This window comes from Anopheles marshallii, chromosome 3, assembly GCF_943734725.1.
Source record: "Anopheles marshallii chromosome 3, idAnoMarsDA_429_01, whole genome shotgun sequence".
Classification (NCBI taxonomy): Eukaryota; Metazoa; Arthropoda; class Insecta; order Diptera; family Culicidae; genus Anopheles; species Anopheles marshallii.
The window spans coordinates 54,334,777-54,406,865 of NC_071327.1; the positions used below are offsets into that span (position 1 = coordinate 54,334,777).

The following is a 72,089-nucleotide window of genomic DNA, read 5'->3' on the forward strand; positions in this document are numbered from 1 at the left end:
TGACAGTGCCAAACCGGGGGTGGGTTTCGTGAACTCTTCTCTATTCACGCTTCTCTGCCGCCCATCTCCAACGCAAACACCTCCCCCCCCCCAAAGGCCTTCACACATTTTACGTTCGGGTCGTGTTCGGTTTTACGTTCGGGTTTTCACGCGCGCGCTTTCGGGTGGTTGTACGCAAGCGGGGTTGGGTGTGCGGATTTTGCTTTCGTAACGCACGATTCCACCCCGTTTTGGTGGAGCAGTTACGATGTTACGGGGATGTTGGGGGAGGGGTGTTGGACGGGGGGGGTGTTTCACGCGTTCGAGTTCGCCTAGAAGACGCTAATGCTAGAGCGCGCTCCGTTGTACGGTAAAACGCGCGTGCTTACGTGCCTTCCCTCACAATACTCACCCACCCGCTCGCATGTTCCCACCCAGTGAACATACAGTCTTACTTGAGGCAGAGGTTTTTTATTTCGATTTTTAGACACAAACTGGCTTACTGCTGTTGGTGCTACTGCCACGTCAACGCTTTTTTTTAGTATTACACGCAACTAATGAAACGGTTCGCTTTTCGCACCCGCCATAGCTGATAGACAAATTTGACAAACATTTCTTGAGCATTTTGTTGTTGTTGCAACAATATTTCCACCATCAAAGTTGCCATATAATGACAGTTTAAATTACGCACACATTTCATTCTTGCTGTCAAAATTAGCCAACCGTCCCGTAGGGGTTTGGTGGCGTGTTATCTCATCACAGCAACGACACGGCTCACTCAATGTCACCAGGTTTGCAATTCACCTCTCAACGCGCGGTTGTTTATTTTAGTTTTGCTACTCAAACACTTTCCAAAGCCCCAAACGGTTTCGCGCTCATTATACTGGTAGCGTTATTATTCCACCTTCCAATTGGGTTGACGATCACCTCCCCATCCATTCAGCCAGGTAGGCACGGTGGAAGGAATGTTTGGTTTTCATTTTTGCAGACGCGCTCCGTTCCCTCAACCGCATTCGAAATGCGGATGTTGCGTCGGTTTTGGCTCGGGTTGGGTTCGGTTTGGCCGTGATGTGCTTGATTTGGACTGCCGAAAACAAAACAAAAAATTGTGAAGAAGCCAAAGAGGAAGCAATCGGTTTCGATACACACTGGTGGTGTCACTGTGGCGTTGCGTGACTTGATTTTATGATGTCTATCGGCTGCCCGCAAACAAAAACTCAGCGCCCAACAGCTTGAAGGTGGGATGCGTGAGGATCGCTGTAAAGCGCACAATACCTCAAACACAGCAAAAAGGAAAACGAAAACGAACATTCATTTTTTTTTTCATTTCAATAAACTAATGGTTGGACGGACTGGCAGTGGTATGCCGGGTTTTCATCACTTATCATTAACTGACGATGATGCGGGTTTATGTTTTAGGCTTGGACCGTGTTTTCCCCAGTCTCGTTACGAGGGAAAGCAGTAAGGCTATCGAAAATCGTTCGAAACGAACTGTTGTTCAGTAATTGTAACCATTACTGACCAATGAAATACGAAGGCTATCTAGGTTATCGTGTAGTTACGGGGCTTGAAACGTGATGAGGGCTTTCTTAATTGTATAAAATAGCTGAATAGCTGAAGCTTATCAACAAGACCCTTGTCACAGCATTTAAAGGAATTGCTATTAAATGAGCCTTATATCTTATTGAAATTTAAAATAATATTTGAAATTGCTTCGTTCTACTAATGTTTCAATAGGACAGGTACAATACGATTGCAATATGATGGAGGTATATAATATATTAAGTGAAATTTCAAATTCAATTAATCGTTCTAACGTATATGATATTTGCACATGCTTTAAAAGTTTTCCCCAAGCCTTCGGTTTTAATGGGTAAATAAATCAATCATAACTCTGGCAGCAAACAACAAACCAAAACAATCCAAACAAAATGCTCATCTTCATGCAAAAAAAAACCGAATACGCTAATGTACAATGTTGTAACCCGCATTTCTCAAAACAACGCTTCTTCATCTGGAAACCTAGACGATTTATTATTAACCTAGACGATTATTAAACTTGTGAACTAGTAGATTTACAAGTTTGATCATTTACATTTACATATTTAAACAGTAGCTATCCAATGAATGTGATAGTTCTTCGAAATGTTTTTTTCTGAGCTGCTGAGTGTAAATTTCCCCTGACTGGAATTTTATTCTTAGTATATTCTTTTAGCATTCTATGAATTCTAAAGTAATACGGAAAAATATAAGTAACAACTTTTAAATAGTTAACTGAGAGAATAGTTTCGATCTGATAATGAGATGATTGTGTGTCATTTTAATTATACTCTCCTAATAATTGATATTATTTTGTACTTTTTGTACCGTAAGAAATATGTGCATTATTGCTCTATAAAACTTAATAATGTATAAGAATTTGCATCAACATCTATTATTACATGAATTATATGCTATGTATTACATGAATTATAAAAGTTTACATGATACGTTGCTCATTCACACGGCAGGCTCGGTAACGAATTCAATTCGGTTCTTTCCCCTTCTTCAGGAATCTAGCCTGATGATGGATATACAAGTTGAAGTAGGATATTCCAAGTTATATATAAATATAAGAAGCAAAGATTCCTCGTAAAGTCGGCGACTTTTTTAGTGAAACATGCATGCAAAATGTCGAAATAGTTTTCACAGTTTCATTTTCCATCTGGACTTTAAATTACCCAGAACTAAACAGTCTCAGGGGGCGACCCGGAGGTGTATTGGTAGCGGCGCCGGTCTTCACACGACAGAACCGGTCCAAAACCCCATCCGCATCAATTCTCCGTACGCATGTTTGACTATCCGGCTACGGGTTAATAAGGTAATAGAAGGTCAGAAATGGCAGACCTAGACCACTTCAGGTTGTTTTGCCCAGAAAGGAAGGAAACAGTTTCAATGTTGCCTCTAAAGTAATTGTCCTTCAGGGAAAAAAACTCCTAATGTACGTACTATAACGTTGTAAAACATAGGCCTTAAGTTATATGTTTTGATCGTTCTCAATTGTCCTGGTTCATCGGTTCATTGGAAATTCTACAACAATGTAATATTGCAACATTTCCTTTCGTTGCTAACTCCAATAAATGTGGATAAATTATAAGTTCCCTTGAAAAAAAAAACATTCACGCGAAGCGACAAACTTTCTTTCTCGAGTGATAATACTAGATCGTTCCCTTTAAATCTCTCTTGATCTTCCTTCTAGATCTTAATCGTAGTATGAAGGTACTTGGGGCTAACAGTTACATAAAATCATACACTTATGACAGAAACATTGCTTGTTTCATAGCTTTCTTTTTGGATAATCGAGCATTCTCCTATGAAAGAGTGTCGTTCGTGTCATTCGATATCAATGTTACGATTGTTATATAATGAGAATGAGAACTGACAAACGCTGATTCCAGCCACCAAGTTGTTTCTTTAATTCATATCCCACAATATATGCTTTCGTACAACAATAAATCATTACGTTACGACTAAAATTCCTTGACACAACTCTCTTCAGCATTGTGGTTCAAGAAAAAAAGGCCCAATCCAACCGGCCACAGTCTGTTTCCACACTATAAACCATCAGCTCCGGTGTCTTTCCAACGGAAAAGCAAAGGATTTTTATTGCTTTCTCATTCCACCGTAGGGCCCACACCAGACGGAGCACGGAATTTTGAGTCGGAAAATTATGACACCGTTAGAACTGAAAAATGCCTACCATGAAAGCAGCAAAATAAAACCTCGGCACGACGGATTTTATGCTTCTGGGCCATAGGATATGATTTTTATTCCCTTCTTTATTGTGAGGAAATTTTTGATTCTGCTCCGTTTTGTGTTTTGTTTTCGTTTTTGTTTCACTCATCCTATATTAAAATGTGGTTTTCATTATTGCACTTAACATGGGCACCACATTCTTCCCCAATCTGCACGAAGACGGTGCTTTGTTATGTCGTTTAACAGCTTCTTTTACTACAGTTTTCACAGCTCCTGATGCGGTTTAATAGAAATTCACAAAAGTAAAAATAAGCAAAGTAAAAGACAATAAGGCAACGTGCATTGCTGAAATTGTCTCCGTCAGCAAAATTTGCCGGCAAACAGCTAACGGATCGTAGCATGGCGTGTTCGTTGGATTATGCTCCCACAAAAAGTCGCAACACCGAATGACATTTCACACGAACCAAGATGGGATGGTATGAAACAGGGAAAAAGGAAACCCAAACCTAAGCTGGTTTGGATGAAAATCTACTCCTTCTAGGGAAAAAAATTCTCAGTGAGAAAATGCAGAGATTCGGAAAATCACTGTCCTTGGTTGGCTTGGCTCGTATTCCGATAAGGCTTGACGCCTGTCGAAGGTTTGAAGATGCTTGTGCAAGAAAATCTGGAAGGGAAAACGAGCCACTTGAACGTGTGTGAGTGTTCCTCGTACGTGAAATACACGCTAGTGGCAAACGCCAGCGCCCACCAACGACCGGGTAGGGTGTTGATTGACATGAAAACGTCTCCGAAAACGGTTTTCGGATGGAAAAGTCAAGTACTGCCTCGTGAAGGGTACTGCTGGCTGCCGCTCCCAAAAGGAAGGGTGCCTGCGAGTCACGCAACAACCGAATAAAAGCGAACGAAAGCAAACATATCAGCTGAAGACTCGTCCGGTACTAACATATGTTACGCGCTGCTCATGCCTGTGGCAATGATTTCAAGCAGAACCAACGGATTGATACAAGCAGGTGGTGAAACTGTTGCCCATTTTGCTTTGGCGTGTGAAATTGCACCATGTACCGGGTTTGTTTCCTTTGGGACAAATACTTCAGCAACGGTTGTCAGCTACATTTGTTGCGTATTGACTTCCGGAGGAGCACTGTATGCTGATGCATGGTGAGCTTTTTTATGCTGATGGAGTATGGCAGCTAAGTTGCAGATTTGACATCGCTTTAACCGCTTGTTACGGTTGTTGACAAAAGTAAAACAAAGTACATGTCAAGAGTTGAAGAGTAAAACTGACAGCACAAGAACACCTTAACACTCATAGTTCAATTTTCAATAGCTATAAATCTCCGGCTTATGCTAAAAAACTTTACTTAAGGCTATGCTCAGAAGTAACACTGATGGCTGAGAAGTAGTAGTTCACTTTTTAAACTTTGCTTGAAAGTGCTTAATTGAAAGTGTTTATAAAATATATAAATTTTCCACATTATCACTTTAGAAAGTAACACAATTTGATCAACTTTTACCGAATCATTGCATAATGATATTGCAATGATTAAAATTTACACTCGACATCTTTTGAAAAGATGTTTTTTTTCTAATTTATTAAACTGAAGTGGAAGGCAATACTTCACTACTACAGGCAATACTTACTTTCTGGGGCACCTCTACTGGTACAGAGGCTAAATTAATTTAAAAAATGAAACAAATATATTGTCTCCGGAGTTCTTAAAAAATGACTAAATGAAACATTCAAATCTTCATAGAAATCTTCATTTATACAAATTTTTAAACTCGCTTATCCCGCGTAGAGCGCGTAACCTTTAAAAAAGACTGCACCATTAGCCAACAAACTAGTGAGTGTACTAAATACATTTTTGCAACGAGCCGAATGCTTCTATTGCCAAGTGCATTATTTGCTATAAAATATCTAATTCTCCACGTACCGTATTTTTAATTTGTTAATAACTGTATCTCATGATATCGTCTCGTATCGCGAGCAAACGTTCTGTAGTACACGCATCGACAAAACCCGGGCTCATTGGAGAATTAAGTCAATGAAGAAAAAACAGAGAAGAAACGGGCAGTTAAATGACACGTGCCGGCAATTGCTGGTCGTTGGTTGGAGGAATTAAAGGAAAGAAAAGCTACATACACAAAAACCAAAACCTAGGCGCTTAATGATCCACGTGGCGCTTATTGACATTATGCGCCATGCAATGCTCGGATGGTCCTGACTATCAACGACCAGTACGTTAATGAGTTCATTTCCCTGTTGGCTGGATGTAATTTAATGTGCCAGCAATATCAATTGTTTGGAAAATGAGCTGTTGTCACAGTTAAGTTAAAAGTGAGTAGTTTCATTCTATTTGTATCAAACAGGTTTAAATATTGTTGTTACAAAATGATTCCAAGTTTAGCTTAAAAAACCATACACAAGAACAAAACATAGGACATAATTTTGCTTATAGTTACGATAATAGTAGACATGTGTTCCAACACATTAATAGTTATTGATTCGGCAATAAAGAAAGTAAAACCATCAACAATTCAAAAAGAGAAAAAAAACTCTCTATTTATAAATCCGCTGAGGAATACATCTCAAGTACACTTAGGAACCCTTTCCCAATACCTTTCCAAGACGCTTTTATGTGCCTCGTCCTGTTCCGTAGGCTCCAAAAAAGGCCACTCGACCTCAAGAAGACCGAAAGCCTTCATCGGGTTCCGTATTGCCGTCCCGAAGAGGGTAATAAGGTGAGACATGTTTACGTGGATGGAAAATATCGAACAACATACCCAGAAAATGTCCCGCATCGGAATAGGCTTTGAAGCCAGCCAACTAAAATCGAACAACAAAAAAAAAGGACATTTTTATCGAGCGCTGTACGGTGGCTTTGCCCATCAAAGTAGGCCTTGGAAAATATAAGAGCACAAGTGAATGGTGAGAAAATGAAAGAGCAACAAAGGTAGATAGACAGAGAAAGAGAGAGGGAGAGAGAGAGAGAGAGAGAGAGAGAGAGAGAGAGAGAGATAGAGACAGAGAGGGAGTGAGCGGGGATTGATGGAAGGATATTTTCCACAACCTCTTGTTCCACCACCCATCTTTTCCCTCCCTCCTCAACAACCTGATACTTCAAGTGGAAAGTGTGCTTGGGGATTTCTCAAGAGGCTTTCAACGAAGGACTTCTCATCCCATCCGAACTTCCGGTTTCGGTATGTGTGTGTGTGGGTTAGTGTTTTTCGGTTTTCTTCTGCGCCTTTTTGGGGTGAAATCCTTGCGTGTGGAAAATTCACAGCCCCACGTTTCATGACCGTTATGAGAGGGAATTTATTTGTTTTTTTATCACCTCCTGTATCGATATTGTGGGCTCTGTGTTGGTGTGTGTGTGTTAGGGGATGATTGTGGATACAGCACGAAAGGGGAGCATTGTGAGAACGTTTGAATAATACAGTGCGTATTCAATTGATGCCTCCTTCAATTTTGAGGAATGTTTTACTGTTGACATTGTATCCTTTTTTCTTTGACAAGAATAGGATAAATTATTTTAGAAAAAGCATTCCTATACTTAATACATTAATTTCGTTTCTAAAGATTGTTTTGATAGAATTAGCTGTTTTGAAACACTACAAAAAGAACTAACAATAAATTAAAAAAGGTGCTGGTTAGAGTACCCAAAATTACGCCATAACGATTTAATAAACTCCCTTCCATCGTCACTGTATCATCGTCAGCATCGTCCTTGGCCGCTCGGAACTCGGGGAACTTGTTTGTCGTTCCGCCGTGCACACGAAAACTCGACAAACAGACAGGTTTCACCCTTCGGTTACGTTGTGGAAAAATCCCCTCTCCATCCTCGTTTTTCCATTTGACGTTCTTATTTGTACACTCTCAAACACGTACACAAACACACACACACATACACACATACAGGTTCGAACAGTTCCAACCCAACCCATCGGCCCAGTAGGCTCTCGTTCGCTATCCGCCCGAGGCCAATTTTCCTTTTCCACCTTCAATATCGTTGGAAAAGCAAGAAAGGGACATAATACTTCCTGCTTTCCTTTGCGCTCCCACTGTCCCAAGGACATTGTCGCATTCTGTTCGTTAGCAAGCGGCTCGACACACAAAACTCGGGGCTTGTGTGCGGCGCAGTGGTGTCACCGAAAGGAACGTGCTGAACTCGTTGTATGCCCCGGAGCGGATCGGATTGAAATTTTAATAAAATTTATGATGATGACACGATAGCTCCCAGGCCCTTGCGCCTCATTCGCCCTTGCGATATTCCCGTGTTGATCGTGCTCACTCCTGTTCCTGGGAGTTCTGCCCAACAAGGGTTATCCTGCAGGAATGAAGAGGTCCGTTTTATAATAACACTCCCCAATGCCAATACCAATGGGGAATCTGTTTGTCCTTGAGGGGGAGTTTGCCAGGAAGGGATGAGCTATCAGTAAAAGCTTCAACCAATATTACTTGCACCTCCAATAACGACCTCCGGAATAACGTAGCGTCACGTAAATCACCATCGATTGCGTCGAAACCGATCCGCACCGTTCACGATAAGCGCGATAATTATCGCCTCCCATTCCACCAGAGCGAATTCGGGCGAACATTCCAGAAGCACTGAAGGATGGCAAATATGTTGGGTGGAAAAACAATTTAACACCCAACAGTCCGGGAACACGGGAGGTTTTTGTCGCTGGAACGATGTCATGTTGGGCCCATATTTTGTTGTCGCCCGTTGTTGTTACTTGTTTTTTTTTTCTGCCACGGACTGCATAGATGCACCTTGCCGATGGTTCCGGGGTTAATTAATTAGCATTACACCTGTCGACCTTCTGTGCCTGTGTGTGCTGGAATGTCCATAGGCAATCGAAACGGTAGGACACATTGGTCCCTTGTATGTGTCCCCTTGTTCCCTTTGCTGACACTAATTAATGCCCTGCTCACTACTAACATCGTTACGGTTGGATGCATTGGATGCCCCCGCAACCTGTGCTGGTCGGTTGGGGAGACCATTTGTTGAAGGGATTCGCCCCCAAAGTAGCATTGCCATTTTTGTGGGTTTTCAGTGCTTTTTTGGTGTGTTTTATTATACTTTGCAAATGAATAATGTATTTCCATTTCGCACTTGACACCCACTTGTTGACGATGGTGCTGGCTAACCCCACGGTGAAGGGTTTGTGCACAGCGTATGATAACCATCCATGCACAGGGCCACCGGGTTGGCAGGTGGGTCGGTGTCTAAATATTTGAATACCGGTGCGGTGGTTTTTGGGGCTTACTTGCGGGTTTGGCGAATGTTACGCACCGGGCGTGATGAAGTGTAGTAATGATGCATAATTAAGCTGAGCATGATTATGATTTAACGGTTAGTGTCAAGTGATGATTAGCGTCATCTAGTGGTGGTATTGTTGCATTAGGTGAGGTTTCGGTGAAGCATGCTGATTGGGTGTATTTGATTTATTAGTGATTTACGTTGTGGTGGTTAGATGTGGACAAATATTGCAAATATGAGGATATTATATTTGACAATCATTGGCTACGACCAATTACGAACATCTGGAACATAGGAACCCATACAAGCAGCAGATAGCAGATTAGTGCAGTGTAATAAAAGTAAATATCAAAATATATGGCATTCAAATTATGACTGCATAAAAAAGAGGCATTTAAAAAAAGACAATCAAAAGGATATGGTGTTTACACATCGAGTTGTTTATTGAGTAGCGCATGATTTATGTTTTGTGATGATTCATGTGTATGAAAAATGGCTGATGGTTAAACATCACCTGCCCAACAGATTAAAAACATTACCGATATAGCTAAATTTTAGAAAATTTCAATATTTGGAAGTTACATTATTCAAATCGAAATCGAAAGCGAAATGTTTTGAAAACACTATAAAATGGATCTTTCTTGGAATCTTTAATAATCTTTAGAGCCATGTTAAGGAAGAAAGTGACGTATAAAATAAGGGAGCTTATAAAGAAAACATAAATTTTATTCAAATAAGGTTATATTAGGTTAAATTTAATTAGAATGCATATAAGAACTGTATATTAATCAGTACTGAAACTAGGTGACACTATAATCCTGCCTTTACTACGCTCTACAGATTATAGTCAATGGGCAAATGAAGCCAAAATTATAAAAAAATAATAACGTCACAGAATTGCTGACCGGAAAATGTCTTGTTGAGGTTTAGTATCGTGGATTTTTAACATTGCCTCCGAACAGTCAAGAGTTTGTACCATACAATAACCATTTCAATTTTGTTTCTTGTTCAAGAATTTTCCAAACAAAATAGTATTAACATCCCCAACAAAAGTGATCGTTTTTTGCCTTTGGTTTGCTCGCTGTCTATCTGCTCTCAAGCATTTATGTAGTGAAAAGTATGAAAAAAATGTTATGTGAGCTCACGTTGAATTAACTAACGATAACTGGATGAATCATTCAAAGGGATAAACTTCCATTAGGGCGTTGTTACTACTTATATTTTAACCTCTTTTTTAAGTATGCCATATAGACGGATGTTCTGAAATTCGCTAGATTGTTCGATGTTGTGTGAATAAGAAAAATAAAAACCCTTGTGCAAGAATACTAGTTAGTCCCTGTTCATAAGAGAAGTTACTTAATCAGAGGAAAGGCAATTCAAGTCCATCCTCGTTCGTCTAAAGGCAAACTTATCTTAACCACGAAACGTTTTCTAACATGCACTGAACATTTGCTTAAAAGCTCGTACACAAAACTGGTTGCGAATAAAAATCGAATTGTATACCCAAAGACTACTGAAGCTTTGGTACATTTCGTATTACCACCGTACATTACCGTATTACGTACATTTGGTATTAATAACCCTCGGTTTGTCCTTTTTTCAGCATCTCGCTAGTAGAAGTTTATTTCCTACAGATCTCCACGAGATGCTTTCGACCTTTTACTATACTAAACTGTCCAGTAATTTAACACTCCATTAAAAATCAAACGTTCCATGGTGCGAGCCGGAAGTTACTGTACCGGCAGCCCGTTACCTGTTAGCCCCACCAGATCGGAAGGATGGAACGACCTTTCCCGGCCCATTCCCGACACTTGTTGATGAATATTAATTTCCGTGCATAACTTTCACCGGGACTCTCGCTCTCTCTCTTTGTCCCGCACGCCAGACTTTACTTCCGTTCCTTGAAGCATCCGTACATTCCTGAGCGTCTGCAAAAGGCGGACAGATGGCAGAACGATTGTCACAAAATGGGCTCTGACAATGAGAGACAGAGAGAAAGAGAGAGCGAAAGAGCAAAAAGAATCTCGTCCAGAAGGACGAGTGAAATAATTCTATTACCTCGACCGCTTCTCCACCGCAAAACACCCACTTCCCTCCCGGTGGCGCATAATTCATCGAGCCGTGATTGCTGCCCGTGAGTGCCCCGACAGTCCCGGGAGTAAATTCCATTCAATGCCACATTTTTCACCCAGTCCCCAGCGACGGCCCCCCAAAACGCCTTGCAACCTGAGCTTGGGGTGAGGTTTTCCGTTGGCAGGATGTGAATTTTCCCGCCAGTTACGAGAGATGGAATATGGGGAAAAAATGTAAAATAAAATGTATGAAAAAAAGGGAAAGAAACGGGAAAAGACCCAGGGAAAAGGCATTTAAGGACATTTTCTCATAGTTGCTACCGTAGCAATCGGATTCGTTTGGTCTGCTGCTTCATCTTTCATGGCCACTGCGGTTTGGTCGGCACGGTGGACAGGTGAACATAAATCAGAGCATGAATATTAATTGAGTTTAAAATTAGTTCCACCCGTGGGAAGGTTCTTTAGCTTTCACAGGATACTCGCTCATTTTTGCACTATTTCCGGATGCATTTCTCTTGTTCTCACCGTGCCCAAACTGAAATGACAAATATCATGCACCTTTTCGAGACCGAACGGTACAAATACACAACGAGTGCGACCCAAAAGAGGTGGCCAAAGTTTTCAACAAAATTAGCGGATGCATTTCGAGCTGCTTGTTATGGGTTGGGAAAACTTTTCCCCAACAACCGAATACTAAAAGAAGACATCCTGGCATCCGTGGTTCTGCCGGCCAGGAAGCAACAAGCCCTTCCAAGCATCCGAGATGATTTATTCCATTCGATTACAGGATGGAATCTTTTGTTGCAAAACTTTACCACACCTTACGGGCGAGTTCTCGTAACCATTCGAGTAATCACTCGCACAGGTAGGAAAACTTTCCACCTAGAACAGCTCTTCTAGAACATGGGGTATGGGTTACAGGCGGACAAATCGTGGTCGATCCTTATCCACCGGCTTATGTGTTGGTTTTGGCAGACCAATTCTTAGCGGGCAAGAAAGAGTTTTCCGTAATCGTTTTTCTCTTTTGGTCAAAGGAAATGGTTGATAATTATGTAGATTGAGCCAAATTAGGACATGTTGCGGTGACATGGGCTTTGCGTACAATGTGGTTCGCACGTAGAAGTGACAATTAGGGCACGATGAATGTGGCGAAAACGTTATGCTGCGATGGTCTTTGTATGGGGGGGTTTGATCGATTTCTAATTTCGGTAAATAATTGAACAAATCTGGTGAAGCTTCTTATGCGGTATTGGGATTGAGTACAAGAAATAAAAGTGCTTTTGAAATATGCAAATGTTTTTTGTTGAATTCTTGAAATTTACTAGTGTTTTTGAATTATTATTTCAATAAAATATCTCAATGGGAAGGCCCTGTGAAGTATTCGGAAGCGGCACCGATCCCACACAACAGGACCGAGACAAAATCCCTTATGGATTGTTCTCTCGTAGCAAGAACGGACTAGGTTTGGGTCGATACGGCGTGCCCCTAATTAACTTATTTATCTCATTTGTCAGGCACTTTGCATCTGCTCCAGCAGTTCTTTATTGAACTTACGGTTATGCTCCTTTTCAATTTTCAACCTATCAAGCTTCAACGTGCAAGGCTATGGGAAAGACTTTACAAACTGTGTTTGATGATGACTTACAAGTCCAATTACGGTAGTGAGGCCATCATCCTTATCTATTCATTTTTTTCCAATTGTAAAGCATCACCCACCCAGTTCAGGCTTACCTTAATTTTTAGTGCATCAGCTATGAAAGAAGCGTAGTTTTCATTGGATTATGTACCAATCTTGTTATGTGGTGACTGTCACTGTTCATTGTTTACTGGAAGTCTTATATTTTACTCTTTTGGTATCAAGAACCAAGAGAGATATTGGCAGTGCTGTATCGAAGGGTTGATCAAGTTGCCCCCTGGGCCTATGGATGCCAGCTTATTGGAAGCTCCAAAATGAGAAGGAGTCATGATACATCCGCAAGCTAAAAGGTCCTGGTAAAGCACACGTCCAGATGTATCATGATACACATTTTCAATGTGGTGAAGGTAATGAAGGCAGGCGCAATCGTGAGAAGTTTAAATGGTTGGCATATTTTGACAGAATTTTAACCCAAAGCTTCTCCTTAGCGTTTTTTTTTCATATAACAATCTTTTGGCAAATAATGACAACTTGCTTTGTGCGTCGCATCTTATTTACAGCTGACAATGTCAATTAGACCATACCACATAAAGCTGAATCGGGGATTAATTTGAGTATCAAATCATATCCGCGAAGATATCAATGATAATATTATTTATACCAACACACAAATCTCTTGTTTGCAGAGGTGTAATATAGATAATATAGCAATAGTGTCTTCGTTATAAGGTCAAATAATCCATTTTTAAATCAATCGAATGGAATGAACCTTAATAAAATATGGTATCGATTTTGCTCTAAAACTATGTCAATGATGAAAACGTATGTAATGACTAAACTAATGTCCGAACTGGAAGTCTTCTAATATCATATTATATAGTGTTGGAATAACTTATGTTTTATATTTACGACAAATTTTCGATACGTATTCGATACAATATTCGGAGAAGTAAATAAAAATACATTAAGTTCAAATGCACCAGAATTGAGGCGAACATGATTGATTAGCACACTACGCATGTCAAGTAGAAAATATGATATTTGTGATTATAAAATATATAACAGCGTATTACTAAGAATAATCACCCGTAGGTAAAATACATGATAAATTACAACACGATTTATGGCTACACCAATGCTTAGTGAATATTCCGACCCCGCACCAAACCCCCTACCAGCTCAGATGTTAAACGACGTTCCCCGATATTGCACATCCATTCTAAAAGGGCAACACTAATGAGCGGCGCCACGTACCCAACCCCGTCGCACAAGGTCATTATGCACTGCTTCCAACCGCGAAGGTAATAATGGTGCAGCGCAGCTATCCGCGAGCCAATTTCCAACGATGCACTCGTCTCAACGATGCAATCCTTCGAGGCAGACGCTGGGAAACTCCCATCGGGTCACTTTAGCCTCGTACGGTAGCATCCCGAGATGCTGTGCCCATACCCATCGGGGATGCGAAAAACCGTCACGGTCAACTAGTTTCGCGTTTCGCGAAAAGATGTGCACTATTTTGTGCATCGCGAAGTGCAGGCGGTTGCTGAGCGGCGCTTTGTTGCTTAATGATGCTCCCGGGCATCCTACACGGCTGTACTAGAGCACAGCCCTACGAGAGCGCAAACCGCACGGAAGGCAAGACACGTTCATTAAAATAGCCAAGCCAGCGTCACCGTGGTCGCCCGGCCGGCTATGGACATTTGCGATGCGAATCTTTTTGCCGTTGCCGGACCATTCTTTCGCACATCCAGGTGGTTGATGATCGGGGAGTATGATATATTCCCTCGGCGACAGGGACCCCGTTGATGGGTCTAGGTAGGTCCGGTCATTTATCCACTGGATGCACGCTGCGTACACTCTCTGGAGAGGGGTTTCCGAGCTCGGGAGATAACAAGACCACGGGGCAGAAAAAGGTTGAAACGCCTCGATTTGGTTTCGTGTCCGGTTTTCCTTGGCGGGTTGACGGGTTGTGATCTCCACGATGAGCTGCACAGGGGAGTTGAACGTCATGAGCCACCGATGCTATAAATATGAATCTTTCACATATCCGTATGTCTTGTGCACATTGCTCCGAAGGAACAAAAAAAAAAACACATGAAATAAATAATATTATTTGCATAAAATCGCCTCTAAGAATCTGCTCAAAAGGTTACAACCGCCCGGGTAGATCGTGCCATTACACGAAACTAAAGTCAAACTCCTTCACGGTGGAACACAACAGATAATTCCTCGAGTTGTCTAGCTAAAGGATGTTCCTCGGTCGGACACGTTGAATTCAATTACCGCGTGCAAAAGCCCTTTTCGCTTTCCTTTTAGATGTACGTCCTTATTTTTGTCTTACCTAGCGAGGAGGTTCTAGGGTTCGTACAGCAAAACGGGAAAGGGCAAAATAGAATCGAACGACGACCGATTTAAAATGAGGCTTATCGTAGGTTTACCATCAATTCTCTTTCTCCCCATAGGCGATGGGGGGCGGGGTGGTGAGTGGGCCGGTTGGCTGAAAATCAATGCATCCCTCGAGTGGAGTGGTGTCTGGTGGGTCTCCCTATCAACGTGATCGCACTCTCGGTCCCACACACTGGTTGCTAATGAAACTGTTTATATCTGTCGCCGGTTTCGTGCTCGTGAATTTGAGCCGTTCGATGAATTTGCAATCGTTTAAAGCTATTGTGTTGGTAGTGGAGCAAACCGATTAGCATAAAAGACAAACCACCCATTAGGGATTATTCCTTATGAGTATGAACCGTTCTGGAATCGGTTTATACGACAGCAGTCAGAATTATTCAAATTGCACGTCACTGTGTATCGTGCCTAAGAGGAACGTCGACGACCTCATGATCGTTTTTTTTATTTAAATGTATTTTAAATATTGATGGAACATTTCATCATAAACTTATTTACGTTTTGCTTTTGAGAAAAATTAAAATAATAATTTGGATACCCATGCCAATGCTTTGTCCACTACTGTAGCCTGAAAACACCCACCGTTGCAACGCTGCCCCCATGACACGAAGCGTTTGCTAGGCCGAAACTAGTTTGCTCTGCAAGCGCTCTCACTGTTTCGTCTCGTCTTATCGTGTATCGCGAGCAGACCGAAAAGATAAGACAGACAGGACACAACAATCTCCAGCATTGCGTGCGTGCCACCACCACCGCACCACGATCAACGCCACGATGGTCGACAAGATGCTGCCGGACAGACAGCCGAGTTCAAACGGCTTCTTCATTGGCTTCACTCGCTGGCTGTGGATTCTTATCGCAAGAACTCCGCCGTCCCACGGTACCCTTGTTGCCCTTCGCACCAGCACCAGTGGCCCATAAACTGTGAGGCGAGTGTGTACCGTACCACAAACATGACTTCCGATACCGAGCCGGAGACGGTATCGTTATGCGCTGCCCCACCCCGAAACGCCAGAACCGAAACGAGCGGAAACTTGATCTTTCCATCCGGCAATGCGAATGCAATCTCCGAGTTTCCGAGTTAACTTCGGAGTGCATTGCCAGCACCTCAACCTGCACCATCGGGTGGGTTTTTTGTGGGAAGGAAAATCCTCCCCGATCGCATCCAGAGTGCTGGTTGATGGTGGTAAATTTGATTAAATTTCCAAACTAACGTGCACGAGATCGGTGTTAGAAGATGGTTTCGCTTCGAAACGAAGCAAGTTATCTGCTGGATAGCCTTTCGAATCTTGCTTCGTTCTTCGTGTTTTTGTTATGGGAAAACCACACTTCATAAAGATAGCGTGTTGAGAGCGTATGATAGTGAGGACGATACGAAAGGGATGATCTAGTCAAATGCTGTTATGAAGCGAAAACCTGTGCAGTATTCATTACAGAGTACTTTTGGGAATAGGTAAACGTTGGTGATAGAAATCTTTGCTGTTTAGAAGGATAAGACAAGTGTGTTTGGTACGATAAAGTTTCACGTATCGATCGATACTTAGCGAAAATCGATAAGTGAATATATTTATGCATGTAACATGTAGCCAGTAAGATATTTCTAATGTTTCAACAAGCTTATCTACTATGCTAATTAATGATGCAATCTATAAAGTAGCGCGCTGTATTCCATTTATATTTTAAACAACCTTTTGAAGTATATAAATTAATTAAAATGACCATTCGGACACAATCACGTCCTGAAGTCATTAATTTAAACAAAGCTAATTTCATCATCAAATTGCCAATTAGTATAATGATGTTGTGCTCAGAAAGAAAATGATAGTGTTATCAGTAACATCGTAACAGCCATGACAAAATGAATCTAGCAATTCCGCTTGGTGGTTTGTTCGCACTGTAGGCCACAACTCGTACATTTCGTGTCATCAGATTTTTTTGCGTCTTTTAAGTTTCTGAAGAAAGCGAAAGAGCAATGAACAGCAGCCTCGTACTGACAACAAGACGTCTATTGCTCTTAATAGATGATGAGATGTTCTAGACCAGTGATGTCCAAACTTTTCAGTCCGCGAACCGCTGTAGATGCAACTACTGATGCTGGGGGTAATTGAAACCAGTGACTTGTGAGCCTTTTTCACAGATATTGCGTTTGAGATATATTGTTTTTACAATTGTATGTGCATTTTATATATCTATTGCTGTTGGGTTAGTTAATATTAGAACTTTATGAGACAGCTTCTTATGATATCAACTTCAATAAAAGCGTCACGGGTCGCATGCAGCTCGCGGGCCGTGGTTTAAAGACCCTTGCTCTTGACACTTGTCGGCTGCAGTTGAGCTATCTGGAATAATATTTCAGAAGAAGGTCTTTCAATGATCGAGGATCTACTAAATTGAAATGTTCTTTCCTTCCTTTGGGTTTCAGGGGAACGGTGGGTAGACCGGTCCAGCTCCCGGAAGACCCAATATATTAACGGATGAAGATAAAAGTTACATCGAAGATGCATACTCAGCATGAAGCATTTAATATCAGAACAACGTGATTTTATCAGAATAGACTAGATTTTGAATCACCTGTTTCTAAGGTCTCGGTTAACTGAATGAATAATATACCCGGAATAAAGTTCAGACATACTTTTAAAAAGCTCGATTTGTGGAGAATGTGTGGGAAATATTGACGAGTCGACGATAATACTTTGTCCTGTACGCAGAATTGGTTGGAGGGTGGCCTGGACTACAGTCTGAATCTATTGCCAATTAAACTAACAGAAACTATCTTAAAGACTAGCTAAACTCTACACAATTAGGCATGAAGCATTGAAGAAGAAACACATTTCCTACATGCGAATGTAGCTTCTCAGCTATAGGACTATATAAAAATACCAAACAACAACAGTATATTCAGATTTCATCAAACATTTGAAGAGTAATTAACTAATTCGCATCAATATTTACCATGAATACGCGATGTAATGGTATATACGAACATGTTTTACCTTATTAAAATTATTCATTAATAAAGATACGGTCCAATTCCTTGATAAAATGGTTCTTCTTCAATCATCTTTCTCTTTCTGGCCATTTATGTCTTCTTTTTGTGATTTTAGCTACTTTATTTAACCAAGTTCTTCGTACAGGGGGTTTGATTCGCAACCTTGCAATACTGTAACTTTTTTTTCGAAAAAAAAACTTTACTAGTTCTTGCAAATCGATAATCTTTTCAATAAAACGCAATGTTGACATCACGACCACGAATAGTTTCGAGATGATTTATGCACCAAACGAACGGAAAACGATGAAGCTAAACCTCCCTCCCCCGAAACGTGTGCACATCTTCATTGTCCCATCTTGTCACAGCCCAAAACAAATCTACTGTGACGCGTGTATCGGGTGGCCACGATAAGCGCTGCAAACCTTCTCGTGTGTTGGTGCCATAAATTAACGCTCTGTCAAATGCAATCCATGCCAGCAACTACTATAAATCGTACCACCCGACCAGCCTTGAACCGTAAGCTGCGGGCGAAGCGACATGCAACGGGTGTGTGTGTTTGTCTGTGGAAAATTCCTGCAGTTTCAAATACGTTAAAAAGGAAAGAAATCAAGTGTAGTGCTTGAACCGGGGACGAGTTTTCGGTACCCGAGAAGTTAAATCAATTAGCGACCCGCCGAGAAGCAGCAGAACACCGAGGCGGAATTGCCCCGGAATTGTTCTTATCTGCAATGCATTGCATTCTGTACATCCAACCGTGGCACTCCTCCGGTGGCACTTTGCTCATCGTGCGACACCGGCGGGTCTGTTTTGGATGAATACCTTGGAACAACAAATTGCAATTGAACACACATACGCGGTGGGAGTGGGAAGGGGACACGCATAAAAAAGACAAAACACGACAACCGCCCCCCCCCCACCCCCACCTCTAACCTCCCCACCTTAGAACAGAAGCACTTTGAGCTGCTCCAACACAATGCCACTTGCATATCGGACGATGGATGGAGTGCAATTGCACACAGCGTCACTGTATTTATGTGTGCCAGTGTTTGTCGTTGTGCGCGGGTGCATCGAGTCCGTGTCGTTCGGTTGTTATTTGTGCAGTTGCTTTGCCAACCGGCCTGTTTCCACCTTGCCACCGTAACCACTTTGCCCTCGGTACCGTCCAACGGACGAAGCGAACAAACTGCTGGGGCGAAAGAGAGGGTGGTGGATGCGGTCGGGTGGTTGGGGGAGGTAGCGTAAACGAGTGCAGTGTGCATTCGAAAATGCATCACAGTGCGCAGGCGGAAGCGTCTGGTCGGTCAGTTGAATTGGTTCTTTGTGTTCGCAGGCTGGCTGAATCACTCCGTTTTCGTTTGCTCGACGATAAGTCACGACGTGCACGAAGATGCATTGTTCCCGCAAATGGGAGACGACCGTCCAGTGGATCGGATGTAAATGACGTGAGGAGTATTTCTATCGCTGCTGGTGACACCGAATGCACAACCGTGAGTGTCGATTCTATGTGGCAGTTCTCGGTTTTCGGGTTGTAAAACGCATGATAGACAATTTTTATAGACTGGTTTTAAACCGTCACTGCAAACGACCAAGCCACTTTTACAGAATTCGAAACCGTAAACTTGCCGTTGTGTGTATTTGATGAGTGTTTTATTTAGTGCCTTACTCGTCACCATTGGTACTGAAGTCGTAGAGAATAAATCGTTGGGATTTCCGGTTTCTATTCTACTGTCAAAACAGCCACATTGACAGAAATCGTCCGGCACTGGCAATCTAAATACGAACACGGGGTGGGAACGTTATTGAATAATTATTCAATCAAATCAGATTAAACCTTGTTGAGCATGGAACCTCAATCGACGTTAGTTATTACAATCAACATGCGTATTTAAATGGGTTCCACGACTTGTGTTCCACGGTTAATGTTTTCGGAATGTTCGTTATAAAGCATTAAATAGGATACATAATTAAGCTTTATCTATAGCTAAATTAAGTGTAAAAATGCTCAAAATTTGTATTTTGAAATAATATTTAAAGCAAATTCCACATTTGTAATCATTTCACTAATAGCTAGTCATGGTGTGGAGAAAAAAAATTATTCATTGAAATAATGCTTTATTGAACAAATCGGAAAAATAGTGGAGGATAAGAGGATAAGAATGAAGCTGCCAAGCTCAAAGTCTCTATAAAGGCAATAAACAACAACATAGTGGAGGTTAAATCTGTTGTTTCCAGCTAGATTTGATTTCTGCGTCCAAAAGTATAATTGCTTATCAGGTTTTATTTATCGAATAACAATCAATTAGACTATGCCTGAAAATGATGAATATAATAAATAGGCCGATACGATGCTATACGATCCTGGGAAGCTTTGAATAATTTTGACCGAGTGTAGCAGAAGACGGGACTTCTCAATAAGTTGTTTTTAATTATAATTATTGCGAAGATATTACGTGAAACATAGCGTCAAACATGCGGTGCTATGAAACGGTTCATTGCAACACCGAGATTACAACCGTTTTCAACTAGCATGGTAGGCTTGCATAGAGAATGCTTTACACGTTTAATAACATTAGAGAACCGAAAGTTATAAGAGAATTACAGAAGTCCACTAATCACTGTCTATTGACACATCTATCTATTGGCACTATCACTTATATTTCTACTTAACACTTAACACTTCTACTGACGAACAAACTAAACCTATTCCGGAGCATAGATGTGCTTCAAAACACCGTTGTTTTTTAAACACACCATTGCTAAATTAAACCATTATTGAAATAGAAACCTTTATATTGAAATGAGGAAGATGAAATGAATTATGAAACGTAGCTAATTCTCAATACAGCAGAACTAAAGTTTGTGCAAACTGTTTGTTAACCAATAATTTTCGCTTGATATGATGAGTCAAAATTTGTACTAAGCCCGGAATCAAAAATTGTTATCTATTAAATGCATTTCATTTTGATAGATTTATACTTTGTCGTTTTTATCGAATGCTAAAATGAAGAGTGTTCGAACACAAAAGAATTAATGCGCAAAACACACGCAATGTCCCATTAAAAATGTCAAGCTTATGCAACAAAATTATCAATAGACAATTGTACTGCCTACTTATCAGAAAGATGGTTTTTCGTAAATAACCCGAACCAACCTGCAAATCAGTACAAAAACAGACTATGAATACAAAATGTAGAATTTATTAATTGACAATATTAACAGAATATTGCCATCAACTACGTTATTTTGTTTTGTTTAGTACAGTGGTAGTGGGGGTAGTTTATAAACAATACTTTAAACACAAAGTAAATAAATCGCTGACACCTTTTTTGTAGTTATTTTACCCGTCATTTCTGTCAAAACACAAATTATTGGCCCGGTATCGTTCTGTTATTGATTCAATGTTTTGTTAAATGTATTGATTTTATTGTTTACTACTTCATTTTCGTTCTTCTTCAAAGAGGTAAGAATATCTGCTTATATTGTGTCGACGTTTCGCAAACGCTCTGACAACACCCTAATGCTTAACGTAACGCTTATGAGTCAAAAAGAACGATGAATCATTCATCGAAGGTAAACATCTAAAAACTCAGGCTTTAAAACACAATGCAACTGTTCAAAATCACATCATGGGGATGAATCATCTGGTTGAGTTAATATTTAAAAAATATTGAAACCTAAGCATTTACAACCTCGAGGAAACACGCAGCAAATATGCAATTAAAAATACAACGTGATTCATTCTGGTGAGAGATGAAAGTCACACTTTTGCAAAACAAACAACGACGCTCATTAAACCAGGGCATTGCTATTAAAACTAATAACTCTCAGCAAAAGGCTGAACGGATGATGTACTTAGAAGTTTAATTTATAACTGATGTCGATGGTTCATGGAAAAAAATAAACAGTTCGATACAGTGAGAGGTGAATGAGTCTTGCAACAATATTGGTCTTTCATCGAACGCAATAGAACTATGTTATTGTAATCTAGGGTACACTTGATGGTCGAGCGTTAAAACCACTTGAAGAAGCAACAATGTACGAAGGAAACACAAGATTCTGCTAAAAGCGGAATAAAGTAAGTTTTTTTAGAAGAATGCTAGGTGACGTAAAATATGTTGTTCATGCTCGAGCTCAATATCCTACCTCATCAACCATTCGGGTTTTCCTAACTCTATCAATTGGTACGATTCTCCAATACCACCATCCAACCAGAACAAACGAGAGTTGATATCATCAGCCATTATTGTCCTTGATATTGAAAAAGCATTTGACAGTGTGTTGCATGGTGGCCTAATCTACACATTATTGCATTTTTGGTATCCCACATTATATCGACAAGCTACTGCAGAGTGATATCCAAGGTAGGACCATGGGAAAAAAACAAATCTAGCATCGAAAATATCCCGGCAGGGGTACTACAGCGTAGTATATGCGGATATCTTGTATACAGCCGACGTGCCAGTGATTCCCGCAAAAAGACAGATATGTCTCTTCGCTCATGACACCGCCCTAGTCATTAAGGGAAGGACCTTAGCACTGCTTTGCAACACCATCCAGCGCTGTCTCAATACCATACATAACTGGATGACAACATGGAAGAATCATAAAAGCGAAATCAAAGTGAAACACAGGCCATGATAGTGCCGTATGTATTAAAAGGTAAATATTTAAATGCAAACATTTAAATAACAATCTCCGGAACTTATAACCTTAAATCTTATTAAAATATGTCCACTTATCAATCGTCAGTCTCGTTTTTCTCGTACGAATAGAATAATCATATTCAAACAAATCTTTGTCCCCACAGTAACATTCAGTATAATAGTCTGGAAATCACGAGCACGGTTGCATAAAAAGCAAAGTCAAATATGTTTAAATAAGGTACTACGAATGATAACAAATGTTCCAATTATGACTAGACTTTCTGATCTCTATAGTTCAACCGGCGCAATGCTTTTAGACGAATTAATTTTCTCAAAATGACTGAGACTACAAGAAACGCATTATTACATTCAGAACATGAAACCAAACGAAATATTTCCTTTTGAGTTTAGTTACCTGCATAGAGAGTGTTGAATTTCAGTGAGTTAAGTGAGGCGTATTTTTAGGTTTTAGATGGGAGATGGCTTTTGAAAACAAACGTTCAAAACGCACAGAACTGCATTTTATTAAATAAATTAAACAACCTAAAGGTACACATTATAAAGGACATATAATTGCAGAAAAAGCAATACTGCTGTATCTGGCGAAACACAGTTTTGTAGTAGTCCGATAAAATGAAACTAAATCAACTTGAAACAAAAAAGTTGAAAAATGTGGCTGATTGGGATCTTATGATATATGTAACTGTTAGTAGTCCATAAAAAAACCCCTTAATTGATTGTATTCATGTTTAAATGGTGGGCGTAATTTTCAGTTGGGTTGTACTATTTGTATGTGCTTACGTAATCTGTTTTTTTTTAAACATTGGAGACATGTTATATCTGTAAACAGAAAGGAGAGTAACAATTTCAAATGCAGTTTTTATATTTGACAAATTGTCAATTTGCTGGTAAAGTTACAATTGTATTCCGAAAACCAATATATTACTGGTAGAGTTATTGTAACTCATACATGGCAGAATGTTATGCGTTTATTGATAAGGTTTATAACTTAACGGCACGAGGAATGTTGTTGCGTTGCTTTAACGGCTGTCATCTTTTTATCTTACGACACATGAAGAGGGTTCAGATTAAATCTTTTCTGCGAATTGCTCTGTGTATGGTATGACGACGATGAGCTTTGGTTCTCGATTACACGGTGATGAAAACCATTTATTTAATGACTCACACTTTTGGTATTTCCAGTATCGGACAAAACAAGTGCAACTCTTGCAATACCAACATTGTTTTGTAGGTCTTTTAAATCGACATATGCCAGCATTTCTTGTGAAGTTGTGATTTGATTCTTCGCTAAATAACACTGTAATCCATTTCGCCGCACTCCAAAAACCATGAGACAATGCTAATTCGAAAAGCGAGTTGGGCCACAGATGCGCTCAAAAAGCGAAGCTTCAACCCTCTTCGCATGTTTGAGGGATCCTCCATAATAAGGGGGCTGCTACAAGAATAAAATAGTTCATGTTGGCCTAGCATAATCGCGGAAACTTCTAAAACATTCTGGGAAAAGGGGGAGGGTACATTGAGATGAAGCCAGGTTCTGACCGTCGAACCGTTGTAAGTGACCGTAATATTTAACAAAAGTTCAATTCGAAGACTTCCAAGGATAGCCACATGCTAAAGCAGTTCAGTCCAAGTCAGCTTTATTGGAGAACCGGAAGTGGAAACCCACAAACATCGGTTCACATCAAATCTGGTGGTCATTCACAGCGACCGTTTAAAAAGTTCTGGACCAATTTGATAAGGAGTGTAGTCGAATTGCTGAATTAATGTCACTGTTGCAGTATCTCTAGCACTTTTCACTGAATCTTCTCGCATTGCTGCGGATCAAAAAACGGCCTCCACCATGTATGAATTACAACGCAAGCCAATAATTATTACGTAGCATATTTACTTTTGCATTATTCATATGCCACACTAATCCAGAAGTTACTCTCTGAGGTAAATTCCATCTGAATGCAGGGCCATTTTGATATTATTCATAACAACAGGCTACTTTTGCAAAACTTGTATGAAATGCAGTGTTGTAAACATTGTTAAATTGCTCTACATTTTCTAACATTATTTTTTTCTCGTTTTAATTTAAGCAAAATGGTTTAGTGGCAATGGTTTTGTTCTAGAAGTTTCCTGCAAAATCATTTAAATATGGGCACCATAAGCTTAATTGTAATAATCTTAATTGTAAAATACGGCCTTCTCAATCATAATTCATAATATTGCGATATTTCTAACAGATCTAATGAGTGAATATTGTTCTGTTCGATGCTGTTGAGAATAATGTTTCGACAAAACAATGCAATTTGGCCCTACTACAATCAAACTATGTTATATGATTGTTCCATAAATAATCGAACAAAGATTAAAACTTCGATAGAAGAGTGCATAACAACACCGATAGTGCAAACGTGTTGAACCCGTGTTCAACATTACCATTTGTCAAAAGCTTCAAGACTTTCTTGTAGAATTTACTCGCTGGTGCGACAAAAATTGTATGTACATTAACGTAAACAAGTGTTGTGTTCTAAAGCAAGCAGCCTATAAAACGTCCTATAATATTTGACTATAAAATTGCAGGCATAGCTGTGACTCGTACAAACGAAGCCCGCAATCTTGGTGTGATCCTTGACAGCAGATTAACGCTGCAAAATCACTTTGATTTGACAATTTCGAAAGCTCTACGCGTGTTAAGATTTACGGTCCTGTTTGGTAAGAGACTTAAATTAGACCCTTTCTGTTTAACAAACGTATTGTTCGTGTATGTTCGTTGTATTGTATTGTATTGTTCGTTAATGCGTCCCGTTATTGAAATTGCTGGTTTCCTCAAAAGTAAGATATATTAGAGAAAATTAAAAGAAAATTGGCAAAAACTCAATTTTCATTACTATGAACAAATCATGATTCCTGCCCCTCCTATCGGACTAGATGGTTATTATTCAGACTTGAATCATTACAACGCAGAAGAATGATACGGCACAGTGTGTATTCCTTCCCAAAATCATAACTGGGACCATTGACGCTCTGTCTATTTGTAACGCCATCAACATCCTAGATCTACAAATCTACGAACAGACTTTAGATCTAAAAAATATTGAACTAGCGACCCAGTTTTGCAAATGATGGCCGCTTATAACGTGCTAGAGTTTGAAGTTGATTTCCACATGACGGTCAACCAACTGAGAAATTGTTTAAGATAGCCTTTTGGACAGTTCTTTAATGTTCTTTTGTTTGTGGTTGTTTATGTACTTTTTTTTGGAATTAATTAGGTTTAATTAGGCCCATATGTCCTAGTGTTTAAGTTACTTTGTAAAAGTATTGTTGTGTAGGCAGGCCAGATGCCATAAAATAAACAAATAACTATAACGATTTGATGTAAGATGGCATTGCTAGTTTAAACATCCAAATCCGTACATTAATCGTTTCATATGGCAACATTTTTTAATGGACCCCAGCAATAATTTCACCCTCTTGCCATTTTTCTTTTTCCGTGCTGCGTTAAAGCTTCCTTTGTTTGAAACCGTAAGAAAAATGGCGTCCTTTTACCGCCAGGGATAAAGGAAGCAAGCTTCCAGGCATCAAGACACTTACCCTTATTGCTGTATTGCTGGAAGGGTGCCTTTCAAATGTTTTCCAACTCTACAAACGGCAGCAGCAAACGAAAATCCATCAAGAAACGGTGGTGCGTCGGATACAGTTTCCGGTTTTTTGGAGGTTTCTGTTTCGACCAGAGGAGGGTGAATATTAATCGATCTTCTTGCTCGCTGTCTGTGGTGTGTTTCCGAGTTTCTTTCGGTTGCTTTGTACGAAAACGGAGGTTTCCGTATGTTTTTACGATCTTTTCATGCTTCGTGTGTACGGGTGTGATGTGCGTGTAGGTTTTGGGAAGGCACACAGACTGCCCGGTTGCCTTTCACAACCACAGCGGAATGAATTCGGCACCAGACAAACCGTTAAATGTCTGAAGTTTTGGATGAAATTTAATGAAGGATGGCGTCGTGCTGGTTTGTTGCAGGAAAAACTAGCCTACTTCGTATCGGAGTTCATTCTTTCGAGAACACTGTTGGCTGTGAATTTTCCAGCAGCAATTAACAACCTTTCAAGCAAAATGTCAACTTAATTTACCTTACTGCGGCGAAAATTTCCCAGGGCGCTGAATGTATCGTGAAAATGTTCACGAAATTTTCCAACCAGCTCGACAAGAGCGTTCGGGTTTTTCGTACCGACTTCGTGTTTATCGATTTTCCCATCCCAGCAACCCACCACATCGCATCATATTGTGCATCTCGCTTCCCATCATCAACCAGCACTGAATTTTCCTCACGCTCTATCTCTCTATATCTCACCCATACACCCTGTGAATTTCCCTCGATGGTTAGGAATTTTTCACCGGTGCAAAAGAAAATCCGTCCCTTCGGCTTTAGGCACGGCACAGTGCACGGGGCATTCGCCACCATTGATGTTGGCTGGCAGCGCGACAAGTGCGTCGCTATCCCCCGTTTGCTCTGTCCCCTTCAGTTCATCTCCCCTCCTTTCCCCCGGGGTGGTCCCATCATTACGAGAATCTCGTGTTGGATTGGATTGATTTTTGCAGCCGCGTTCTACCCGTGTGCTGTTACCGTTGGAGGCCGCCAACGACGCGGCGTCGGCGCAGTTGGGCGAGACCCGCAAACACGGTTCGACGTGCGCTTCGGGCACAGTGTCCCCCAGGAACAATTTTTTTTTTGTTTCAATTAAGAAGTCCTGGTAGTAGCAACATTTAGCACCACTTTGCTATTTTATACCAGAGCTAGGAGCAGAAATTATACGTGTGGTCATTGCAGGAACGCAATAGCCATTTGTGTATGGCATCCAAGTAGCCTTTTAGACGAGCAGTAAAAAAGTGCAACAAAAAGTGTGTGTGTGTATGCGCTAATCAATTTGAACTGTGTTCTTATTGTAAGTAAAATCTAGAAAATGTGCATCAAATGATATAAGAAATATTGCACAGTGTGTTTCTATTCACATCCGAAAACAGCTGTGGTGGAAGCGCAGCCGTTGGGCGAGACCGCTTCCATCACCGCTGTCGCGAGAGCACGAAAGCCAGGCACCCGCACGACCCCTTTCTTCCCCCTTCCTTTCACACCCCCTCGATAAACCGAACAATCCTGCTATTCGGTCCGCTATTTGGCCCAAAAATGGCCAATCTTTCGCTTCGTGCCGACATCGGCGCAGCTCGCTGCGTTCGGGGCACGTTCGGGCGCTCGGCCATCATCAGCATCGTCATCGTCATCGTCATCGTCAGCAGCGCCATCGCACCTTGGGAGGCGGTTCGCGGCTTTCGCGCAGTCAGTCTCGTATCGACGGCGAAGAAGCGCGGTCTGTTCTGTAGCCGGGTCTCGCCGGCACGCCATCTGTGAAACGGGCCAGCAGGGTCACAGTCGTAGTGTGAAGGGGATTGGCAAGGCAGGTGACTGCGCGGTGAACGTGTGCGACGCGGAAACCTTGCCAGCGTGTGCGTGCGTGCGCGTGTGTGTGAGTGAGTAAAACGAGTTTTGTGCTCTCGCTCGTTCGTTGCTGTGGTGGAATTTGTGTGCGTGAGCGTGCTCGCTTTCGCTCGCACTCACTGCAGGGTTGCTCCACACAGTGTGTGCGAGTGTGTGTTAGGCTTTTTTGAAGGGAACATCTAGCAACCGTGGTTCTCGGTGGTGTTGGCCCTAGTTGTGTGGAGCAGGCTGTGTGTTTTCGGGCGCACGCGTGCCTATGTGTGCGAGAGCACACTATTTGGCGGGTCTGTGTGCGTGCGTGTGTGAGTGAGGGTTGAAAAGTACGCGCGTAGCAGTGCGAAGAGAAATCTCATCCACCAGAAAGAAAGAGCGAGAAAGAGAAAGAGCTCTGTTTCACCCTTGCACGGGGTTGTTTGATGTACTGTGAAGCGGGTAAGTAGAGAACCCCCTAGCGCATAATCCTGCATCGCAATGCGGGCAGTGCTGTAAGCACGTTTACTGCAAAAACAGGCCCCCTTTCGTGGCGAGGTTTACTCTTGTACTTTAATTTAATTCTACCACACTAGTATTGGTGCCGGCACTAGCATTGATGACACGGCTCCAATGTTTTCGTGGCCCACCCACTGAATTTCGGGAGGCTGCTCCACAGGGCTGTACTTTCTCATGCACTTAACTGAGTGAGTGTGTGTATTTGGATGCTCTCAATAAAGTTGAACCTTTTCGTTTTATGATGCTACCCTCAAGCTTTTACGTGGAGAAGAGGAAAAAAACACCAAATCATCTCGCCTAATGATTGGAAGCCTACAGTTTTCACAATAGAGAGAAATGATAAGACAAAAAATGCGAACAATTATAAACCTTATAAACAAGCATTTGAGAGAGCAAAACAAAACGCAACATAGAGCGGGAGAAAGAAAAACGGGGGATTAAAAGAGAAAACTTTCTCTTTGCACAACTGTGCATGTTTCTTGTTTTGTTTTCATCAACAAGCTGTTTCTATTGCGCTTGGGATGTGATTGTTTGCTATTTCAATGATTATTTTATTTTTTTATGTTTCTTTTCTCTGTTACCAAGTTTTCTGTGATGATGTTTTATGTTTTATTTTGTTATTTGGTTATGTTTTGTTTATTTGTACTAGGATCGATTCGTTTTTTTTACAACAAGATCACCTTTCAACTTTGGGGTTCTCTTTTTATTTTTATGTTTTCTTTAAATTGAGCAATTTATTTGCCTTTTTCTATCGATTATTATACTCTTACAGAAAATGAATACACTTATATAAGTTAAAATTTATTTCATTGTATAACTCTAATGCGTGTTTCCCTGTCTATTCCGCCTTCTTTCGTTATTTAGGTGTTTTTAAATAAAAAGTAACTAAATCATCTAGACAAAGTTAAAATACATTGGATAACAAGATGTGTCCAGAAACAAGTTGAAGTATCTGTGTGTGTGTGCGTTTAGCCTATGTGTCTGTATGTGAAGTGCAATTCCACAGCACCCCGAACACCCCAAGGAATAATAAGGATTACACAAAAGCAAAAGGATTACGAAACCACCCACGGTCGGTAACGTGTGGGCCGTGTTCGCAATAACAACAAAAACAACAACAAAAACACCCCACGGAATGACAAGTGCTGCGGCAATGATAAGCGGCAGCGGTGGTGGTGGTGTCGAGGGAGGCACCGCAATCCGGCCTAGCCTGAAGGATTCTCGGGCGAGCCTCGTGCCGACGCCGGAGAATGCCGGCAGCACTAGGCACAGCAGTACGCGATCGCCCTCGTCCTCCTATGCCTCGACGTCGCCGGCCCTTCCCATGGCCGGTATGATGATGCACGAGCCGGAGCGCATCCGAATGCGCGGTTCGGCTGCGGGCAACAACCGGCGGCGCGTCAAGGACTTCAACGACAGCATAACTTGCACCCTCTGCAATGGCTACCTGGTCGAGGCCACCAGCGTCAACGATTGTTTGCATGCATGTGAGTACACTTGATCGGGGACATACAGGGGTGAATAGGTTTTGCCTGCTGCTGCTGCTCATCAAAATTCGTGAAAGGGGAAGTTCCGTAGTCAAAAGCGCAGAGAAATATTTAAAATTTAATTAAGGATTTGCCACTATTCTCGTTTTGCAGTAGCACATCCGCATTCGTTCTTTTCTATCGTTTTGCCGGAGCATAAGACAACATTTTTCAAATTAGACTTTATAACTTCTTTGAGGTAGAGTCGAGCATAGGTTTAATTCATAATTCAAAAATGGAGTAATTTAAACGTTTTTGCTTAAAATAGATGTGATTAGTTGCATTAGTAATTGCTTCTTTCCAACATCTATTGATTGATATGTTGGCTAAAAAAACCCCTAAGGGAATATGTTTTACATTAATTTGCATCCCCTCAAGAGAAACATCCGTTTAATAGCGAATGATAAGGGAGTACCAACACAAGTAAATTTCTAGATCAAAACAAGAAACCTCTTTTGTATTGAACTACAAAATATGTTTGGAAAATAGTAGATCTAAATCGGTTTATGTAATTTATAAATCCTTCAATTTACAGCTTTAATTTATGTGCATTTTTGACACAAACTGTCTTAACATCATTTGTCGAGCAAATTCCAGGCAGGTTTTTGGTACAAGAAGCGTAAGTTACGGTTTCTGTAACTTCTGTTTTAAATGTAAAACAAAAATCGACAGAAGGCTGCCCTTTTGTCCAGGTTTTTTTCTCCTATGTTTCAAAATGTAAATATAACTCGAAGAAAGTCATACGAACTGCTACCAAATGGTGGAACCTGAGGGATTAGTCTTTTAGAATGAGAAGAGACACGAATTTGTAAATTTTCTGCACTGTAAGGATCAGCCATATACTGCGGCTCCTGTTAAAAATATGAATGGAAAACTCTAACATGGCCGTTTTGTAGTCCATTATTCGAGCATTACCAAAGTCAATCGATGAAGAACTGCCTTATTCGTTCTTGGATCTTAAAGACAAGAGTTGATATTGATTCGAATTTCATATCATTCCAAGAAAATCGCACTATGTTGTAATTTCAGATGAAAAAGCCTAAAATTATCTTCAAAATTTTGGTATTCAACGCTATAATATTGCATCACCATAAACAACTGCAAGGATATATATGTGCTACAAACTTTGTCCAATGTTGCTCAATATTTCAAACAGGTTCCGAATATTCACATTCACTTGCTCGAACTGATTTTATTCGGGAAATTGTTGTTTAATTTCCCAGTCCACTACCAGTTCCAACCTCCCCTCACCAAAAAAAAAACCAGTAGCAGTCCAGCTTTTATTGGATCATCGTGCCGGAGCATAAACATGTCGTGATTCGAAGCGAAGCGTGAGGTTTCAGCGGGGAAGGCAAGTGGTACATGAATGGCCACTTTTATGATTTTGCATAACCGGAAAACCAATAAAGTATCGATTGCTGACTGTATTGCGTTCCCGGTCTGTTCCCGATGTTCCTGTTTAATCCTTCTGGTTGGGCTCCGAGTCCGGTTAGATCCCACCTCGTTTTGTCACCCCCCCCTACCGTAAACGGTCAAATGGTTGAATAATTGATAAAGATGGTTTCAAACACGAAAACCAATTCATTCCCATTCACCGGAACACTCGTGGAGTTCGAGGTCGTTGACACGCGGGGTCTGCCTCGAGGTTAAAGTATGTTCGCGGTTGTGGTTCGCGTTCGAACAGTCTCATCAAGTTGAACCGTGTTATAACATATTTTTTTCCATTTTAACAATCCCCAACAAATATAACTTATGCGAGATTTTTCCCTTCCTTGTGGGCCCGGTTTTAATTTGCCAAAATGAATGTCCAGTGTTGGGTATTCTACAGCAAACGCTTTTAAAATCAACCTTTTCGAACGGCTTAATATCGTAACTAATTGATGGCTGATGAGAAGCGGCAGCCAGTTTTATGATTCATAAAGTAATGCATGCCGTGGCCTGCGGATGGGATTCATTGTCTCGTTTTATAGTCTCGGATTGTTGACATTAACCGACCGGCGACATAAAACGTTGACATGTGCTTCACATACGCAAGCATGTGTCCGTGTTCAGGCAGCGATAGCAAATGGTCACGAAATCGTACCGGCGTACTAATCGGTGCCGCATGCCTTATCGGTGCAAAAAGTGACTCGTCGCTACTACAATACAAAGTACAATGGGTTTTGCAGTGTTTAAAGCAATACATAGAAAGAGTTGAGCGATGATTATGACAATTGCGATGATCAAAGCAAACGATGATCGGCAAACAAATGTCAAACTCCGCCTTATTCAGGAGAGCAGAAAGTATGAATAATTCCTCCAAAACAATTCAAACCCCAGCTGCAAAAACAGTCCAAAAATAAGCCTTCTTTAGTACATGCCGCGTAGCACAAAGCATAAATTTATTTATGCCGCTTTCCTATCGCACACTATTTTCCGTCCATGTGTGCCACACACTCAAATGTTGTCGATGACAAGCCACTGTTGGGGAGTTGTGGTTCGGTCCTGCTTAACACTCCCGGCACACAGCTTCCACCAACCTGATGGTGTTGGCATTGCCACGCACGGTTGGTACTAAAAATGGGCGAATCGAGCCGGTGATAAATCATAAAACGGGCGTGAAACAAACATAAACACTTCTGTTTTTTTAGTTGTTTTGTATCCGTGCATCGTTTGCGTATGTTCTATGCGTTCTTTTCACAGCTGCCGTGGTTGTTTTTTTTTTGAAGTGGTTTATTTTTTAGTTTTGTTTTCTTTTACGATTTTACACTTAAATTATGTTAAGAGTAGGGATGAGTTTAGTTGTTCTTTTTTCCCTCTTATCTTTTTTTTTGTATTTTATCATAGTTGTTGTCTTCTTTTCCTGTGTTATAATTTACTATCAACGATTAGTGTCAATTTTCTACCTTTCTTTCATCAACGAACTCTCCTCACCATTACCCATTTCTTTGATGGAAACGTGTTTTTGTGTTGGCCAAAAATGCTTTTCAGACTCATAGCTCGTTCTTGCTTCACGTTTAACATCTTTTTTCTATGCCCAGTTGCGCGCGTTTTATGATCCATCTTTAAGACATCCTTCGATTTATGCTCCCGAGCGATGCTTCTAATGCAATAAATTAATATCGAAAGGTTTTAGCCAAATTTTACTCCATTCCGGGGTTTAGCTGGTCGTTCTCGGGTATTTTTTTGGCTGAAGTGAAGGTGAAACGGAATCCATAAATGATGACCGATGGTTGATTTTACGAGCATATCATCATCAACGGTCACGCGGTATGTTTCTTGGTAGAACTACGAACGGACGGCGTGGTCGTCAAACCAGGAACGGTCAACAAGCGTTCTGTGGAGCTTGGTGATGGGAAAGTTTAAGCTTTTATTTGTCTGTCCGAAGTTTAATCCAATCGTTTCATGGGGTTTTGAGTGTCAAACATCATAATTTTATTGTAAAGTTAGTTACATAAGTATTATTAATTTTTTTATTAAAAAATAACTATATCTGATGTAAAAGAGAAAGACAATAGCTTAAAGAACATGAAGTAGTTTCAAAATATATCATTTGTTTTAAAACACATTCAGAAACTTGTTCACTAAACCACCTACCATAACAATGCGTCCTACACAAGAGAGATGAGGCAGATGTGATTGCAAATGTTGAGTCAACAAACCATAAAACATTGGAATTGAATTTACCGTACGCGTACCGGATCACGGGGGAAGGAGAACCCATCAAGGTGTGAACTGTCCACAAATCTTGGTCACAAACCGACAGCAGACCGGGCGATAAACCACGCAAGACTGGATGTCGTAATTCGCCTGCTCGGTTTATCGCTTCGTAGGGAATATTTTCCAACTGTCAAGACGTGGCTTAAGAGTGGGATGTTACAGCCAAAAGAAGTAGTGAGGGAACCATAACACCATTGCCCACATATCCACATTGCCACGAAAGATGATCCGTTCAATGTCCAGCGCGTAAAGGACACTGGACAGGAGCGAATCGAATCGTATCGAATTGCACACACTGAGATTTTCGATTCGGTAGCATTTATCTTATTTAACGATTTGGATATAGTCCGGCTTTTTTTATCTTTTTATTCATGCCTGTTCGGTCAGACAACCGACATGGGTTGCCGATATCGGACATCGGAAGTCAAAAGTAAGGCACGCACCAAAAAATGGGGAAAAGCACAAGAGTTCCCTTGAGGCAAATAGAAGGAACTGTGTTGGCCATCAGGGCTAGAACTGGCAATCATATATCTTTAATAGATTTGATCTAATAAAGTACAACGTCGGGATGCTTCGGGGCCCAAAGAAGCAAAAAAAACGAGAAACGAGACGCACCGCATCCGCTTGGCGGGTTCACATCCTGACGATAACCGGGTCACCACGTGGTAAATCTCGGTGTTTACGACCAAGGCACGCGAACGGGCAACACCCGAGAAGGGAAAAGGACCGCGCCGTCGTTGGTTTTGGACGAAGCGCGGAGCAAAAAGCTAGAAGGGGGAGGAATGGAAAAATTTGCACTCACTGAAAACCCTAGCCCCTTGGGTTTAAGGGTTAGGTCGAACGAAGGGAAAATTCCTTGAACACCGCTTCGTCCCTACGAAAGGACAACGGGACGGCACGAACCGGGATGGATGAAAAATTCAGCACGCTTGTTATCCTGGCGCGTAATTCCTTATTTGCTGATCCCGGTCGCTCGGTCGTCCTTCGACGGTTTTCTGCCGGATGGTGGCAATATTTCAACGCAATAAGATGCCACCTTTCAACGTGTAAGGCATTTGCCATGGCTGTTCCGTGTTGCGACCGAGGGCAGCTGCGGTTGCTTACGTCTAGCGTTTGCTGTGTGTGTGTGTGTGTGTTGGTAGCATGTTTGATTGAGATTTTGACACTCTGGGCTTCGTACACGGCGACGTTCGCCTTTGACGAACCTATGACGAAATCAGGGATCAGGGCTCTATTGGAGTAACACAAAAGGTCCAAAACAAAAATCCCCATTCCCAAGACGTTTGTAAAGTTTCTACAGCAAAGGTAAATGGCAATTAATGTGGCAGAATCTTTCGAACCAACGCAAAACAATATGCCGGCTGGAAAGCGTTTCTGCTATAGTTCACCCCGAAAAAAAGGTGGTAATATATTGGATTTATTCATTTTGACGTGAGGAATTTAGCCACAAATTTGAGAAATCATCCATCCCCCGACGGGAGTGTCATTTTCGGTGCGGTAGGAATGTATGCCTTCGGACGCAGGAGATGTAATCATTCAGCGCTGTTTGTACTAGCTATCAGCAACTCCGTGTGGGATCGGTTCATACCGACCTGTGTACCCGGCGTACAGTGTAGAACGGAATGAAATGAAACGTTCTAATAATTTGTTCAAATACAACGCGGTCACGAACAGCGTCAACCGCGCCGGGAAGTAAACCTCGCGTTGCGTACGGTACGGTAAGGGGGTTCGGAAATTAGAATAATAGAATAATGGAAGCTTTCCGAAAAATGCGCCGTGCTCAAGAAATCACTCAACCGGTTGTCAGCGTTACGCCGCGTTGACTCGAGCCCGGGGGATGTGTGCGGCGGAACACGCACGGCGTCGTACGAGGTGAGGGGTTGCGAGGGGTTGTTTTCGGAGTTCCGAGATGGTTAGAACACGGAAGAACACAAACTTTAAAGACATCTTGTGGTATTGAAATTTTGTTTCAGATTAAACTTCTGTCTTTTTTGGTACAATGTGCTTAATGAAACCTTTGACTATTCTTTGGCTGTCAATGGATTCTTGAATCTTTGAAGGTTCTTCGACGATCGCAAATAGTTCATAAATCTCCAAAGATTAGTCTACCAAAATTTTATGAATCTTTTAATAAGAAAGTCTTTAAAATTTCATTAACTTCCAAGCATTTAGAATTAAGCATCATTCATGTCGAAAATTTTTTCAAATTAGAAGACTCTGCTGCATTGTTATAGCAGCTTTTCGAGTGTATAATGCAGAAAAGTAGCCTTATAAAGTATTTCAGCTAAATTGAGATATGTAACAGAAGATTAATATGAAAAATGTTAAGGATTATAACTCAATGCTTTAGTCCATTAGTCTTCGGAAATTCATAAACTTCGGGGGATGTATCAATCTTCACAACAGATATTCAACTTCATTCTTTCTGATTCATGATTATTATTTTAAACTAGCTTACAAAACATATAACTTGGTGAAAAGAACAAGGAATAGGCAAAACGAACGATCTTGAACTGGAAAGCCTAATTAAAACATTTAAGAGACCTTTAATCAAAATTAATCGACTATTAAAATATGAATATCAAACGTAGTAGATAACAACTATCTGTAAGATATTTAAAACATTCAAAGTGACTACACAATTATGCATAAACAAACAATACACCTTGCAACCGAAAAGTAAACAACAACAAAACATAAGAAAATATCTAACGAGATACAGGAAAGACGATAAAAACGGTAACAATAGAAGGTAGCGGAAAAGTCGAGAGAAGAACAAAAAACAAAGAATTAAAATGTACAAGTCACACAGCAACACTTCCGAAGCCAAGCAGAAAAAAAGCAGATACACCAAGTTCCGTTTTTGTTTCACAAAACATAACAAAAAACCTAATGCTCTGGCCATAAAATTGCTGGGAGGAAATAGAAAATACAGGAGCTAGAGAAGTTGCCAATCGAAATGAGAAATACAATGAAGCAGGAAAAACTCTTCGCTAGCGCAGGGAAGTGGGTGTAAAGGGATCTGGCGTATTTTTTTCTATTTGTGTTTGCCTTTAATATTTTCTCTTTGCGTTCGTGTTTTGATCGGAACTCCTATTTTGGGCTGCACCTGTCCCATTCGGTGCGGACCGTTTCTCATTTAGCAGGCACGGAGCCTGGCGCTAAGAAGCGGCCTTGTTCTCCTCTGTTAGGGGTGAATATAAATGAGGAGCGGAAAATTATATGCTGACTCGGGGATGGTTTTCGGGCCATTGCTTCGCGTCGTGCGTTAGATCTGTCACTCGATATGTTCTCTTGCTTTGACCTATCCCCTCTCTCTCTATCTCTCTCTTTTACTCCTGTTTGATCTATTGTTTTTTTTTCCTGGCATATTTCTTCCAACAGTAAAGTTTTTCCTATCGGAACTAGCAAAACAGTGCTAGAGGAATGTGGAAAAATTGCAAATATAGCAAACACTCATTAGAGTAGTCTATTTTCCATGTTTCTACTTTATCATTCGTCGTTTTGTTGTCATCTCTTCGTCTCCTATTTCTTCACACGACGCAGTCTGAAATGGGTATTGTTCTCCTGTTGAGTTGTTTTATTCCATTGATACAACCATTTCTTCCATTCCTCAACGCATCTTTAACACCCAGCCGTTTGCCCCATCACGGTAGGCCGTTGGTGGATGTTGTTCTGAATTTTCCACGGCGTCCACTTGTCGTGTGGAGGGACTGTGCGGTTCGGGCTTGCGGAAATTGCTTTACCAACCAGAAAGAAACAAGAACGAAAGCGCCGTTAGTCGCTACAGGCTTGGATTCCTAATGTTTCTCTTCTTGCTTCCGCAACCGGTCGGCGGGACCATTTCCACCGCACTTGCGTTCCTTTCCGGCCACATTATGTTACCGGCCGTAACGAGCAGTCGTTGGGAGAATGAAATTGAAATTTTCTTTTCTTGCTGTTCTTCACCAACACTGTTAGCTGTGTGTGTGTGTGTGTGTTTGTGATTGTGTATGATTGTATGTGTTTTTAATGCTACGAAAAGTGTCCGGTCGAGACGGGGCTGGCAGTTTCCCCCATTGTTTTCCGGCGGGGGCTTTCCTGGCGCAAACATAAAGCTGTAGCTTAGCGCAATGGTTTTAGAGCTTCCGTGAAATGATAACTTTAAATCTGTACTGGCATCTGCGAGCAATTTGCAGTGAGCGTATTAAAAGATTGGCCGAGTCCTGGCGAGGTTCACTCTTTTTTGTTGGTGCTTGCACATCTCGGTTATCCTCGTCGTTTCACGGAGCGTGCTTTTATTAATTCGTTCTCGAACTTGCAAGCTTTTCAGTGCTATTACTGCGTTCAGTTACTTTAAAATTTGATTGTTTCAAATTTAATATCACTGCAGCTTTTACGCTCAACATTATCTTATCTTTCAATCAACGCGCAGAAAGCAAATCTTATCACCCATCACTCGAAACACACAATCATAAGCTGCGCCGCGGTTGATAATTATGTCCAAAGTTATTATTATTATTGCTATTATAGCTGATGGTCAGCTTTCAAAGCTGATTTCCGAATCCGGAACGCCCCAAAAGGCCTCCATCCCCGTGCCAGAAGACACACAATATCAGCGTGACAGTAAAACCTTCCCATGGGCGGTAAAAATTTATTTATTAAGTTAATCCCAAATTTATGCTCTCACAGTCGGAACACCCGTCCAAGGTCCGTCTTCTGTGCACGTCCGCTGGGTCACGGGACATGTCGCCGGTGTCTGGCCGGATTGGGTTGGGTTGTCAGAACGCCCCGGGTGATGTCGCAGAACGGGGAATGGAATGGGCACAGGAAATCAGTTTTTGGTGACCATCACCCCAATAAGCCTTCGGGGGTATTTTTTTTGTTTGGAGGCATACATATAAATATACCGATTACTGAATCGGCCTCCAAACCGATTGCCGAGTGGAATCGGTTTGAAAGTAGTTTTACTGTGCCTGTTTTCTGTATTGGAGAGCTGTTTTGCTTATTACGATAGACTCACCAAAGAATAAATTTCATTCTACACTTGCATGTGATTGTTGAATGTATTGGGTTATTTTGGGTTTCTTGTTCATTCTTATGTTTTACTGTGGTGCAACATATGCATGGACATTTTTCTTTCCTTTATTTACACGTATCGGAAGCTTTTGTTTGAATTTTCATTAGTTTTCCATTCTATTTTTCATCTTTTCATATTTTTGTGTGTTTTTAACAACTTTTAGTTTTAAATTGTTGAAGTAAATCGAGACTTGTACGTTGTTTTTTAAAAGTCTTTTTTTTAATTTAGTTAGATGCTGGTTGTTTAGTTTAGTTGTAAGTTTTGTTTACTAATGTTGCTGTTTGTATGTGTAAGTGGCCATCGATTGTTTCCCTTACTTGTTTGTTTATTTCTTTATGCTTTTCTATCATTTCATTCCATTTTTTAAGTTTATTTTGTAACTTGATACGGTTTGTTTAAAATGTTTTGTTGATTATCATATTTCTTTGATTTCTTTGGGTTTCAAATCTTTAATTGTAATTTATGACATTGTTTCAAATTTCCAAAGCCTTACCACCTCCGCAATCAATGCTTTATAAAACAAACACTTAGAATCGGACGTTACGAATCATGTACCACAGCCTAAACTACTTGCTTAACAACATCATTACGTTCGTTCGGTGTTCGTTCTTGTTATGTTATTCTCTTAATCAGCTTTTTGTGCATTTTCGTGTGCCACATTAACTTTTTAGTTTGTTTATTTCTTGCCACATCTTGCCATTTCGATCTTGCTCAATATATCCGCGGGAAGGCGCAGTCTTCTTCATCGTTGCCCACCACTTTCGGAAGTCTTTTATTGGTCCGAAGCTGACGATTAATTAATGACCGAGCGTTGCTCGTTGCCATTCTTGTTTCGATAGGCTGCCTGTTTGGCCGAAGCATTAGATTACGCAATGCAGCCACAACGACAACAAGAGGGCAGCCAAAATTCGAACCGTACAGAAACAGAAGCAACCGAATCGATGCTGTTGTGTTGCGTTCCATCTAATTTAAACAAATTTATGGTTACCCACTCAGCCCGGATCGTGAATTCCCAGTGCGTTTAGGAGGTGGAATGTTTTTTTTTCTCTCCTTCTCTCCATTCTGGAACTATTTTCGATACCGTGTTGGTAAAAAGAGGCAAAAATGAAGTACCGATGCATGATGCGTGTGCGACGTCGATTTCGTCGGTGCCAAATTATTTTTGTTTTCATCCATCGGCCGTTGGAATGTTTACGTTGCGTTCTTCCTTTGCCTTTTGTTGTCTGAGAAAGTGTTTGCCCTGATGATAAACGAAAATTTGATGAAGTTGATGAAGCACTGCTGCACCTTTCACGGGCTGGTTTGTGTAAACACATAATTTAATCATCTGTCGATTGCATGACTCATGGTCCAATTTCGATTTGATTGGTCTCCAGCAATCAGAGTTCAGAATGGTAAATAAATTGCCTGATCGAATTAGGGATTTTACTCTTAACTTTTCCGTTCCACATTGTCCAGAAAATGATTCCAAAATCACTGAAAATTCATTTCTACTAAAAAAGGGCAAACGACAATTGAAATTAAACTTTTTCAGTATAAGTTTTAAGTTTTGTTTACAAAATTGACCCCTAATTATGGCCGAAAAAATAAAATGAAACCAAAACAAACGTAACATACCCAGGGTAATGCTTGCTCTTATCCATGCATGACTTTCCCATTTTATTCCCATGCTCATCCAGTGCGACGTTTCATTGCTTTATGCGCACATTTTGCACGCGCCCGTAAGCTTCGAAAACGTGTGTATAAATCGTATACGTATGGTGGAAAAGCTCCCGCATTTCCGCTCCGAGTACGCCGACCGGCATCAAAAGGCACCCCGTAATGGGACAATTATTTAGTCATTTTAAAACGTGCGGGCACGACACGTGAACAGGTGGGGTTTTGGGAGGGCAAAAACCAACCGATTGTAGTTGCACACCCCACCTTGGGGGAGCTTAAGCGGGGGTGGGTCTGGTCTGGTGGTTGGATTTGGCACGGTTTTGCTAGGCCTAGTTCCGCTCGGTTGAAGTTTTCTCCATTCCCCCCGGAGGAAAGCACGTGTGAACTTGCATGTTTGATGCGTTGTTCGGTTGTTTTTCTTTGGATTTATGTCATTGCATGGGTTAATTTATAAAGCAACCCGTCATTATGGAATATTTACCCCATTAAATAAGGCTCCTTACCTCTATTTTATCTAGGAGACTACGACGTATTTTAATAGTATTATGAGCTACTCAGCGACAAGATACCTTAGGACATTCGTTTACCGAACTAATCCTCTCATCATATCCTGCTAAGCTTGCACCGGACAGCCCAACTTGCTCGCATTTATCGCATCACTTTATTATCACACGCACAACTTTTGGTAGCAAAAAAAAAAACAACCGAAAGCGTCTAAAGCAAGCTGATACCGTCAGGAACGAGCAACTGCTAGCCGACAATGATGACGTTCCGGCTAGTTGTTAATCTTCCCCCCGCTGTTCCATTCGGCCACCATTCTCCACCATTGTGCACGAAATGAAGCGAAATAAAGTTTGTGCCGGTCCGATGTGTCGGTTCTGCTTTGGACAGTTTTTCCAAGGCAGTTTTTCCTCTTGGCACGGTGGGAAAACGATCTCGGCAAAAGGTTCGCCCGATAGGAAGTAGGAAGCCTCGCGGGCAGTGGAAAGAGTTTTGAATGATGGCTGCACGCTACAATGGTGCGGCAAAAGGTAACGAGTGGAGTGCAAAAAAAAAGAAACACGAATTTGTGTGAGTAACTTTGAACTTCTCGGGCTCAAAATGCCGGTGTGTTACGGGTTGAGATGCTAGCGTGACCTGCAAAACCTTTTTTTTTTTGAGGAGAGAGTTGTGCTATTCTTAGGAATTGGGAAGAGTTTTTTTCATTTGAGATCAAAGCAGATTAGAGTATTGAAGAAGTAAACGACACAGGTCACATTATTTTTTAAGTTAGAAGTGCAGAAGTATTACAGATTTAAGTAAGTGTAATGTTATCTGTGTTAAAGACTTCATACAGTGCTCAAAATATCGAAAAACAGTAACGAAACAGAAAGCAAATCAAATGCACGGAAGAGTGTATTAAGCTATCGTAAAACAGACAGGAACAAAACAACAGACAATTAAAACACGATCACAAATCACCCACCCACTGGTGCGAGATTATTTGAGCAAGAAAAGACAAGAAAACACGAACGCAACGGGAAGCGTAAAGCTTGCTTGCGGCAAAACATCTAATAGGTAGAGAGATTAAAGCCAACAGCGTGGAGTGATTATTATCACACCTTTCCTGTTGATCGGTTTTGACAGCTCAACCACTGTACATCGTAAGCGGAGATAGAGCATACAGCTGGGCGATACGAACACATCGAGTGAAACAGCGCGATGCTGTGGAAGCGCGTTCTTCGCTCTGGCAATCAAACGTTCAATGTGACGTTTGCGAGTGTTTTTTGTCAAGCACGCGGTAAAGCTAGAGAGTGGCAGTAGAAGAAAAAAGCATATAAAAAATCAAAGGAAGCTACGGCGACGCGAGACGAGATGGTGACGAGTAGGCGATGATTGAACAGTTCGTAGCTGTCACAACAGAACGCTGTTGTCAAATGATGCTGCGCGAGAGCCAAGTGAGAGCGGCTATGGAGGAAGTCAGCCAGAGCAGAGGCTACGCTAATAAAAAGTCGCACAGATAGGATGATTGACTGTCACAGGCTTTGCGTGTTCCGACAAGGGTTAGAATTACGCGATCGAGTCTGTCACTTGCTAGCGATGGCGATAAAAAAAAAATCACAGATTGGAATCGGTTGTGATGATGAGGACAATTCTCACCTTAATAAGATGTGCCGTCAAGCATTTTTTTTTCTCATTATTGTTTACCGTTCGATCGAGTTCGATCTTGAATGTATATTAGTCAACAACGAATTCGATTACTCATCAACATTATCACCGCGTTTTTTTAGCTCCAAAATACGCTGATAAGGCAAATGTTTTCGGGTCTATGAAGACTTATCTTCTGTTTACTGTCGCCCGTGTTAAGACACGGTTTTGTACGCGGCGCGGATAAACCTGAACCACATATGACTCATATGTTTTTGGCACAAGCGGTGTGTTTGTGCCGTGCACTTGAATAAACAAACTAAATCTCATTCTACAGTCAGACCGAATCAATCTTTACACATTTCGGGGGGAGGTTTGAGAAGTTTGTTGTGAAGTGTATTCTAGTGAGTTCTATTCGCTCGAACACAAACATTTGGCTTCATTAAACTTTGCGCACAGAAATTAAATCAGGAAACAACAACAAATAAAGAAACACACCGTTCATCATACAGCTGTGACCTATTTGTATACAAAATTTTTACTCACCTCATCAGTTTCAGCTTCATCGATCCAGACCCCGGCCCAGACTTTGCTATTTAACCAGCAGTTTCATCCCCCATTCGCGCAAACAATAACGCACTTAACCTTGTCTGACGTTTCGATGTTGTCTTTCTTCGTTGCAGTTTGCCGATCGTGCATCGTGAAATACCTCGAGTGCAACAAGTACTGTCCCCGCTGCAAGTCGTACAACAGCAAACCGATTACGGTCGCTAATTTAAGGTAATTATGGGTACGGGTTAACCGGGGGTCGTACTATCTTCCATTCCCGGTCGTTTCGATCTGTAGAGGGTATGGAAATAGCCTGTTGAGAGTGAAGGTTTTTGATGTTGTTTTAACTACACTGATCGGTTTTATGCCGATCATTAGCTATGAAAAGGGGAAAAAACACATTAAAAGTAACTGAATATTGATGCGAATATGGATTACACTCCGAAGGTAGTTTACATGTTTTTTAAACGAATTTATTTCTTGCATAAACGTAAAATATGTTTAAATTCTTTAAATTTTAAATCACACCCGCAAACGTTTGTTTTTATCGTTGCACATTAAACTTTTACGCTAGTGCTTGTTTCTTTTGCTAGCGAATTGCTGCAGCTCTTGCCGTTGCGCAGACGCCATCGCACTTTAGTGTGGGGGCGTAATTGGGTGGAGTACTGTCTCGTCCCGGTGCCAATCCATATCACGCCAAACACATTTTCCCATTCTTGTTTTTTTCCCATATTTTCCATTGTGCCGCACATAGTGCCTACTTGTCGTTGTTTGGTCATTTTTCACGTTTTCCTCTAGAACGATATTTAATGTGCGCTTTAGAAAGGTGACTCACTACTAAAATGGCACCAAACCATTCCTTCTCTTCCCGTAGACCGGATCGAACACTTCGGGCACTCGTCTACAAGCTGGTGCCAGGTTTGCACAAATCCGAAAACCAAAGAATAGTACAGTTTTATGCATCCATCTCGAGCAACATCGTCCCATCGGTGGAGGACGATCCGACCGGGCAGGGTACGTTCCAACTGCTCGACGATCAAAACTTCTTCTCCCCGGATGAACCAATCAGGCAAGTAGCAACCGAAATCCGATACGCTTGTTTTCGTTTCTTGTCCGTCGAATGAGTGTTTAACGATCGTGGATTGTTTGTTCGTTGGTTTTGCTGCTTTACCCACAGTCTGTCGCTGGAGTACCATTACGATGCGGTGGCGGAGCACGGTGGCGCATCCAGCGGGCAGCTGCCCATCACCTATCTGCAGTGTCCGGCCGCCGTGACCGTGCACCATCTGTACAAATTTATCCTCACGAAGAACGGGCTGCAGGTCGGCTCGGACAACATTCGGGTGGAAATTATCTACGAGGAGGAGATTCTGCCGCATGATTACACGCTGATGGATGTGGCGTACTGTTTCGACTACAAGCGGGTAAGTGAGCAACATATGCGTTACGCCCTACATCGGTGGAAATTAACATAAAAACTGTCTTTCAACTTATTCTTGTGATTATCACACTGCTTTATATCGGTCCGTTTCATGATGATGAGAGTTAAAACTATTCAATAAAATAGTTCTCTGTTCGTCAATTATCCACCGGCAGACACCGTAAAATATCCTTTCACCGAGATTAAATGCGACAGAGCAGTAATTCTTAGCTAGAAAAGATTAGTTCTTCTTCAAATTATACTTCCAATGAGCAGAAGTATTGACGTAGTGCATATCTCCCGATCAGTAAGGTGATAACTACATCTTTAAGAGAGATATTCTGAAGAATCCTCGTTTTGTCTACGAAAGATTGAAAAAAATATTTATTTATATTGAAATAAAGTACCGCACATATGGCCACTAGCTTTAGTAAAGCAACTTAGTTGAGCACTTTGTCCTTTTGGCTTAACGACCGACTAGGTCATGCCTGTTTCTTCGGGCTTACTAGACTTATTTTACCGCGTAGACGTGTAGTCAGACCCACGGAGCATGATCCTGATGTGGTTTTGTCTCGGTACTATCATGTGGAACTGGCGTCGATGCCGAATGTACCACTGGGTCAGCCTCGAGCACTTTATATTCAACTCTACTAAGGAAGCTCCAGGAACCTCGATTTGAAATGGTGTTATTTTAAGTAATCGAAATCTCTCAACCTTTCGGAAGAGTATACTTAAGTAACGAATGAGTAAAAATATAAGATAGAAACTGGACAGAACTTGACTGTGTAATTATGCGCTTGAACCTTTTATTCAACAAAATAGTGTACTGCAAAGTGTTGTAGAATGTTGTTCATAAATACCCTTAAAAATGATAATTTAGCGAAACTTTGATTAATAAATTGTCTTGGAGATTTGATCATTTCAAATAAGATAAGTAAATACCAAAACAATAGCAAAAAGTAAATTGGAAGAACATGTTTGTTTCAAAATTCTTGGACATGTGAACAAAACTTGTTTGTCTATTCAAAAATAAAATTTAAGCTGTAATAATTTTATTACAACTACTATCATCTGTGCGCACTGTAATAGCTTTAAAGCTATGTTATGCCTGCACTGTTGGTACACTTTAAATTAAAATTATTTTGAATTTGCAAATATATTGGGCAATCCACTATGATTTTGATGATTTTTTAAACTGCTCTACTTCCTTTGGTTTGTTTTTTTAATCATTAGGGTTGTTACTATTAAAATAATTCAAAATCCCTCCTTAAAAATCCAACTCAGTTAAAGTCCACTATTGCGCACTGCAACCAAACGAGTATTTTTACCGTGCTTTGGAATAAATCATGCTCCACAAGGTCCGAAAGGCAAAACCGACCCCGACCTGGTCGTCTCTAGATGACGACCCGTTCATCCCCAACGGTGGAACAAACCCCGCCATCGAATTATGTGTTCCCGGCATCGGGAGCTCGAGCTGCCCGTGGTGGCAAACGAAGGAAATAAATGCGATTTGGTTCGCATGAATGCAGGTTTCGCTTCGTACACACGCTCTTGCGATAAGAAACGGACGTCGACAAAAGGCGGCTAATGTATGGGTGTGTGTGTCTGTTGGCCCTTCTTTTTATTCGTAGTACGGTATTTCTCTCCAGACACCAGCCCGAGTTCTAGCTCTTGCGCGAGCTAGAAGGCAACAGTGTACCAACTTGTGGTGCGAAATAGAGACCGAGCGACCGGCTGGGTAAACTGAGCCTCAAGCCCTAGAGGGATTTTGAGCTGAAGGACTTCAAGTGGCGAATCAACAACGTGCGCGTTGTACGCTGATAGCGAAGGTGGAGAGGAGGGCGGCCACAGATAGATGGCAAACCGGGCCCAAAATTCAACCGGCATGATGAGAAATCGAATCGAAGCACAGTGCGTACCAGTTGCAAGTCAACACTGGGACAAAGTTCTGATATGCTCGTTGAATCATTTTTGTCTTGTTTTCTATAGAAACATTGCATTTTGTTACTGTACATAACACCAGTTACGCTTGTCGGGCTGAAAATGCCTCAATTAACCGATGCAGCATAAAGCACGATCCGCACTGTGCGTTCAGGAAGATGAAAAAACGGTTCCGCAGTAAGTGCGTAAGTGCAAGTGCGAAAACCCGGCTGATGAAATGAATGAATGGGCCCAACCCAACCGGACCCGAAGGAGCAGCGTGGAAAGCGCGCGAAACGAAAATAATTAATAGTAATTATGCTGAGCGATTGTGCCCGTGATAGCATACGGTGCGAGATTTGCTTCAACCCAGCCCAGCGTCGCGCCGCGTCCACCCAAACTTTGGGGGATTGACTTTAGGCGTCGAAGGTACTTGAAGCTGCCCTGCCCGACTGCACCGTACCGATGCTTGCTGCTGCTGATGGTGCGGTAGTTGATAATCATAACGATGGCGATGATGAGGATCATCAAGATGATGATGAAGGTTTTGCCGAGTGGTTGTGGATGTACTTTTAAATATAGCAATGAACGGTGGGAATCGGAGTGTTTTACCGGAATCGTTCCTGGGAGAGAGTGTTTTGTACATCTCCGCTTTTGGACGCGCCGCGTAGACGCGTTACCGCTTCCAACCGGTTGGCCTTTTGCACTTCGGGAGCAAGGACATCAAGATTGGGTTTCGCTCGCTATACGTGCGAAGGGTTGTATGGGTTTCGTTATTAAGGTGGAGATTGAAATGTCACCATATGAAGGTGTGAATTCTTGCTCAGGTAGTTTACGTATACGACGGAAATGGTTATCACGTTTTATTGTACACATATCTGTGTTTTGGGAAGACCATTTAAATAAACTTCAATAAATGTTTTAACTGTCTATTACATATTGAAATGAACTAAGATTCAATAGCATTGGACATCTGTCCACAATTAGGCTTAACAGTTGTTCTATCATCAATTACGAACACGGAACAACCGAAACACCTTTGGAAAACCATCATGAACGTGCGAAAACCGGTGCACTAACTTTGGAGAATTTATTTTTATCCACCGACAGTCCGGCGTCACAATAGGTCCCCGCTCTAACACACCCGTTTTTCTCTTCTTTTACTTTCTATCTATCTTCCACTTTGTACAACGCAGATAGCACCGATGCGGTTTTTCTATCGCATTCTCATACACTCGACCGCAAAGTTGGCACCGACCGCGAGCGCATACCATCGCGTCGAGGGACAGGACAAAAATAGCACCAATAGCAGTAACAGCGGTAGTCCCGATACCACTGGCCCTGCCAACCCTGGCAAGAGTTCTGCCGGCAGCGGTACCCCAACGGTGAAAACCACCCCAACTACTGCCGGTGTCAACGATGGTCAGCGGCCAGGCAGCACGAAAACCAAAGCGGTACAGGGGTCCGGGGGCAGCAAACACCAACCGGCTGGTCGCGCCCCACGGGAAGAAACCGCTAATAATAGTGCCCCGATGGCTGCTGTTAACGGTCATCATCGCACGAAATCATCGACGACGGCGACGAAGCCGACCTCGAGTGAAGTGGTTCGGGGTACTGCCCAGTCATCGTCACCGGTAGTCACCAGCACTAGTTCGACCGGCCTCAAAATGGTCCTCGTACCCAAAGGCAAACACGAAACAAATGCTGCTGGAACTGCCGAAGCGAAACGGAGTCCACCGCCTCTCAAGGCCATACAGTCAGCTTCCGCAGTTCCGCAGAATGGTGGTGCCGCAGCCCTGAAGCAATCATCAAAAGAACCCACTGCTACCGGAAAAGAAGCAACGACACCGACAGTCGAAACGGAAAAATCCACCCTGAAATGCTACGTGAATTTGAAAACGCAAACCGTCGTTGGTGCACCGTCGTCCTTGGAAAGTGTCCCATCGAAAGCATGCGAAAGCGAACCTCCGAAACAACCTCCGGCAGAGATCCCACGGTTGAAGATCGATTTAAAGGCAAAGCTAAGCATTCCGCGCGAAAAGCACCCTGGGTTGAGTCCGCCGAGCAGCAGCAACTCATCGGCAGCCACATCACCATCGTCGGCCACCTCGGCGACGAGTTCGGCCGGTAAAAGTCCCGTTTGGCCCATGGGGAAGGAAGAGTACGCGAAAACGATCGGTCTGAAGCCGGTGTACGCGTCAAGTGTAGTACCGGAGGTTGGCCTGGATGAGTCCTCTAGCCATTCTTCCTCGCACCGGAAGCGCAAGAAGGGCAAACACTCGAAAGAAGCCGGTAGCAGTGGTAAGCGGCGTAAGTTGCACGCAGAAATCTCATCCCAGCATGACGCAAGTCTGAAGATGAAGGTTAAGCTTACGGAGAAACCACCCAAACACGAGCGGCTTAAGTCGTCGGGAAATGAGGAGGAACCTGCACAGCCAAAATCACCACGAGTGGTGGTACAGGAACCGGTACCAAGTCCTCCGAAGCCTCCGAAAGTGATCGATATCACAAAGGACGACGATGAGGTGAAGTTTGTTGCTGAGCAGAAGCCGACAAATGTAAAGAGTCCTCCAGTGCCAACGGCTATCGTGCCGAAGGACATTCCGGTGAGTGCTCCAGCGTCGTCTACTTCTACCACCTCGAAGGAAAAGTTGAACGAGATGCGTAGTGTACGCCACAAACCGATGGTGTACATTCCCAACCTGGACCGTAACCTCTCAGCGGATGTGGCTGGCGTCGGTTCCTCCATCAACTCACTGCTGGAGAGTGTTGGAGCGAAGACCCCATTGTTAAAACCGACTCCTGCTCTGATACCTACCTCAACGGCATCCTCAGCACTGGCGGGAAAATCACAACCCCGCACTCCGATTCTATCGCGCCCTATGCCATCCTGTCCACCGTTGGCCTACCCGATAGCCAGTTCTCCTGTCACCAGTTCCACCACAGGATCCATCCGTACGATGGCAGCTCCTCCAGCGATCAAACGATCTATCACCACGGACAGTGGTAATGGGGCTGCGGCAAAGGTGCCACGCCTTGAGCCACCGTCTCTAATGCCTCCCGTTTCGTTGCTACCGGCCAAACAACCGGCCCCAATTCAAGCACCGATGTTCAACTTCGCCAAAGGAGCCAATCGTGCCAAGGCTGCTCAGCAAGCGGCAGGTATGGCACCCACTCAACCTGAGCACGTTCCCTACCGATCGCCGATCAGTGCGTCCTACACGAAGGAGATCCCGTCGACGAAGAAACCCATCCCAAATCTGTTGCTTCCTCCGGCCACCGTTAGCGTTACGAAGATGTCCGACATCGTTTCGTCCACATTGTCACCATCCCCGCTGCAAGATAATGGGCGACCAGCTGTCGAATTCCTGCGCATACCTTCCAACGCACCCGTAGCTGATAAGCCCATGCTAGCGCCGTTCACTACGCCCAAGGTGAGCACAAAAACTACAAGACCTCCACCGGCCACTATTCCACTGATAAAGATAAAAAAGCCCACGGTGCTGGGAAGTAATGGCGTCGAGTCGGTACAGGGTGGAGTTATTCCGCCCAGCATGACTCCACTGACCCCTCCAATGCGCCCAAAGGTACCTGTTCGGTCGGCTTCCGACCCAATGGCAGGTAGTAACACCAACATCCTGGATCTTTCCGGTGGAGGAGTTACAGCTAACCGACGGCTGTCTGACGATGTGATCATTCTGGATCATAGCCCAGCAAAGAGTATCTCCGATACTACCAATCGTTCCAGAGTGGTTGATAGTAACCGCGGCAAACCTTCCAGCACCGGTCTTCACTTCTCACCGGTGAAACGTTCGCCAGAGATGCTCAACTTCTCAGCACCTACAAGCACCTCGGCGCTTTTATCGCAGGCCCTACCTCCTGTCCAAAAGACGCTTGCTCCACTACCCAAGCTGACGGAGATCAATCGCCATCGGAGTTTAACGGTGCGACAACCAAATGCTTCCATTCGGAGCATTCCCAACCCATCGGCGTTGGCTTTTCGAGGCGCCCAGTCGGGAGTTGCTACGACCATTCCCAACACTCCCTCTTCCACTACCATGGGGATGCTAATGGCCGGGTTTTCTGCGCCACCGAACCAACAAAGTAACGGCAACTTGACAGGTAGTAACCGTGCGAATAGTAACGCCATCAGCGCATCGATGACATGTTCATCGACAACAATCAAAGCAAACACCGCATCGCTTAGCAACGGATCAGCAAGACAGGAGCAGCTTACACCAATGATGGGCATCACCTCGGGCAATGCTACCGTGAAGGGTACCTCTACCAATGGTAACGCCGATCCGAAACCACCACACAACGGTGCGAACGGTAACACCACTCACAACAACAACAACAACAACAGCAAAATAGCCAACGCCAACACGGGTCTTCTTGCCGCCAAGAAAAAGATCGAAACGGTAGCGGCCGTATTGAAGGCAGCCGCCGCCACAGCCGACACAACGTCCCAGCGCAGTACGGCGGCAACAACCACCAAATCTTCCACCTCGACGACAACCACTGGTGGAATGAGAGAAGAATCCAAAGGAAAGCCACAAAAGGAAGACACCACGCCGCATCCATCCGCGGCTGTAACTGCTGCATCCAGCACAACGACGGCCGGCAGCGGTGATTCGTTGTCAATGGTAACGGTGTCTGCCGTAAATCGTGCCGTCAACAACAAAACCCACGCGGATAGTATCGTTACGAGCGTTACGACCGCGTCCATTGCGAGCGTTACTGGTACCAGCTCGAGAAACAGCCCGGCAAGCATTGTGAACGTGGGGTAAGACGAATGCGTTATCTGATAACGTTGAACATTGTGGGGAGTGTTTTTTATAGCGCTAATTAACTTATCCCGCCCTGTTCCGTTCTTTTTGCAAAACAAAAGATGTTTCCGCTTGGCAACAGACACATACAAGGCGTTGGGTTTTTGCTAGCTATGATTGTCGTTCGCTTCACATAACATTACACCTTCGTAGACACTTAGACACGCCAGTATCGATTTTACATACCAATAATATACACATATTTCCCTTATAGTTCCTTCGTATCGCGAACGATTTCAATAAGCATGACAGTAAAACCACTTCCTTTTTCACTTTGTGCTACAATATTCGTATATTAACAGGCCACGTATATTAGTGCTGTAGGGTTGTAGTAGCACGGCACGCCACACAGGACATTTATTTCGTACGCAAAACGTGTGTGTTGCCTCTTAAGCGAACTGTTTTGGCGAAGATAATACCACTTTTATGGGTGACAAGTGCGCATGTATTTATAGCGCTATAAGACGCAGGATTACGTGTGGCTCTCCGTGAGTTTGCTATTCATTTAAAATGATACGTAAACCGGTACGTGCAGCATAAATTGTTTTGTAAAGCGCCAGCAAGAACACAGATGCATAGCAGAGAGGAAAAAAAGCCCCTTGTTAACAATGTGTCCGATGCGATAGTTCCGCGACGAGTACCACTCACGGCGACAGAAAACGGGAATAAAACAATGCGGAAGCGTGCGCCTACTAAGGATAGTAAACGAGAGAAATGTAAGCAGTCCGTGTGTGTAGGTGTTTAATTTCCCTGAAGGTAGTTTGTAGCCAGTGGCATTAGGCGACAAACTGTGCATCGTGGGGCCGATTGCATGGTTGCACCGTTGATGGTGATGCTGCCCCTTGCATACGTGTAACTAGACGACTTACGTCCGAGTGATGGCGTTCGTTTGGCGGACCGAAAACCCAAGCATAATAAACAAACCGGGAGAGCTTAAAGGGAGCCTCGTAAAACGGGCGAGCGAGAAAGTATCGCGAATAAAGCGCCCATGTACAGTCCACGTTTCTAGGCGCCCCGTACCGATTAATGCTTGTTTTTCTCCCATCTTTTGTCTGCTGTTGGTGTTTGGCATTTTGTTCATGGTTCTTAAGCTTGGGTGAGATTTCAAAATGCGCTTTGCGCTTGGGAACATTGAATTACCATATGCAGCAGATGGTATGAAATGGAAAAAGTTTATAAAACTAACTCAGAAAACAAATACAAACTGGCAGAGAGTGAAAAATTGTAGTAGAACATGTAAGAACATACAAGTAGTAAAAGAAAAAATAAGTGTAAATAGACAAAAAGGTGAACGGTAAATGTATAGAAGATAACATGAAAAGAGAGAGAATTGAACACAAAAAAGCGAATGATATTCCTTGTGACATAAAGGCAGAGAAAATCAAACCACCCCGGCCAGTTAAGCACCAGTTTGATGAACTTTAAAGTAAAGCCACATGCCATCGGCGTTCGGTTTTTGTTCTCTTCATCCCTCGCAGTATGTCCGTTAACGTTTGCCGCTACCATCATCATGGCGTGGTGCAATCACGGCGCGACTCCGCGCGCCCGAAGATGCGTGGCATATTGAAAGAACGCGGGAAACGGCAAAGATAGATTAATAATTGAAGTAAATGGAAAAATTATTAACCCATCCCGTCGCCCCTCACGCCATTCTTCACTTGCCATCCTCGATGAGTGACTATGCTGGTGAAAGGGTGACGGGAGGGAAGCAAAATTTCATTTACTGGTATGGAATTCTTCATACGCGTACACCAGCATGCAGATTGAACCGGGTCACAAAAACACACACCGGGCCAAAAACCGTTTATTCGGTGGCTGGGAAAAGCAATCACTTCTTCACCGGGGGAGAGAATGACGATCGCTTTTTATTTTTTCGAATTCGATCCGATTATCGCTGCTGGTTGACTGCGAGTGCTGGTGGGAATTGAGGAAGGCAAAAGACACCGGGTGTGTTAAAAGTAGGAATTGGCTATGAAATTAATTTAACACCTTACCTGTGCATGATTTATTGGAAATTGAGCATCAATTAGGAAACAATGTTTCATGTTGCTTTGCTATGAACCCACCAGGGATGGACCGCAATATTGCCATTGCGCGTTATATTTGGTTGGAAATGTTTTATATTATGAACGGTAGAAATTATTTCTCCGAAGGCAGTGTTTCTACATTATGTTTAATTTATTGCAAACTAGAATAATCAAGAGGTAAATGGGGATGAAGCTGTATGTAAAGAAAAAGAAACAGTGTTCTACAATAAGCTTTTGTTGGTTTTGTATAATTTAAGTGTTTAAGAAAAAGAACATTATCATTTATGTGGGGAATTAATTATAAAAAAAGAATATAAAAATATTCATCAAAACTATTATGCATATGAATAAAACGGAGGCTAGTGTGCTTGTATTTTAGTGCAATACGTAGTAGAAAAAAACAATGAAGGTTCAAACAGAAGAGCGTCAAACATAACTAAAATGAGTATGAAATTGCGCAAAACGATAACACTGATATTATGATATCCGCTCAGGGTAGGTGATGAAACCATCAGTAGCTGGCCAGCATATTCATCGAAAGCAAAGCAAATTGATGAGCAAACAGTAGAAGGGCTAACAGTAGAACGGGAAGGTTTAAAATAGGAAGGAAAAGTTAGAAAAGTTTGATTAGCAGAAGAAACAATGTGTACAATACTATGCGACGTGACAGTGAAAAAAAAAGTAGGAAAGTGAAAAAAAGATAGGGAAAATGAATAAATATTACATCAATTACAATGTAGCAAACAAAAGTGTAGCCAGACAAGCATGTCCCAATTGAAACATGTGCACTTGCAACAATGCATACAGTAGTTACAAGCGGTATGTCCCTTTGTAATATGTAACCAAACCACAAACACACATGTACAACGCCTGTACCGAGCACACGGTACACGTCTCCAACCCCACACCCCTCCCTTCCCACCCCATCCCTACGTATATACATATGAATAATAAACATCAAAAGGAAAGTACGATAATCAATATTTAAACATATCGGACATTGCGGTGCTTTATTGGACGGACGGCTGTGGATGGGAGGGTTTCCGTCGGTGTAAGTGTAATATCACACATGTACGGCGAAGCACTAATACTCACATACTGGCAGGCAACTGTTTGGATAAGGGTGATCTATACACATTGGATGTACGGACGAGTCGGTTTACGTACAAGACATTGACGAACCGAGACCGCAAAACCGAGAACTCGATGGAATGTAAACTAAATGGCGCACTTTACAAGATGACTTGATCATGGTTGCATCACTCCAGCGATGAACACGAAGGTTTTCCTATGACTGTGAGATGGAAAGAAACAACATAGCAAAATGCAAAACTTGTACTTGAGTTATGTTCTGGAAGACGTAGTGAGAAGGTAAGTAGAATGGTATTGATTTTTCTTACTAAATGCTATGTTTTGTATTTATGTACATTGATACAACAGATTATGAATCTGAAATGAACAATATCACATACAATTTTACTCTCGTATTTGCTTAATCTATACACACAAATATTTTTACTATTAAGTAATTATTTAAATAAGAAATTAATAATATGGAAGTTATGCTAAATATGGAATAACAAATCTTAATTACTTATTTTGATGCACTGTCAATTTAAAATAAAAACTGTGCGAACAAGGCCAGGCATCTCGTTCTCGTTTTATTCCCAATGTCTGCTTAGATGTGGCTTTTTCTGCGTCCACGAAGAGGATGGTTTCAATTTAAATAATGATTAAGTGCTACACATTCGGGTCCGCTGGGACCAGATTACTCCAACGTAATTGATGTACAAGTAAATGCTTCCATGATTGATTGAGATGCTAAAATCCACAATCGAACAGCTTGTTAGTGACGAATTCATAGTCCAGTATTCCTTCTGAATCGCTATCTGCATATCTCACTAACACTGTGTTGTATGTGACTGTATGTGAGCCAGTGTTTCTATCACTCCTTTCTATCCTTTTCACCCTTCCTCCCTTCCTTTTTCACGAATATTCTTGTATCTTTATTAAACGAAAATAACAAACATACACTTATAATTTGTTTCTAAACCTTTATGGTTTTGAAAGGAGTATTTTCGGAATTGATAGTATGTTTATCAAATCATAACACAATTAAGGAATTCAATCTTATCCAGTTTCATTTCGACATAAGATAAAATGATAATAATGCTCTCGCCTAGAATAGTTGTAAGATAGTTAAACAATTAAAGAGATTTTGAAACTTCATAATTATTTTCATTTCTGGAGAAGGAAATAATACGAAAAGGGAGGAAAACATGTACGAAAAGTAAATGAATAATTGAAATAAAAAAAAAAGAAATAATATGAATCAATGAAGAAATGTAAAACAAAATAAAAAGTAGAAGGATGCGAAAAGGATAAGGAGTGAAGTGATGCTGCTGGCGCAATACAACGGATGCCAGAATCTGACATCCTGTGCCACATGTCTTACATTATGGAGTTTTCCAATTGTAATGGCTACGACCTGGTTTACTCTGAGAATCACATAGTTTCTCAACCGATTTTTGATACAATCACTCAGGTTCAACTTGTAAACTTTACAATATCAATCCCTTTTTAATTATTTTTATTGATTTTAACTGCAACGATGCATCTCGTTGGATACCTCCGTGTAACGGTGTTGTGCCTTTTCGAGCTTTGGAACTGATACCTGTTAAGGATTGATAAAAAGTTGATTATACCAAATTGAAGTTCACGAATCAAACTATAATTCGACCGCATTTGACGGTACATTTATGATTCCACTGGATAATCCTATCGAGCCTCAAATATTAAATAATCACTGTTCGACAAATAGTTTCGTTGACATACATTTGTACCACATTTTTCTTCTAAAATACAATATGTTACTCCAATAAAGGTACTCAAACATTAGTCCAGAATTGGGTGTTCACTTAGCAAGTTATAGATTAATTGAATTAACTTACTCACATTGTTCAGTGTGTGAGTTCAGTGAGTCTATTCAGTGTTATCAGTAAAAAAACTAAACTCATCAGCATGTAAAAATATTCATGTGCAATATTCAAACTAGGGTATTGTAAATAGGGTGCCACCATCGTCAGACGTTAGCCATTTTATAATTAGTGGAAGTTTGGGGTAAGTATGCTAACGGGGCAAGTGAATCATCTAGCATTTTTTTTAGAGTACCACATCTGTTAATATTCACCATGTTTTCATAAATGTCTTATATTTTAGCTAGATGGCCGTCTTGCCCCATATGGGTGGCACGTTTGCCTCATAGCACAGAACAATTTTTAAAACGCCCCTGAAATATGTAAGTTGTTATTGCACTGTTTGCTTCCGGAACTCATTAATGAGTGAAAAATAAGAGTAAAATAATAATAAAAGTTAGTCCGGCATTTTTCAAACATGTTTTAGTAAGTTAGAGGATGAATTGGTTAAGGTGGCACACTTGGCACAACGTTCGTTAATTGAAATTTTCAAAATCCTGCTCGTTTACTACCTGCTCAAAAGAATCTTGCTTAAGAATATTATTTATTTTTTATATTGAGACCTTACTTACATACTTACAAGCGCTACAATCGCTTCGCGGTCTTGGCATACTGCACGAGTCATCTAAACCACTCAGGGTCGAGCGCCGTCGTCGTTTCTGGTGGACGCATCAACACCATCATTCCATCTAAATTCGGGCCTCCCTTGTCCATTTGGAGGACCTAAAAGGACTTCACGGGCTGGGTCGTTCGATGTCATTCTCATGTAGGGACCAGCCCAACGGAGCCTGGTGAGTCTAATCCGCTGTACCACAGTAAGCTCGTAGAGCTCGTCGTTATAGCGGCTCCTCCATTGTGCTTTCACACATACGGGAACAAGGATCAGTCTAAGCATCTTCCTCTCGAACGCATCTAAGAGAGTTTCGTCAGTTTTATACAAAGCCCATGTCCCAGAGGCATATGTGAGTATTCAAACTATATAGGTTCTATATAGTTCCAGCTTCGTTCGTTGCGACTTTTAACTCAAGAAAGGTGAAACTTTGGTCGACTTCGATCATTGTCCTTCGATAGTGGGACCACTTTTTTGTAATACAAGTACAAGCAATTAAACGCCTGAAACTGAATAATTGGTTAAAAATATCCGTAAAAGCAACCTTACGCTTCATCCTCAACATTCAATTAGTAGAATTTGAGCTCAAGGGCGCAATGGCGTAAATTCTCCGTAATAAATAAACTATTGGAATATGTTTATAAATGTATTTTTATTTAAAATTTTATACGAGGTAAAGAGTTTTTCAATTTTTTAAGCTATACATAGTATACATAGTATAGTCGGTTTATTTTTTCGAATACAATCCTTTGTCTTCCTTCCCTGCTATTCTGTGGCATATTCCCTAAGTTAACCTAATCTGTTCGACCTGTTTAACGAAATACTATTAAATCTACACGTTAAATTTCAGTCACAGCTTAAATGAAACATCTATTTATTTTATGTATGCTGTAGATATACCGCTTTATTACTGTAATACTTTCAATACAAAGTAAGTACAATTATTTAAATTTTCAGACAATTTTGCTGAGTCTCAAACTAAATGTTCATTAAATGTGTACAGATTTACTGCAAGAAGGAAACTAGTGAATAAAATACTGCGCAGCCTTCAACGAACGAATCCCAAAGCTATTATCTTCTTCTCTCTTCTGTCTTCTCTGCTGCCCATGAGACCCCTCACTGCAAATGAAGTCATCCTGGAGTCATTTAATACATTATTTAACACATGTGTTGTCCCCTGTTCGATGTTCAAAAATATCCGCCTGGATACGGTAATAAGTCCATTACATTGTAATTGTTGAAATAATCCTCATCAAAGTCGCATAGCTCTATCGCGCGGTGCAATTCATGCTTTATGGTATACTTAACTGTACCGCTACCACAAACTCCGCGCGAAGTAAAAGCCAACGATGCGCCATTTTCCATTCGCCCGTTTCCATCGCCCAAAGCGAAAGCTTTGGTTGCCTGCTTAGGCCTGTTGTAGATGGTGCCCTGTGCCGTGCAGGGAATAGACGGCATCGCATGCATTCGGTGTAATAACAGCGAACACACGGCGTACATGCACCTCATTATTTCGGTATGCACAAGTGGGATGTTGGGCGTCAGTTCAGCCGTAAATGCCCGGACCATCGCCGAGCGCGATCCGGACCGCGGGGACGGTTCGCTTTGGCACCTTGCTTTTTTTTGGTTTTTGCTGTTCGTTTTTCGCATTCACCGCGGTGCTGCTTTTGCAAGCGGCAATTTTATCGCGCAAGGCTGATAATTACTTCGTGACTACTCGTCATGCGGAAAAACGATTACCCCCTTCGATCGGACGTTTTACTTCCCTTGGATGAGGTTGGCTGTGGTAATAGATGGCATGCACTGTACACACCCGTGGGTTTAGTGTGAGATAAATTTACCTTAAATAAAACACGCTCATTGCTATTGCGAACGGAGGTCCGGGCATAAATCATAGATCGTGGCGTTGAAGGAAAAGCCACGGGAAAACGCATGCAATAGATGATCAACGCTTCATTTCATTTCATGCTTCATTAGCACTCGTTAAGCGTATTTTCCTCGCGCTTTGGCTTGTTTTTTGACCAGGTACGCTATTATGTTTTTTCCACTCCTTTTCCGCTTTCTGATTCAAAATGTGTATAATAATTCATAAAAATGTAATTAACACTGTTCGCTTTCTACCGGCAATAAGGATATATTCATGTGGTACCTTTCAATTGTAACGAAACGGTAAGCTTTTTAACTGGCAATTTGCTTTTACATATTAAAAAAATATTCTTTTTTCATTCTTATTTTGTATTGCAGTATCATTTTCATTAAAAGCTCTCAATTCGCCAGATATGCCCTGATCTTTAGGATGATGTTTAGCACGGATAGATGAGCGCCTTTTTTCATGAGACTTAAGAAGCAAAGTGGCAAGATGTAAATCCCACCGATAAAGCACACACTAAGGCAAATTAAACAAAAACAGATTTACATTCCATCATTTTTTCGACAATTTCAATGATACTCATTGAAACATTAATTTATGATCATTCGTTATAACAAATAAAATTTTACCAAATGCCTACAGCAAAACAACTCTGGTTAATGTTCTGAAAAAATGGTGCAAAAGTGGACGAATTCTTTCCTGAAATAGATGACCTGTGCACAAACACAATATTGCAAAAAAGCATCCCACTTAAGTAAACTTTGAAGTTTATTTAAAAATGTTCAAAACTTATACAAAACTTTTGTATTTGTAAAGGGAAAATTCACCGTGAAATATTCTCAAAAATAAGGTAGATATCAATGAGATTTCCGTGTAGCACGTGATGACCAGTGAGATAATGTTGATAAATGAAGCTTATCACTGGTTGCAATTGACAGATGACATGATTTGAGTGAGCTTAAGTGTGTAACAATTTTGAGAGTTATACAAGACTCTAAGGGCGTAATCCGATCTATGGTTAACTTGATAGGTTTTTACCATTATCAGTAAAGAAAGTCTGATAACCTAAGGAAACCCGTGTTACAAGACTAATTCTTTCCACTGCTGTTTTGGTAAATAAAACACTGGAAAATGCCTTGTTGCTATAAAACCGTCATTAAACAATAACACAAAGTTTAAGAATGGCAAAAGAATAAAACTAAAAATTGCGTGTGGCACACAAAGTCATTAAAACTTGACAATCATTAGATTGATCATGAAGATCTTGATGAAGATTATGGAGATATAATCATAAATATATCCCATGTACATAGATCAAACATGCGAAAATTATCTGCAAGCGATTTTACTTGACAAGAATTCAGTACTCGCAGTACCACGTTAGTCTATCAATTTAATTTCTTTTAAATGTTCTTTAAACATATTACGTCGTTGCTTTGGTGACATTTTCAATCCACTATGATGAGTTTGCTCTTTGAATGGCAACGATTTTGAGGTGTATGTTAGCTTTGTGTTATGAACCATGTGGCGTATGTCCAGGAAGAAGCCAGAAGTGCAAAGTTTGAGTAAGATCCGACTAGAATGTAATTAATTAGGGACATTTGACAAGCAAGGCGCCCAATCTGTTGGCTATAGTTATTGCAATGCATTATGCATTCTGTAGAGGCAAGCTCGTAAATGTATCCTTATCTGCTGGTACATGGACTTGAGGGACATACTAAACCACTGAGTAGGATGACGGTTTGTTAACGCTCAGTGACATAATGCAGCATTATTGCTCTGGTGATTCACCACCAGAACACCTCGCAAGGTGATTGCAGATGGACTAGGGGTTGTCAATTATCCAGTTGTTTTGAATTTTGATAACTAGGAAAGTTATATTTGATATAAAATGTAGCACACAATTCTAGAACGTTATTAATTAATAGAACGTTAATTATTGTTAACAGCTATGTTTAATGTTTAATGTGTATTAACTAATTCGTCCACCGAGAACGGTTTAATGAGGATCATGGTTTTACAATAAACGCAAAGAAATCTATTTAGCTATATGAAATACATCATAGAGGTATGCTATTACACCATTACATTAACGTTCAATAAGTAGTAATGTGGTTTGAGTATTAAATCTGTACAAGGGCAGGATGCAAACTGTTCTAGGACAATTTAATATTTACTATAAAATTTTACTTAAAACTAGAGTAGTATCTGATGATCAGCGTATAAGGAGTTATTTGATAGCATATGATGACGAACGAGAGATAAGAAATTAAGAACCCGTTTTAAACAAAATGGTGGTTATTAAGATTATTAAGATGTTATATATTTAGCTATGGTAGTACAAGCATACTCCTATAGGGCATTACATATCATTTTTCATACAATGAATTTTATTTAATTATCATTATACAAGTAACATCATCACATCCCTTTATTTGTGTTATATAAGTATTGCAGTCTGTAACGTATTGAGTAATATCACTTTATATTAGAATTAACAAACTGAGCAACATAACAACTGGCCATGGTGGCTACATTTATATTATCTAAATTAAAAACACCATAATCAAAATTTCTCCAATCAAGGTGAATCAAACAGAAACAATTTTGTTTCATCACATAAATCCCACCCATTGAACAGAAAACTCCATGAAAAATCCTCTCCACAATGCAGTGCGCTTCGTGGGATCACTGAATGATTATTTCCCGCGCTTTAATTATGATGTTCTGTAAGCCCCCGCGGTTCAAATCCAACCCAATCGAACGAATCCGAAACATAAAAGACTTAAGACGAAAGAAAAGCACGGAAACCAGCGGAGCAGTCAGGGCAGGAGAAAAGCACACTTCAATACACCGGAAAAAAAAATCCCCGATCGAAAGATCAAAGCGATCGATCCCCCGGTCGGTTTGGGACGAGGCTGTCGCATTTTTATGATTGATTTATGCCGCGTTTCGGTACGACAAACTGTAAGCCGAACGGTGTGAGGGCCGATACTGCGATGGAGAGATGGCTTGCGTCAGTTCGGCTCGCGATGGTTCGTCGTAGCAAAAGCACAGCAAAGAAGTAAGCTGGTGCGAGAAAGTGCGAGTGGTAAGGAGGGAAGGGCAAGCGAGAAAAATGAAAACACACGACGTCGCAACCAAAATTGCGTGACCAATGGCTATAAAATACATGAGAAAACGCTGCGCGCTGTGTGGTGGCCACGACACCGTCCGTTCGCAATCGACAAATGTCGAAAGTCTCGTTGCCGACGGATAGAAGGGGAGTGGAAATGGTGAGGAGAAGCAGAAGAAGGGAAGTCACGGGTTTAACGGTGAAGCCGGGGAGAATGGGTGTGAGCTGACCCGCGGAGAGATTTGATAACGCGTACGGTCAGTGTAGTTGTGCAGCGGTGATCTATGAAATGTACAGTGCGTTACATTTAAGTATGTTTCTATTTTTTGTAATTATTGATGCATTTTGACTTTAGTAAAATGTAACAACTATGTCACATTTATGATAAACTGCTTAACAACATTCATATTTGTGAGTTGTTTTAAAATCTGTTTTTCTATATAGAATGGAAAACTATCTTGATAAGGATTGCAACAACATTTCCTGTACACGTCGTTTTTTCCAGGACAAGACAGGACTGGTACAAAATCCACATCAGACCGTACCCTTCATGGTATGGACAAACCAACTAGCTAAGCAGTGCAGACGAATTTTATATTCCAGTTATTTCGTGTACAACCATAGTTATCAGAAGAAAAAGATAGTAAAATAGTACATAGAAGATAAAGAGTGGTTTTGTATAATTATAATTAAGAGGGCATGGAATTCAATGGGGTTGTAAATCCTTATATGTTACCTTGGAACATATAATTGGGCAAAAGTGTTACCGTCTTTCAAACACATGCAGGAGAAAACCAGATAGATAGTTAATTTTCAATCATCCACGAGCTGATAAACCGGATGAGAATTATGCGTAAACCAATCTTCTTTGGAATCACGGCCAAACTTACCAGACTAGTACGGATGATAATCGATGATGGTGCGTCAAGGGCATAGGCGAGCTTGTCTACTCTTCAACCTAGCGCTACCTGGGAACTTTGGGGACCATCTTCTATAAGTCAATACAGATTCTCGCATATGCTGATGACATAGACATCGTTGGTTTACGGCACTCCTACGTAGCGGATGCTTACCAAAGGTGGCAGAGCTGGTGCCAGAAAACCTCGCGTTGTAGAATAACGAAGCTAAAACCTAGTTGACGGTGGCACCACCTGGCCGGCTGGTGGTAGACAGCGAAACGGCGCCGGATAAGGTAGTAAGTAAGTATTTTATTTATTTATGTTATTATTGCAATCTTGCTGCAAATTAGAATAACATATTTTAAGAGTAATATTCATTTATGACGTTCAATAAAGTTCAATAATTATGATTAACGTTAACTTGATCTTGACTTGTTAACAATTTGATGCCCTACATGTAATATTGCTTGAAACACTATATAAAAAGCTATAAGCTCGGTTATCGACAAACATAGATGAAACAGCGATCTAACATCAGTTTTCTGTATAATCGAAGTTCCACTGTGCTACAGCTACTTAACTATCACTGCTGTTAATACTTCTAATTATACATCTGCTACTGCTCTTGCTACTACTACTACTAACGATTCCGCTACTACTATTACCAAAACTGCTGCTACTACTACTTTTTAGTTACAATGGCCAGGCAGTTTCTTTTTTTCTCATGCAGCCAGATAGTCAGTCTTTGCTGGGGGAACGATCCGAATAGAATTTTTTCTCGGTCCTGTCGTATAGGACCGATGCCACCGATGCCGATGCGATACTACTACTGCTACTACCACACTATTATAGGATTTTCCAACAAACACAATTTTTCACCCATCACTGTACTCCTGTCTGCCTGCTTATGCGCCTGGCAGCGTAACAAAGAGCACAATAAAGCTAAGCCTGCGCATCCGCATCGAACCCAACCAACACGGTGTGTGCGAGAGGGAGACGATGCCACATCGACACAATCGGGAAAAAATCGACTAAAACAACTTACGAAGCAAATGCGGCGCGAAACTCAAAAACCAACAAAACGCAAAACCGTAGCGTTTCGTAACAAAACGCGCGTACACTCGCGGTGCCGTTTTTCGGACGACATGTGTTTGGCGTGTCGATGCTCTAGCGTCAACGGCAACAATGCTCCCCATTCGGGGCGGTTTACTGTGTGCGCTGGTGTGCGAGTGCTTACCTACCAAATCGTCAATCATCCGTTGCCTCCCCCCCCCCCCCCCCCCCCTCAACAACAGGGGTACGCGTAGAAACGTGCTACCGTACGCAATCGAGGCTCAGTGATGCATCATTTAGTGTCGAACAGCACTAAGAAATGATTAAATTGAATGGAAAAGTAATTCATCTTTTTGCTACATTTTGTGTAAAATATAACAAACCACGTACCTATCAACGCGTATTCTATCAACGCTAGAAACCCTCCAACCGCCAACACCTTTAGTTTATTTTGCTTGCTCCATCTGGACTCCACTTGTGCTCGCTCTGTGCAACTTATTTGCATAAACATTCCGGTTGAGAAGTGGTTTAGCATCAAAGAGGCAGTAGTAGCATACCAGCAGGTAGTGCGGGAAGATAAGTAAACAACAAAACAAACGCACCTAAACACAAAAACCGCACACACAAATAGAAACCCTCGAAGGTTATCATCACTATGGCAACCGTTTGAAGGTGCAAAAATTGTAAAGATGAAGGAAACATTACATCAACAGTGAATAAACAAAGCAGGCGGCGAACCTCTAGCCCGCGTTCGGTAAAGATTAAAAGGTTAAACAGTGATCAATTTCTTGCAACAATGCAAATTGAATATTGCTTTAATTGTAGCTCTGCTTTTCTTCCTTTCAGTGTGTCCTTCCAAGTGAGTTTAACGTAGCTTTTGAATGCATAAATATAGATTTTTTTGATATTGTCGTTTTAAACAATAAAACTACCCGTCCAGTCCTTATGATTGGAACGCTTTATATGAAATATTTAAATTTTTCGGGTTAAACAATTCTATCGTAATTGATATCATTGATTGCTACCGTTTAAACTAAAAAAAAATCCAAAACTTCGAAACCAATGCAAAGAAGTTTTAGTCTTAATAGTGTGATATAGCTAAAATAGATCCATAATTTAAAAGAAAAACACTTCAAATGTGATCCAACCAAACGCAAAATGAATGAAATAATGGCAAACAGCTACTTTCATTCCACACAAGTGCTCATCCTTATCAAAAGCCGCTGACTACGGTGGCTGGCACATAAAAAAGATCAGTTTCATAGCCTGCAATTCGAGCTGCCACCGCGCCGTGCCTTATATTGCCACCGACGGTGCCGTACAAGGCCGGTAGGTTGTGTTTGCATGGCGTAAGCATCGACCGTACAATCGTCTATTCCGCCTGTTTAGCTGTGACTTTGGTCTGGCTGCGTGTGTGCCGCGTGTTTGTGCACGTTTTTTAAACCGATTTAATGCTGATCCAGCAATCGAGTCGCACATGATCCTCGGCACCCGGTATCAAGTGTCCTCCCGTGTCCTCCCTCCAGCAGTATCCGCTCTCCTCCATTCAACATCTGAAATGACACGCGGGTGAACCGAAACCGACCGCAATTGGTGATGGTTTTATTTTCCACGAGCACACGCGCTCACGAGGCCTTTACTGCGCCCGGTATCACATCACACCATAGACCACCACCCACCCACCTGCTAACCCTGCTTGACACCTGACGGCAACGTCATCACCTAGCGTTTTTCTGTTTTCGCTAATGAATATTTAATACGACAATTGTCGCGTTACAAAATCATATTTCAACCCCATAAAAAGCTGTCGATTCCGCGGTTTTTCTCGATGGGAAACTGGACGGCTTCAATGGTTTTTTTTTCTTTCTTTCTTCTGTTCCGTTTCATTGTCTCCACATCTGATGATGATGGGGTGATGTGAAGCACCAAATACGCAAACACTATTGGTGCGCATACGCCATACCCGGACGGGCTGCTTGTAGGTCTTTGCGTGCCGCAAACCGTACCAAACGCACTGCCGGGAAGATACGATGACGAACCATGTAACCATCTACAAACAAACAAAAAAAAACCCCGGGAATCGAAAACAAATAGCAAGGATCCCCCGTTACCGAACCCGGACAGACGAACGCACCGCACGGAAGCGATACGAACGCATCCGTGAGGGTGAAGCAATCGTCTTGTTGGCTTTTCCCTCCCCCCAAAACAAAGGAGCTGCTGCTTAAGAGAGGGTGGTGTTGCCTTGCTGTGACCGAAGAATTTCTTACACTTTCATTACATGCTGCTGTGTGCCCTTTTTTCCATTTGGATTTTGTTTGCGAATATGCCTTGGCAGGGGTTACAAAGACACGGCCCTTATTTGCAACGGACGTCTGCCTTTGTGTAACAGGGGAAAGGTCCATTTTGAATGGAGCAAGCCGCGTTTGGTTCATTAATTTAAGGAGCTTCTAGCGCCATCTTCGGCAGGGTGGAACTGATGCAAAACCCGAGGCATTGTGTGTTGCGTGAACATTGGGGCAACATTTTTATGAGATCGTAAACTGACGTTTTATGTTAGTAATTATTTTTTTCAGCAAATTATTGCCCATTCTATAAGTCAAGGTAGGGTAAAATTACGTTAGATTATTTAACCTATGGCACTGAGAGTGTCATTAAAGCAAAAACACTGTTAATAAGTGCAAATACTAGTTGTTTTGAATATGAATTCCTAACACGAGTTACTTAATAGAGAGGCAAAAGCATTTGCATTCACTCCATGACATTACACAAAATGAGAACTTGCCATTCTTAAGATACGAAAGCAAATGGTTAAGCCAAGAGCAAGTTAGATAATTTGATTGCTTTAACTAAAAAATAGCTAACACTATAATCTGATTTCTACTCAGCTATCTGCTCTTCCTAATCTGTTCTATACATTCATGTCTTTTATCTTTTAATCACAAGTGTGTACCATCTCGTTAAATAACTTCATACAGCTAAATTGCAGTTCTCTGTACACTTTTCACCCGCAGTTCTCTCGTACTTACTAAAATTATTGGTAACCCTTAAGCACATTTTGTAAAAGTTAATTAACGGAGTAGAGCACAAATGCAGGAGAATTGTTGGATAATGTTACGATTTAAAATAGTTGTATGAAAGCTGGAAGAAATGACTGTAAGAGAGAGCTTGCAATAAAACCTACAGCAAGTAACGTTGCTGGCTTTCAATACATTGATTATTTGGTTTCTGGTTATCTCATGCTGCAATTGTTGATTGTTTCAAGTTGTATGAAGGCCCTCGTCATGTTGCTAGCTTTCTTCAACATCATTGGGATTCAATTCTACCATACAAATTGACCCAAACCATCTTTCCAGGAACGTTGGTTTCAATTGGCTCTGATCATACGACACTGAAATTGTGTAACTAAACAATTATTTTAATATTGTACTGCTTCTTCTTATCGAAGTTAACATAGCTAGATGAAGAAGTATATTTCGTTTAGTTCTTCATAAACCCAAACCCTACATCATATTGAAGGATTTAATCAATGTCTGTATAGGATACAGGTCGCTACATAGTCCAGTTTATTCCTCACGCATTCCTCATGGTTTAGTTAATTGAAGGTTAGATTGAAGGTTACAACTCAATGTTATTATTTGTTGAAAGTAGGGTAGCTAAGTAGGCTTGTGATAACAGCACGCGCCAAATTGGAGATGATTCGTTCATTGCTCCATTATAAGCCAAATAGAAAATTGTTGTATTTGTAAAATACTATTCAGTATTGACTCTTTTTCTACCACTTGTAAGCTGGATGACGGAAGGTAACGTCGGATTAGCGTCGCAAATAGTGTACCATTACGGTAAATATTGCAAGATTGCGCGTGGCTGCTCCTTCTCATCTTCATTAGTTGAGAAAAGAAAATTCAAGAACGTGACTGACACAGGATATTTTATTATGGAAGGCTCACGATCATTTACATTACCTAGCTATTGATGGGTCACCTGGTTTATTACGCTGTCCTTATTCTGATTTACAACGAAGATAGCCACATACTATACAATTTAACCCATTCCATAACTCATATTCGTCTCTTTTTTATTCCAAAGGAATGGCTAGGCCGTTTTGCTAATGGGTCGAATATTTTGCTAAATTCATCAAGCTAAAATAGAATATAAGCCAACCAAGCAAGTGGCGAAAATCTTAAGTGCAGTGGCGGATCTAACGGTGGTACCCGTCTAGGGTTTCACAGTGTGGGAGTCCCGGGAAAAGCTGTTCAGTAGGAAGAAGTGTATGAATTGTGCCAGAAAAGGGCCCGAAAACCGACGCTTTAACTTTCTCCATATAGTAGAGTGGTACCTCCCGAAGTGTACCACAAGAGACCTCTGGAGAAATTGGTACGCCCTGCTGCCCCTTTGTCCCCCCTTTACCGGAGTTGATGCTCAAGTATGAGTATTAATTTAACAAACCAAGATTTGATCTTTCTTTGCAGGCTTTGTATAAATATTACTGCACAAAAACCTTTTAAGTTCAACGACAGCTTTTGCAACACAGTTTTCTGCAACACAGCATCACAGGGTCTTGCAACATAGGGTTTATGATAATTTTGACTATTGATAATACCATTTCAATTTTTTTTAACACGATTAAGGAACAAGCGCCCCACGTTTTAAGTATAACAGAAACTACAATAGAAGCAAAAATCCTGCAGGCTACATTTGTGTCCCAAGCATTATGAATGGATTTAAGAACAATTGATACACTGTCGCTGGACATGATTCTCATTTTTCGGTCCCATGTTTAATCGCCCGATAACAGGTAATGTTCCATTAAGCTACGAGCAATTAAAGTACCTTAAATTTAAAAAATAATTACACAGTTAAATAAGTAAATATGTTCGACTCATCGACAAATTCAGTTGAAATTCGTTAAGCCCTTTGAAATTTAAGCCCGTTGCTAATTTTTGACACCATTTCCTTACAAAAACAACTCCAGCTTGAAACGAGCACGATAGAAGAACATTTTACGCTACCATCACCTCCCCCGATCGGTGAAGCAATGGAGTGAACTCTTCGAAACAGACCTTAGCCTCGGATGCATTTCCCAGCCATCCAGCAATCGCAGCAGCAACGCGTGCATGTTTAACGTTTTAGCATAATTAACAACTACACGACCGAGGGACAGAAATGATAAATTTCCCTCGCTTTTCCCTCCCTTTCGCAAAATGTGTGTCGTGGACGTGTGTGCTGCAGCATCGTGCCGTTAGCGGCCGCCGGTACACACGGGCGGACAGGCTCTAATTGCAGTAATCAGTCGGTAGTTAATGTTGCGCAAAAAGAAGCAAACTTCCACCACAACTCATCCGTGCCCAGCGGTGGATCTTGTGTCTGTGGCGACCGTAGCACTGTGTGTGTGTGTGGAGATGGGCCACATTAGCGTGTTCCGAATTACAGCCTCCATCGTTGTGCGGATTCACTCGATTCGATTGTGCATCGCTCCGCACGTATTGATGGCTGTTCTTGTTTTATTAGGCGAAATTGCCGATAAGCGCTGAAGCGTGCAAAATGCTTTAATCGCACTGAACGGTCTAGTAGAAATCGGAGTTTTTCTTTCATATTTTACTCTGCTCTCTTTGGTGCTTGATACAATTACACTTAATTAACCTAGATTTATCGGTACTTTACTAGCATAATCAACTGATCGTATTGTTTTGCACAATAAAACGTTGTTAATGTTTTATTTGCTTTCTTTTTAGTATTTTAAGTTATCAACCTATTATAGTGAAGAAATTGCAGTAAAACTGCAATGTGTAATTATTTTAATTTTGTGAATTTCTCCAGTTAGTGTGATTTTATAGTTTTATATTGTTTGATAAATTTTATAATTAAACATACAAATTGTATAGTAATAAAAAATACAAGATTTTGATAAAGATATGTGCACATTAAATCACATAACTTTTTAAAGCAAAGAATTATTCTAGTCAGAATTTCAAGTTAACAATACGTTTGAAAAAAGTATATTAATTTCGCTGAAGAAAAAAAACATTACAAAACTTTCTGCTCTTTAAAATACGATTCCATTCGCGCGATAATACGAAACCCGTGTCCGTTTCCTTGGGTCGTCGAACGAGTCAATCGCATATGCGCAAGTGCGATCACGTTGGGCAACCAATTAGCGATGAGTGACGACGACGAAGGCAACGCTTTGCAGCCCCGCAACGATGACGAGACCGTGCTATGACCCATGTTGCATTGCAAAAATCGCACACAAAACCCCACCGCAGGAGCTCACTCCGTCCTCCAGGAGCATGGTTGTGCTGGTGTGGTGTTACCATTACCTCCCCGAAAGACCTTCGGCGATTTGCACTCTGATTTGTAGGTGCGTATTTATAGCGCAAGTTTCTCCCCGGGCACGGTTTGCCAATGATGGTGTGAGTCGAGGGACGGAACGATATGCCTATTGCCAAATCGTGTGTTGCCATGAACGAACAGAGATCAATGTAAATTCGATTCTGTGCAGTACTTTTGGCGTGCTAAGAAGGTAGAATATGCTTCATTTGAACATTGTTAGCAATGTTAGTCAAAATCGGACAATGAAACAAGAATCAGCAAACGAGTTCTAGGAACAAGAATTGTGAAAACAATTCTTATCTTCTACGTTTTCTGATTGTGCTGCATTTGCTGACAGCAAAACTACATTTTTTAATCATAAATAATTGGTGTCTTGTGTGCTCAACTTCTAAGAACCTTTGCCTATTTGGAATCAAACAGATTCTATTTTCTATTACATCATGATTCCTCAAACCGAAAATAGTAGTTACATATATTCTAGGACGTAATGCTGACATTGCTTTAGTTGTGATTATGGATTGATTGTCCCTTAATCGTAGTGTCAATGACCACATTTACACCTACATCTCTACGACCGGCATACCCGACATTTCCAAACATTTCGCATGGGGAACTAAACTTTTTCGTCTTAAAACTTCGATGACTTCGGTTATATTGGAAATTAAAATGTCTTGCTTGGAACACGATTAGTCTGTTTTCTAATCGTGAAGAAAATAGAATTTTTTAACATTCATTTAGTATTTTTTATTTTCGTTTTTGTGTATGAAAACCCATGTTTTTCACAGATATCGCTCAAGGGTGGCTCGAATTACGTGAACTAATCATGGTGTTTTTCACTCTTTTACTTCTAATTTTCATTAAGTATGAAGCTCATACTCAAAGAATGCACATATTGGCATATATTTTACTTCTTTTTGCTTCACGTAAGCAGTAAATATGAGCAAGATAGTGGCTCGACCAAGCATTCCACCTAATGCTCAAGCTAATCATACGAAAGGAAATGTATCGGTCTCATTCGTGAATACTTCTGCATCTTTTTGGCATAAGGCATTTTGTCTTAACATCCCTCATAGCAAAATTAACAATAAAATGCTCTGGATATAAAGCTTATGGAAACAAACGGCTTTGTTCCTTTTGTAATTCAGCTCGATCCGCAATTATACGAGGTTCTGAGGCCACAAAATAAAGACCTACAGAATCTGTAGGACTAATGTATTGAAAAGGCTGATATTATTTAACTTTTGAACTTTACGCACTTTACTAACTTAGTATACTACAAACTAAAGTTGTAATTTAAGTAAAATCACATTTTTTATGGCCTGTTATAGGTAATCAGCTACAAACCTAATGTTAATTCTAAGAAAACGTGAGAAATCTCCATTTTCAGTTCATATAGCACGAAGCACCATACGTAGTCACGCGGCTTTTCGACATCTGGCCCAGAACGTAAGGAAAACGCCTCTCGAATTTAAAAATTTGCATTGATTAAACTTTTACGTGGCCTTGCTCATCGACCCTAGAGCCATTTATGCCTCCCAATTACTTTGGGAAGGTTTTCATTTGATACAAGTTCGGTGGTTTGGAGATCAGATTCAGATTTGGAGGGCTGCAAACTGCTAGTTGAAACTCAGTGACAATCACTCAGACTAACATCTTCGCATAAGGAGTGTCATCAAATTCATTCTTTCAACGGTTGCTTCGACCTGTCAAAGAAGCAATG

The 72,089-nt window shown here is 41.3% G+C and overlaps 1 protein-coding gene across 1 annotated transcript; it reads left to right on the top strand.

The window, feature by feature from the left end:
* The first annotated feature begins 29,837 nt into the window (after positions 1-29,837).
* Positions 29,838-51,451, top strand: LOC128713370 (protein suppressor 2 of zeste). Its single transcript, XM_053808228.1, has 5 exons — positions 29,838-30,189; positions 43,456-43,552; positions 44,196-44,390; positions 44,499-44,745; positions 47,858-51,451. Exons 1-5 carry the CDS (start codon positions 29,838-29,840, stop codon positions 51,449-51,451), a joined length of 4,485 nt encoding a protein of 1,494 aa, XP_053664203.1.
* Positions 51,452-72,089: the final 20,638 nt, after the last annotated feature.

Coding starts and splice junctions, on each gene's coding strand:
- LOC128713370 (XM_053808228.1), top strand. CDS start 29,838: ATGACAAGTGCTGCGGCAATGATAAGCGGCAGCGGTGGTGGTGGTGTC. Junction 43,553..44,195: donor ATTACGGTCGCTAATTTAAG/GTAATTATGGGT, acceptor CTCTTCCCGTAG/ACCGGATCGAACACTTCGGG. Junction 44,391..44,498: donor TCCCCGGATGAACCAATCAG/GCAAGTAGCAAC, acceptor CTTTACCCACAG/TCTGTCGCTGGAGTACCATT.